This window comes from Leuresthes tenuis, unplaced genomic scaffold, assembly GCF_036924035.1.
Source record: "Leuresthes tenuis unplaced genomic scaffold, fLeuTen1.0.hap1 SCAF_32, whole genome shotgun sequence".
Lineage (NCBI taxonomy): Eukaryota > Metazoa > Chordata > Actinopteri > Atheriniformes > Atherinopsidae > Leuresthes > Leuresthes tenuis.
Genome location: NW_027325386.1, coordinates 147,884 through 219,972, shown reverse-complemented (window position 1 = coordinate 219,972; position 72,089 = coordinate 147,884).

Genomic DNA, 72,089 nt, shown 5'->3' with positions numbered 1-72,089 from the left:
AAAACCCTTCATGTGTGAGTGTGTGCTGTGTACAGGAGCCAGAAGGGAGAGGGGTATGGGGATATATAACGGGGGAGCTACTCTCCCCCAGAGAGGGCAGCCAGGGACTGGCTGCAATAGGCATCCCCACTACCTGGGAGCCAACAATGGGCAGGAGGGCCTGATGTCCACCAGGCTCGGGGCCTGCAGCGACCATATTCCGGGAGCTACTGTACCCCCAGAAGGTACCCATCCCGCCCCACCCCACTCAACCCAACCCCACCCAGGAGGACCTCTACAAAAAACAAACAAACAACATCAAAAAACAAACAAACAAACCACCCGGTCACACCAGTCGCAGCAGCCCGGGCCTGAGACCCACCATCACCCAGCAACCCACCACCACCACTATGTGATAAAACTAATCAGAGGGGACCAGAGAGAATGAAATTCAGCCAATTGATGTTTTGAGGAGGCAGACATTGTTTCCATGCTAATATAATCTAAAAGAAAATTTCTAAACTGGTTAATACACAGATTGTTCTTCGCTTTCCAGTTCATGAGAATAGTTTTCTTTGCGATACATAACACTGTGACAACCATGTGTGCTGAGTTAATTTCCATGTTGATGTTGTCTAAGTCACCCAGTATGCACAGTGTGGGGCATGCAGGGATGCTACACTTTAGCCATGTTGATAGGTCCTCACAGACTTCAAGCCAGAACTTCTGGACAGGCGCAGAAAAACCACAAAGCGTGTGCATAATCATCAGGTGTGTTATCTGTGCAATGTGAGCAGATGTTTGAGTGTGTTAGACCCATCCTGAACATCCTTTGTCCTGTATAGTATGTTTAATGAAGGATTTTGTATTGTATGAGCTGTAAATTAGGATTTCGAGTCTTTATGAAGGTGTTCAAACATATTTGTGGTTAGAAGCTATGACCAGAACTGATGGATAAATCTGCCTCCCATTTTGAGGATGGAAGAGACATTGTGTCATCTATCTTAGACAATAATTTATATATTTTTGATAGTAGTTTTGGGGTACAGATGCTTAGAAATTCTGCTACCCTAGTCGGGGGTTGTAAGTCTGGTTGGTGGAGGATATATCCATCCATCCATCCATCATCTGCCGCTTATCCGGGGGTCGGGTCGCGGGGGCAGGAGCTTGAGCAGAGAAACCCAGACGTCTCTGTCCCCGGCCACTTCCTCCAGCTCTTCCGGGGGGACCCCGAGGCGTTCCCAGGCCAGCCGAGAGACATAGTCTCTCCAACGTGTCCTGGGTCTCCCCCGGGGTCTCCTCCCAGTGGGACGTGCCCGGAACACCTCCCCAGGGAGGCGCCCAGGGGGCATCCTAACCAGATGCCCGAGCCACCTCATCTGACTCCTCTCAATGCGGAGGAGCAGCGGTTCTACTCCGAGCCCCTCCCGGATGACTGAGCTTCTCACCCTATCTCTAAGGGAGAGCCCAGACACCCTGCGGAGGAAACCCATTTCGGCCGCTTGTATTCGCGATCTTGTTCTTTCGGTCACTACCCACAACTCGTGACCATAGGTGAGGATGGGAACGTAGATTGACCAGTAAGTAGAGAGCTTCGCCTTCTGGCTCAGCTCCCTCTTCACAACGACGGGTCGGTGCAGAGCCTGCAACACTGCAGGCGCCGCACCGATCCGCCCGTCAATCTCCCGCTCCATTCGTCCGTCACTCGTGAACAAGACCCCGAGATACTTGAACTCCTCCTCTTGGGGAAGGATCTCATTCCCGACCCGGAGAGAGCATTCCACCCTTTTCCGGCTGAGAACCATAGTCTCGGATTTGGAGGTGCTGATTCTCATCCCAGCCGCTTCACACTCGGCTGCGAATCACTCCAGTGAGAGCTGAAGGTCACGGCCTGACGACGCTAACAGAACCACATCATCTGCAAAAAGCAGAGACCCGATTCTGAGGTCGCCAAATGGGACACCCTCAACGCCCTGGCTCCGCCTAGAAATTCTGTCCATAAAAGTTAGGAACAGAATCGTGACAAAGGGCAGCCCTGACGGAGTCCAACTCTCACCGGAAACGTATCCGACTTACTGCCGGCAATGCGGACCAAACTCTGGCACCGGTCATACAGAGACCGAACGGCCCCTATCAAGGGGTCCGGCACTCCATATTCCCGGAGCACCCCCCACAGGACTCCACGAGGGACACGGTCGAACGCTTTCTCCAAGTCCACAAAACACATGTAGACTGGTTGGGCGAACTCCCATGCACCCTCCAGGATCCTGCCGAGGGTATAGAGCTGGTCCACTGTTCCACGGCCAGGACGAAAGCCACACTGCATCTCCTGAATCCGAGGCTCGATTATCCGACGGATCCTCCTCTCCAATACCCCCGAATAGACCTTACCAGGGAGGCTGAGGAGTGTGATACCCCTATAGTTGGAACACACCCTCCGGTCCCCCTTTTTAAAGAAGGGGGCCACCACCCCAATCTGCCAGTCCAGAGGCGCTGTCCCCGATGTCAACGCGATACTGCAGAGGCAGAGGTTCTTACCCGCTTTTTACAAACCATAGTCGGACTTTCACATCTTTTAGTAGCCGAACAACTCCGCTCCCGCTATTGATTGTGTACAGTTGGGTATTTTAACCTTTTCTTACCCGCTTTTTACCAACTATGGTCGGACATTCACACCTTCTTACAGCTGAACACCTCCGCTCCCTCTTTTGATGGTGTATGTTCGGGCAGTCAAACCTTTTCTTACCTGCTTTTTACAAACTATGGTCAGACATTCAACCCTTCTTGGAGCCGAACACATCCACTCCTGCTTTTGATTATGTATAGTTGGGCATTCGCACCTTTTCTTACCCATTTTTCAGTAATTATGGGTGTACATTCACACCTTCTTGCAGCCAAACACCTCCGCTCCCTCTTTTGATCATACATTTTCGGGCATTCGCACCTTTTCTTACCCGCTTTTTACAAACCATGGTCGGACTTTCACACCTTTTAGTAGCCGAACAACTCCGCACCCGCTACTGATTGTGTACAGTCGGGTATTTTAACCTTTTCTTACCCGTTTTTTACCAACTATGGTCGGACATTCACACCTTCTTACAGCGGAACACCTCCGCTCCCTCCTTTGATGGTGTATGTTCGGGCATTCGAACCTTTTCTTACCCGCTTTTTACAAAATATGGTCAGACGTTCAAACCTTCTTGTAGCCGAACATATCCACTCCTGCTTTTGATGATGTATGGTTGGGCATTCAAACCTACTTGTTGCCCGCTTTTCATTAATTATGGGTGGACATTCACACCTTGTCTCAGCCAAACACCTCCGCTCCCTGTTTTGATCATGTATGGTTTGACATTCGCACCTTTGCTTACCCTCTTTTTATACTGATTGCTCAAGATTAAGTTGTTCTTTCTCAAACTACAAATTTTTTTTAATTGTTGAAACTTGATTTGAAGTGGATAAATAAGGAAGACAGTTTTAAGTCAGGCTGATAGCAATTAATTTTATAGCAAAATCTTTATTTCGTCATTTGTCGAGAGATGCTTATTGCTGAAGAAGTTCTTTCTCATTCTACAAAGTACAACGTTGTTTATCATTGAAACTTGATTAGACATGAATAAATATGAAGGACAAAGCAGTCTTAACTTGGTTTGAGTTAAGGAATTCGTTTTATAGGAGAATCCGAATTCGTGCATAACTCGTAAAATAGAGCTTATTTTCAGATTCCTGAAGAATGAGTCTGGTTCTTTCTCATAATACAAAGTTTGTTGTTTATTGTTGAAACTTCATCAGACCGTTAGATATAGTCGGACTCATCTCGACGCACGGCTTGGGATCTGGAACCAGTACTCTTGAGAGGGGTTGGACTCTCTTCCACTCTGGAGTTGCCCGTGGTGAGAGGCGCAGAGCAGGTGTGGGCATACTTATTGCCCCCCGGCTGTGTGCCAGTACATTGGGGTTTACCCCAGTGAACGAGAGGGTAGCCTCCCTCCGCCTTGGGTGGGGGGACGAGTCCTGACTGTTGTTTGTGCCTATGCGCCAAACAGCAGTTCAGAGTACCTACCCTTTTTGGAGTCTCTGGGGGAGGCACTGGAGAATGCTCCTACCGGAGACTCCCTCATTCTGCTGGGGGACTTCAATGCTCACGTGGGCAATGACAGTGAGACCTGGAGGGGTGTGATTGGGAGGAACGGCCCCCCCGATCTGAATCAGAGTGGTGTTATGTTGTTGGACTTCTGTGCCAGTCATAGACTGTCCATAACGAACACCATGTTCAGGCATAAGGGTGTCCATATGTGCACTTGGCACCAGGACACCCTTGGCCGCAGTTCGATGATCGACTTTGTGGTTGTATCATCGGACTTGCGGCCGTATGTCCTGGACACTCGGGTGAAGAGAGGGGCGGAGCTGTCAACTGATCACCACCTGGTGGTGAGTTGGCTCCGCTGGTGGGGGAGGATGCCGATCAGACCTGGCAGGCCCATACGTATTGTGAGGGTCTGCTGGGAGCGTTTGTCAGAATCCCCCGTCAGAAGGAGCTTTAACTCCCACCTCCGGCAGAGCTTCAACCATATTTGAGGTGGGGGACATTGAGTCCGAATGGGCCATGTTCCGTGACTCCATTGCCGAGGCAGCTGGTCGGAGTTGTGGCCGTAAGGTGGTCGGTGCCTGTCGTGGCGGCAACCCTCGAACCTGCTGGTGGACACCAGTGGTGAGGGAAGCCGTCAAGCTGAAGAAGGAGTCCTATCGGGCCTTTTTGGCCAGTGGGACCCTGGAAGAAGCTGATAGGTACCGACGGGCCAGACGGGCCACGGCTTCGGCGGTTGTGAGGCAAAAACTCGGGCCTGGGAGGAGTTCGGTGAGACCATGGAGAACGATTTCCGGACGGCCTCGAAAAGATTCTGGTCCACCATCCGGCGTCTCAGGGGGGGGGAAGCGGCTCACAGTCAACACTGTTTACAGTGGGGACGGGGCTTTGCTGACCTCAACTAGGGATGTTGTGAGTCGGTGGGGGGAGTACTTCGAGGAACTCCTCAATCCTACCAACACGTGCTCGGAAGAGGCAGAGTCGGAGAGCTCGGAGACGGGGCCTCCCATTTCTGGGGCTGAGGTTGCCGAGGTGGTTAAAAAGCTCCTCGGTGGCAAGGCCCCGGGGGTGGATGAGGTCCGTCCTGAGTTTCTCAAGGCTCTGGATGTTGTAGGGCTGTCTTGGCTGACACGCCTCTGCAGTATCGCGTTGACATCGGGGACAGTGCCTCTGGACTGGCAGATTGGGGTGGTGGCCCCCTTCTTTAAAAAGGGGGACCGGAGGGTGTGTTCCAACTATAGGGGTATCACACTCCTCAGCCTCCCTGGTAAGGTCTATTCGGGGGTATTGGAGAGGAGGATCCGTCGGATAATCGAGCCTCGGATTCAGGAGATGCAGTGTGGCTTTCGTCCTGGCCGTGGAACAGTGGACCAGCTCTATACCCTCGGCAGGATCCTGGAGGGTGCATGGGAGTTCGCCCAACCAGTCTACATGTGTTTTGTGGACTTGGAGAAAGCGTTCGACCGTGTCCCTCGTGGAGTCCTGTGGGGGGTGCTCCGGGAATATGGAGTGCCGGACCCCTTGATAGGGGCCGTTCGGTCTCTGTATGACCGGTGCCAGAGTTTGGTCCGCATTGCCGGCAGTAAGTCGGATACGTTTCCGGTGAGAGTTGGACTCCGTCAGGGCTGCCCTTTGTCACCGATTCTGTTCCTAACTTTTATGGACAGAATTTCTAGGCGGAGCCAGGGCGTTGAGGGTGTCCCATTTGGCGACCTCAGAATCGGGTCTCTGCTTTTTGCAGATGATGTGGTTCTGTTAGCGTCGTCAGGCCGTGACCTTCAGCTCTCACTGGAGTGATTCGCAGCCGAGTGTGAAGCGGCTGGGATGAGAATCAGCACCTCCAAATCCGAGACTATGGTTCTCAGCCGGAAAAGGGTGGAATGCTCTCTCCGGGTCGGGAATGAGATCCTTCCCCAAGAGGAGGAGTTCAAGTATCTCGGGGTCTTGTTCACGAGTGACGGACGAATGGAGCGGGAGATTGTCGGGCGGATCGGTGCGGCGCCTGCAGTGTTGCAGGCTCTGCACCGACCCGTCGTTGTGAAGAGGGAGCTGAGCCAGAAGGCGAAGCTCTCTACTTACTGGTCAATCTACGTTCCCATCCTCACCTATGGTCACGAGTTGTGGGTAGTGACCGAAAGAACAAGATCGCGAATACAAGCGGCCGAAATGGGTTTCCTCCGCAGGGTGTCTGGGCTCTCCCTTAGAGATAGGGTGAGAAGCTCAGTCATCCGGGAGGGGCTCGGAGTAGAACCGCTGCTCCTCCGCATTGAGAGGAGTCAGATGAGGTGGCTCGGGCATCTGGTTAGGATGCCCCCTGGGCGCCTCCCTGGGGAGGTGTTCCGGGCACGTCCCACTGGGAGGAGACCCCGGGGGAGACCCAGGACACGTTGGAGAGACTATGTCTCTCGGCTGGCCTGGGAACGCCTCGGGGTCCCCCCGGAAGAGCTGGAGGAAGTGGCCGGGGACAGAGACGTCTGGGTTTCTCTGCTCAAGCTCCTGCCCCCGCGACCCGACCCCCGGATAAGCGGCAGATGATGGATGGATGGATGGATATATCCTCCACCAACCAGACTTACAACCCCCGACTAGGGCAGCAGAATTTCTAAGCATCTGTACCCCAAAACTACTATCAAAAATATATAAATTATTGTCTAAGATAGATGACACAATGTCTCTTCCATCCTCAAAATGGGAGGCAGATTTATCCATCAGTTCTGGTCATAGCTTCTAACCACAAATATGTTTGAACACCTTCATAAAGACTCGAAATCCTAATTTACAGCTCATACAATACAAAATCCTTCATTAAACACACTATACAGGACAAAGGATGTTCAGGATGGGTCTAACACACTCAAACATCTGCTCACATTGCACAGATAACACACCTGATGATTATGCACACGCTTTGTGGTTTTTCTGCGCCTGTCCAGAAGTTCTGGCTTGAAGTCTGTGAGGACCTATCAACATGGCTAAAGTGTAGCATCCCTGCATGCCCCACACTGTGCATACTGGGTGACTTAGACAACATCAACATGGAAATTAACTCAGCACACATGGTTGTCACAGTGTTATGTATCGCAAAGAAAACTATTCTCATGAACTGGAAAGCGAAGAACAATCTGTGTATTAACCAGTTTAGAAATTTTCTTTTAGATTATATTAGCATGGAAACAATGTCTGCCTCCTCAAAACATCAATTGGCTGAATTTCATTCTCTCTGGTCCCCTCTGATTAGTTTTATCACATAGTGGTGGTGGTGGGTTGCTGGGTGATGGTGGGTCTCAGGCCCGGGCTGCTGCGACTGGTGTGACCGGGTGGTTTGTTTGTTTGTTTTTTGATGTTGTTTGTTTGTTTTTTGTAGAGGTCCTCCTGGGTGGGGTTGGGTTGAGTGGGGTGGGGCGGGATGGGTACCTTCTGGGGGTACAGTAGCTCCCGGAATATGGTCGCTGCAGGCCCCGAGCCTGGTGGACATCCGGCCCTCCTGCCCATTGTTGGCTCCCAGGTAGCGGGGATGCCTATTGCAGCCAGTCCCTGGCTGCCCTCTCTGGGGGAGAGTAGCTCCCCCGTTATATATCCCCATACCCCTCTCCCTTCTGGCTCCTGTACACAGCACACACTCACACATGAAGGGTTTTGGGGGCGTGTGTGTTCGGTGGGGTGCAGTGGATGGGGCCACGTAGGTGGTCCCCTTTGGTTGCACTCTGCAGTTCCCTGCCCCTGTTTTAATTACACCTTAGACATTAATACTTATCAAACACACTCACACACACACATTAGGTCTTGGGGGGTGGATTGTGGCCCTGTACGCTTATACACTCATAACTAAGCACGGTTATCATGTAGGTCCTGTGCCATGGGTGTTGCATGTTCTCACACACACACACACACATTCATTAGTCCAGTAGCATGGTCACTAAGCAGATGATGTATTATCATGTCGTCTCAGGTCATCTATATCCACAGCTGTGTTGTATGCGATTGCCGCTTCTTGTGCTTGTTTTTGTTTGTTTGTGTGTTTGTTTTTTCTCTGCTTGTCTGCTTTCAGGTGCTCCTGGTGGCGCTAAGGCTGGATTCCCCTCATAGGCCATGGATTGTTGTCTGTTTTGTTTTTTACAGGTGTAGCAGCTGGTTGTCTGGTTTTTGTTTCTATTTTTGTTCTGTTTCCTCTTCTTTCCTCTTCTTCTTTCCTTGTCCCCCGGTCCGGTTCAGTTCAGTTCATGTCATATATTGTAAACAGAAATAAATAAATGGGCATCAAGGGGAGCTTTACATTTATAAAACTTCCCTTGGCAAAACAAATCTGTTTGGCATCAAAGGTATTCAGACTACAATTCTTCTGACATAATGCTGAACAGGACAAGGGGAAAAAAAAGTAAAGAAGACAGTTCTGCCGAAAGCCAGGGATAGACCTGTTCTAAGTTCTATACTTTTTAAAAGGGGCGTGTTTATCAACTATGGAATTAGAAGATTTACAAAAATGGTCAAGTGCTAGATCTTCATCTGGGATTTTAACAGTGTCATATAACTATTCAACAGATCAGTTAAAAAAAAGCCTGCTCATGGAGATGTTTCAGGATCTGGATACCAAGCGTGGACCTAATGTTTTCATTTTTGCAATTCTGATACAGGCTATTGAGCAGTGATAACTAACACCAAGTTCAGATACTGCGGATTTTCTACCTTTGATTTGTTAAGATTGAGCCAATCAGGGACAACCTTGAAGGATCTCTTTGGTTTTGTAGGATCAGTAATTACCTGAGAAAGGTTGATATTGGTACACACCTTTTTTAAATTATCAGAGGCAGAGTTCAACTTGTTTAAATTAAAATTGCCACACAGAGATTGGGTTTAGGCCACATGCACACAGAATGACATAAACAAATATAAGAAATATTAAACATTTACACATAGATTTTTGAATACATGTAGAGGAATGATACTTTGAAATGTGCTCATTGCGGAGTTATGATCAGTTGAGTAATGAAGGTTGAACTATTCTAGGAAAGAGGTTCTATTCCCAGCATCATGATGGACACTCCTGATATAGAAGGTTTCGCTAACGCATTGGAATTGTTTTACTATTTTCATATGCATGTGCAATGAAGAATTGCTTGCTGCTGATAAATGCAAAGAAGAACAGCTTACACATAGACGCTCACATATAGGCTGCTGAATGCAATGAAGACCTGCTTATCAAGTAAAGTTCAATGTCAATGTGTAATATTCAATTAGGATTTGCAAAACAGTGAAGTTAAACAATGAATGGGTCCATAGTCGGTATGAGAAGACTACAGGAATATTTACCTGGGTGTACGTTCAAACAGAGATGAGAAAATTGCGATAAATAATTGTTTGTTTGTTTGTTAGTATGTATAGGAATGTTATGTGTATAAACTGTGTTGAGTTATAGTTACTCAGTAGTGTCTCAGTGAAACAACCGACGGGGGAAGCCTTGCGGTGACAACAAAAGCAGTGTTTTACTGATCAGTCAAGTTGCTCCAGTGTACTCCATACAAACTGGTTGGCTACTGAAGGGATAGAAAATGGGGAATACTTGTTTTAAAGCAAACAAGGAATTAGATGGGAAAAATACATGTTTTAACGGGACCCAGACAATATTAAATACTCAGACAGATGGGAGAAGAAGTGTAGTTTTGTAGGAAATCACAAAATTATTACATAGAATTAGTGAAATCAATTGAAGAATGCCTTTCTGAAGAGCTGTTTACCACAGATGAGCAGCTTTGCGACCAAGCACATTGTAGATCGCTTTACTGCCAAAATGATCTAATTTAATGGATTGGTTTAGACATGCATAACAGCATTTTAAGAACAAAGAGAGAAACAAAAAGGGACAACGCTTCATGGTGGAAGGTGATGTATAAATAACTGTGTATATGATGAAGGGGGTGGCAACACCCATTCCGAAATCCCGCCATTCCGACATCCCGCTATTCCGACATCCCACCATTCCGACATACCACCATTCGGACAAACCACCATTCCGACATGCAAACGTCCCACCATTCCGACATCCCACCATTGCGACATCCCGCTATTCTGACGTTCAAATGTCCCACCATTCCGACAAGGCTTTCCGTATAAGGAAATGTGTGTTACTCAACAGGTGAGTCCCTTCTTTCTGTTCATGCAATTTATATGTTTAACACATGTTTATAGACAAGCGTTATTAAAAACACAAAGTCTCGGCAACTGGAGGAGGAGAAGCAGTCCGCGGTGGTTTTCAATCACACACTCCAATGCCACTTGTTTCAACTTCCGAAAATTTAATCCAGGAAAAAAAGGCTTACAAACATGGACCAAAACGGCTCCATAACACGCACAAGAATCCAAAAGAAACGAAAGTTAACTAAAAGAAAGCAAATAAACAGTATGAAGTGGTCAAAATTGGTTTTACGCATGCCTATGTGCGTCTGGCACATGCGTCTTCGGGCTCTCCCACGTTGGTTTGTGGATGAAAGCTATATGTTCAGCTGTAATGTCATGTAAAAACAATCTCTACATGACATTTAGTCCCAGGTGTGACCAGTTAGGTCCTTAAGATATCAACAGGCTGTATAAAGCTACAACCGTTGCGGCTGTGTGTTTGTGCCAAATGCGCAAAACCCATCCGCGCTTCCCAAAATTGGAGTGAGTACTCATAAATCACGTGAATAACATGAATAAACGTTTTTACTGCATTTTGTTGTGTTTTATACGTTCTATGCTGTCATTTCTATCTTCTCCTATTGGCAAGGCAAGGCAGAGTGCTCGCAACTGTGTCCTGTGCAGTAGCCGTGATATCTGTAATTGCAATTATTACTTTTGCATATGATGACAGCGTGCAAAAGACGCATGGGCTCTGTGGAGAGCTCCGCTCCAGCTGGCTGCTGTGACAGCTCACTGACACTGTATTTCTGCTTAATCAGTTTCAGTCTCGCCAGAGTTACATTAATATCTGTATTTTTACATTTGAAATTCAGGGGATTTTGATAATAGATTATTAAAGTTTGTTTGCGAGGCTGTGGCCTCTGCATGTGCAAAGCTTGTGCGCCAAACTTTAGGGCGTATTTGCGCCGGCATATCATTAGTGCAAAATGTTTTGGGTAAAAAATAGGCTATTAAAAGGAACTGTCGGAATGGCGGTATGTTAAAAAAAAAAAAAAAACATACCGCCATTCCGACCATAGGAGGAAAAAAGTGTCGGAATGGTGGGACGTTTGATAAAAAATTAAGTGTCGCCATTCCGACAATTGGAGACCCATGTCGGAATGGCGAGATGTCGGAATGGCAGCATGTAACCATGATGAAGGAGAGACCATTTGAGCAGCACAGCCATTTCGCAGCATAGGGACAGCAGTCCAAGTTACAGGATCTCCCACGTGGTATCACCTGTCACATTGTGTCAAGGCATCAAAAGAAGAAAAAATCACCAAACTCAAGGACAAAAAGACAAAGACTCCGGTGAACGAAGACAGAGGACTGACAAACCAGAAATACAAAAGGATTCTCGATATCAAGATCCAGAAGAAGAGGCTAACAATGCCACGAACACTTACGATGCTGGGAATGATGCCAGCAATGAACAGAGAAGAAGATTCAGTGTCATCAATCTGCATTACTTGCCTCTAATGAGGGGGTGAATATAGAATCCTCAACGATTACAACGTCTCTGGGAACTGTGACAACAACAAGGTTTAAACCATTTTGATATATATTGTAACCTATTGTCTAAGGAATAGTGCCGAAAATGAGGTAAATCTAATCCACCACTGTCCTTGGTCTTCTGTAGGGTTTTTAAACTAATACGTGGTGGTTTGTTTTTCCACAGAAATTTGGAGATGCATGAATCTAGTGACTTAAACCAAGTAGCAGATGGTTTTATGGGGATCATTGAGAACAAATAGTTAACTTTTGGTAGTATCATCATTTTAATGGATGTAACTCTCCCCATAAGTGATATAGGTAAGGACTTCCAACGAGAGATCGTCCTCTACTGTCTTTAATAATCTCACATAATTTAGCTTTGTTAGCTCTGAGAGCCTGGAGGAAATGTTTATGCCTAAATATCTAATATTTCCTGACTGTAAAGTGATCGCAGGTATATTATGGACCCTACAGTTAATGGGCAGAACTGTGGTCTTAGACCAGTTGATAGAGTAGTCAGAAAGTGCTGAGAATTTATTTATGAGTGTGATCGTGTGACTGAGAGACGTCTGTGAGTTCTGAAGGAAAAGTAATACATCATCAGCATAAAGACTTATTTTATGCTCAATATTTTGGGATTAATTACTCACAAACGGGTAAGAAAAGGTAGTATTGCCAGACCATACATGATCAAAACAGGGAGCGGAGGTTTTTCAGCTGCAAGGTGTGAATGTCTGACTATAGTTTGTAAAAAGCGGGTAAGATAAGGTGCGAATGCCCGACAATGTATGATCAAAAGAGTGAGCGGAGGTTTTCGGCTGCAAGAAGGTCTGAATGTCCACCCAAAATTCCTGAAAAATGGGTAAAAAAAGGGTGCGAATGCCAAACCATACATCATCAAAAGCAGGAGTGGATGTGTTCGGCTACAAGAAGATTTGAATGTCCAGCAATAATTGCTTTAAAACATGAAAGAAAATTTTCGAATATCAAACCGCACATGATCATAAGCGGGAGAGGAGTTGTTCAGCTGCAAGAAGGTGTGAATGTCCACCCATAATTACTGAAAAATGGGTAAGAAAAGGTGAAAATGCCCAACCATAAATCATCAAAAGCAGGAGTGGATGTGTTCGGCTACAAGAAGGTTTGAATGTCCGACCATAGTTTGTAAAAAGTGGGTAAGAAAAGGTTCGAATGCCCGAACATAGACCATCAAAAGAGGGAGCGGAGGTGTTCCGCTGTAAGAAGGTGTAAATGTCCGACCATAGTTGGTAAAAAGCAGTTAAGAAAAGGTTCGAATATCCAACCAAACATAATCAAAAGCGGGAGCAGAGCTGTTCGACTGCAAGTAGGTGTGAATGTCAGATCATAATTTGCAAAAAGCTGATGAGAAAGGGTGAGAATGCCCGGCTATACACCATCAAATGCGGGAGCGGAAGTGTTCGGCTGTGAGTAGGTGTGAATGTCCAACCATTATTGCTGAAAAATGTGTTAGAAGAGACTAGAATGCCGGACAATACATCATCAAATGCGGGAGCGGAGTTGTTCGGCTGTGAGTAGGTGTGAATCTCCGAGCATAGTTTGTAAAAAGGGGGTAAGAATAGTTTCGAATGCCCGAACATACACTATCCAAACAGGGAGCTGAGGTGGCTCAGCTGCAAGGTGTGAATGTCTGACTATAGTTTGTAAATAAGGTGCGAATGCCCAACAATGTATAATCAAAAGAGGGAGCGGAGGTTTTCGGCTACAAGAAGGTTTGAATGTCCGACCATAGTTTGTAAAAAGCGGGTAAGAAAAAGTTAAAATGCCTGACTATACACCATCAAAAGCGGGAGCAGAGGTGTTCCGCTGTAAGACGGTGTGAATGTCCGACCATATTTGGTAAAAAGCGGGTAAGAAAAGGTTAAAATACCCGACTGTACACAATCAATAGCGGGAGAGGAGGTGTTCAGCTGCAAGAAGGTGTGAATGTCCACCCATAATTCCTGAAAAATGGGTAAGAAAAGGTGCGAATGCCCAACCATACATTACCAAAAGCAGGTGTGAATGTCAGATCATAATTTGAAAAAAGCTGATGAGAAAGGGTGAGAATGCCCGACTATACACCATCAAATGCGGGAGCGGAGTTGTTCGGCTGTGAGTAAGTGTGAATCTCCGACCATAATTGCTGAAAAATGTGTTAGTAAAGGTAAGAATGCCGGTCCATACATCATCAAAAGCGGGAGAGGTGGTGTTCGGCTGCAAGTAGGTGTGAAGGTCCAGCCAGAATTACTAACAAACGGGTAAGAAAAGGTAGTATTGCCAGACCATACATGATCAAAACAGGGAGCGGAGGTGGTTCAGCTGCAAGAAGGTGTGAATGTCCGACTAAAGTTCAAATATATTAACAAAAGTGGGTTGAGAGGTCTTGGGATGAGAGTGGTTGAGAATTTCCAACCATAATCTATAAAATGCGGTGAAAAAAAAGGTGTGATAGAACACTAAAAGGTGGAGCGGAAGTGTTCGGCTGCAAGAAGGTGTGAATGTCCGACTATATTTGGTGAAAAGCAGGTGAAGCAAGGTCTGAATGCCCAACCTTACATCATCAAAAGCGAGATCAGAGGTGTTTGGCTGCATGAAGGCCATAGTTTGCCAAAAGCGGGTAAGCTGCGAATGACCGACTAAATATCAACAAAAGGTCTTCGGATGCAAGTGGGTGTGAATATCCCACCATACAAGTATGGTGGAGAGGAAGCTGTGAACAGCCGACCATAGTTGGCAAAAAGCGGGTGAGAAAAGGTGCGAATGCCCAAACATACACCATCAAAAGAGGGAGCGGAGGTGTTCCGCTGTAAGAAGGTGTGAATGTCCGACCATAGTTGGTAAAAAACGGGTAAGAAAAGGTTAAAATACCCGACTGTACACAATCAATAGCGGGAGCGGATGTGTTTGGCTACAAGAATGTGTGACAGTCCGACCATAGTTGGTAAAAAGCGGGTAAGAAAAGGTTAAAATACCCGACTGTACACAAACAATAGGGGGAGCGGAGTTGTTTGGCTACAAGAAGGTGTGAAAGTTCAACCATGGTTTGTAAAAAGCTGCTAAGTAAAGGTTCGAATGTCCGAATATATACCATCAAAAGCGGAAGCGGAGGTGTTCGGCTGCAAGAAGGTGTGAACGTCCGACCAAAGTTTGCAAAAAGCAGTTAAGAAAAGGTCTGAATATCCAACCATAATTTCTAAAAACCGGGTAAGAAAAGGCTCGAAAGCCCGACTATACACAATCAAAAGCGGGAGCGGGAGGTTTTCAGCTGCAAATCCTTCACTCAAACCAAGTGAAAACTGCTTTGTCCTTCATATTTATCAATGTCTAGATCGACTTCAACAAAGAACAACATTGTACTTTTAGTAAAGAAAGAGCAAAATCAAAAGTTTTAGGAATCCGAGAATAAGCTTATTTTCATGAGTTCTGCACGATTATTGATTTTACTATAAATGAACGCCTTCACTCAAACTATGTTAAAACTGCTTTGTCCTTCATATTTATCAATGTCTAGATTGACTTCAACAAAGAAAAACACTGGATTTTGCAGTAGAAGAAAGAGCAACACTGAAGGATCAGTAATCCGAGAATAAGCTTGTTTTCATACGTTCTGCATTATTTGGGATTTTATGTATAAAATGAATTCCTTCACTCAAACCAAGTTAAAACTGCTTTGTCCTTCATATTTATCAATGTCTAGATCGACTTCAACAAAGAACAACATTGTATTTTGCAGTAGAAGAAAAAGCAACACTGAAGGATCAGGAATCCGAGAATAAGCTTCTTTTCATACGTTTTGCATGATTTGGGATTTTATGTATAAAATGAATTCCTTCACTCAAACCAAGTGAAAACTGCTTTGTCCTTCATATTTATCAATGTCTAGATTTACTTCAACAAAGAACAACATTGTATTTTGCAGTAGTAGAAAGAGCAACACTGAAGGATCAGGAATCCGAGAATAAGCTTATTTTCATACGTTCTGCATGATTTGGGATTTTATGTATAAAATTAATTCCTTTACTCAAACTATGTTAAAACTGCTTTGTCCTTCATATTTATCAATGTCTAGATTGACTTCAACAAAGAACAACATTGTATTTTGCAGTAGAAGAAATAGCAACACTGAAGGATCAGGAATCCGAAAACAAGCTTATTTTCATACGTTCTGCTTGATTTGGGATTTTGCTATAAAATTAATTCCTTCACTCAAACAAAGTGGAAACTGCTTTGTTCTTCATATTTATCAATGTCTATATAAATTTCAACAAAGAACAAGGCTGTATTTTTCATTATAGGAAAGAGCAACACTGGAGGATCAGGAATCCGAGAAAAAGCTTACTTTCATGAGTCCTGCACGATTTCGGATTTTCCTATAAAATGAATTGCTTTGCTCAAACCAAGTTAAAATTGCTTTGTCCTTCACAGTTATCCATGTCTAAAATGTATCAAGCATAAAGTTCCTCATATTACCCTGAATGAGAAAGAAACATCCCTTTGGTTGAGCAATACGTTCCTTATGCGGAGTTATGCATGATTTCGGATTTTGCTATAAAATTCATTCCTTCACACCTTTTTTTTTCACCACATTTTATAGATTATGGTTGGAAATTCTCAACCACTCTAATCCGAAGACCTCTCCTCCCGCTTTTGTTAATATATTTGAACTTTAGTTGGACATTCACCCCTTTTTGCAGCTAAACCACCTCCGCTCCCTGTTTTGATCATGTATGGTCTGGCAATACTACATTTTCTTACCCATTTGTGAGTAATTATGGCTGGATATTCACACCTACTTGCAGCTGAACACAATCTCTCTCGCTTTTAATTATGTTTGGATATTCGAACCTTTTCTTTACTGCTTTTTGCCAACTTTGGTCGGACGTTCACACCTTCTTGCAGCCGAACACCTCCGCTTCCGCTTTTGATGGTATATATTCGGGCATTCGAACCTTTTCTTACCAGCTTTTTACAAACCATGGTTGGACTTTCACACCTTCTTGTAGCCGAACAACTCCGCTCCCGCTATTGATTGTGTACAGTCGGGTATTTTAACCTTTTCTAACCCGCTTTTTACCAACTATGGTCAGACATTCACACCGTCTACAGCGGAACATCTCCGCTCCCTCTTTTGATGGTGTATAGTCAGGCATTTGAACCTTTTCTTACCCGCTTTTTACAAACTATGGTCGGACATTCAAATCTTCTTGTAGCCGAAAACCTCTGCTCCCTCTTTTGATTATACATTGTCGGGCATTCGCACCTTATCTTACCCGATTTGTACAAACTATAGTCAGACATTCACACCTTGGTGCTGAACCACCTCAGCTCCCTGTTTTGATCATGTATGGTCTGGCAATACTACCTTTTCTTACCCGTTTGTGAGTAATTATGGCTGGACATTCACACCTACTTGCAGTCGAACAGCTCTGCTCCCGCTTTTGATTATGTTTGGTTGGATATTCGAACCTTTTCTTAACTGCTTTTTACAAACTTTGGTCGGACGTTCACACCTTCTTGCAGCCGAACACCTCCGCTTCCGCTTTTGATGGTATATATTCGGGCATTCGAACCTTTTCTTACCAGCTTTTTACAAACCATGGTTGGACTTTCACACCTTCTTGTAGCCGAACAACTCCGCTCCCCCTATTGATTGTGTACAGTCGGGTATTTTAACCTTTTCTTACCCGCTTTTTACCAACTATGGTCGGACATTCACACTGTCTTACAGCGGAACACCTCCGCTCCCGCTTTTGATGGTGTATAGTCAGGCATTTGAACCTTTTCTTACCCGCTTTTTACAAACTATGGTCGGACATTCAAACCTTCTTGTAGCCAAAAACCTCCGCTCCCTCTTTTGATCATACATTGTCGGGCATTCGCACCTTTTCTTACCCGTTTTTTACAAACCATGGTCGGACTTTCACACATTCTTGTAGCCAAACACATCCGCTCCCGCTATTGATTGTGTACAGTCGGGTATTTTAACCTTTTCTTACCCACTTTTTAACAACTATGGTCGGACATTCATACCTTCTTACAGCGGAACACCTCCGCTCCCTCTTTTGATGGTGTATGTTTGGGCATTCGAACCTTTTCTTACCCGCTTTTTACAAACTATGCTCGGACATTCAAACCTTCTTCTAGCCGAACACATCCACTCCTTCTTTTGATGATGTATGCTTGGGCATTCAAACCTAATTTTTTGCCCGCTTTTCATTAATTTTGGGTGGACATTCACACCTTGTCACAGCCAAACACCTCCGCTCCCTGTTTTGATCATGTATGGTTGGACATTCGCACCTTTTCTCACCCGCTTTTTGCAAACTATGGTTGGCTGTTCACAGCTTCCTCTCCACCATACTTGTATGTTGGGATGTTCACACCCAGTTGCATCCGAAGACCTCCGCCCCCACTTTTGTTGATATTTAGTTGGTCATTCGCAGCTTACCCGCTTTTGTCAAACTATGGCCTTCTTGCAGCCAAACACCTCTGATCTCGCTTTTGATGATGTAAGGTTGGGCATTCAGACCTTGCTTCACCTGCTTTTCACCAAATATAGTCGGACATTCACACCTTTCTTGCAGCCGAACACTTCCGCTCCACCTTTTAGTGTTCTATAACACCTTTTTTTCACCGAATTTTATAGATTATGGTTGGAAATTCTCAACCACTCTCATCCGAAGACCTCTCCTCCCGCTTTTGTTAATATATTTGAACTTTAGTCGGACATTCACACCTTCTTGCAGCTGAACCACCTCCGCTCCCTGTTTTGATCATGTATGGTCTGGCAATACTACCTTTTCTTACCCGTTTGTGAGTAATTATGGCTGGACATTCACACTTACTTGCAGCCGAACACCACCTCTCTCGCTTTTGATGATGTATGGACCGGCATTCTTACCTTTTCTAACACATTTTTCAGCAATTATGGTCGGAGAGTCACACTTACTCACAGCCGAACAACTCCGCTCCCGCATTTGATGGTGTGCAGTCGGACATTCTCACCCTTTCTCATCAGCTTTTTGCAAATTATGATCTGACATTCACACCTACTTGCAGTCGAAAAGCTATGCTCCCGCTTTTGATTATGTTTGGTTGGATATTCAAACCTTTTCTTAACTGCTTTTTACAAACTTTGGTTGGACGTTCACACCTTCTTGTAGCCGAACACATCCACTCCTGCTTTTGATGATGTATGGTTGGGCATTCGCACCTTTTTTTTACCCATTTTTCAGGAATTATGGGTGGACATTCACACCTTCTTGCAGCTGAACACCTCTCCTTCTTATGATCATGTGCGGATGATATTCGAAAATTTTCTTTCATGTTTTAAAGCAATTATTGATGGACATTCAGACCTTCTTGCAGCTGAACCACTCTGCTCCCGCTTTTTGAATATGTTTGGTTGGATATTCGAAACTTTTCTTAACTGCTTTTTACAAACTTTGGTAGGGCGTTCAAACTTTCAAGCAGCCGAACACCTCCGCTTCTGCTTTTGATGTTGTATATTCGGGCATACAAACCTTTTCTTACCCACTTTTTACAAACCATGGTCAGACTTTCACTCTTTGTTGCTGAACAACTCCGCTCCCTCTTTTGATTGTGTACAGTCGGGTATTTTCACCTTTTCTTACCTGCTTTTTACCAACTATGGTCGGACATTCAAACCTTCTTGTAGCCGAACACATCAACTCCTGCTTTTGATGATGTATGGTTGGGCATTCGCACCTTTTCTTACCCATTTTTCAGTAATTATTGGTGGACATTCAGACCTTCTTGCAGCTGAACACCTCTGCTCCCTCTTTTGATCATACATTGTCGGGCATTCGCACCTTGTCTTACCCGCTTTTTACAAACTTTAGTCAGACATTCACACCTTGCAGCTGAACCACCTCCGCTCCCTGTTTTGATCATGTATGGTCTGGCAATACTACATTTTCTTACCCATTTGTGAGTAATTATGGCTGGATATTCACACCTACTTGCAGCTGAACACAATCTCTCTCGCTTTTAATTATGTTTGGATATTCGAACCTTTTCTTTACTGCTTTTTGCCAACTTTGGTCGGACGTTCACACCTTCTTGCAGCCGAACACCTCCGCTTCCGCTTTTGATGGTATATATTCGGGCATTCGAACCTTTTCTTACTAGCTTTTTACAAACGATGGTTGGACTTTCACACCTTCTTGTAGCCGAACAACTCCGCTCCCGCTATTGATTGTGTACAGTCGGGTATTTTAACCTTTTCTTACCCGCTTTTTACCAACTATGGTCAGACATTCACACCGTCTTACAGCGGAACATCTCCGCTCCCGCTTTTGATGGTGTATAGTCAGGCATTTGAACCTTTTCTTACCCGCTTTTTACAAACTATGGTCGGACATTCAAACCTTCGTGTAGCCGAAAACCTCTGCTCCCTCTTTTGATTATACATTGTCAGGCATTCGCACCTTATCTTACCCGCTTTTTACAAACTATAGTCAGATATTCACACCTTGCAGCTAAACCACCTCCGCTCCCTGTTTTGATCATGTATGGTCTGGCAATACTACATTTTCTTACCCGTTTGTGAGTAATTATGGCTGGATATTCACACCTACTTGCAGCTGAACACAATCTCTCTCGCTTTTAATTATGTTTGGATATTCGAACCTTTTCTTTACTGCTTTTTGCCAACTTTGGTCGGACGTTCACACCTGCTTGCAGCCGAACACCTCCGCTTCCGCTTTTGATGGTATATATTCGGGCATTCGAACCTTTTCTTACCAGCTTTTTACAAACCATGGTTGGACTTTCACACCTTCTTGTAGCCGAACAACTCCACTCCTGCTATTGATTGTGTACAGTCGGGTATTTTAACCTTTTCTTACCCGCTTTTTACCAACTATGGTCGGACATTCACACCGTCTTACAGCGGAACATCTCCGCTCCCTCTTTTGATGGTGTATAGTCAGGCATTTGAACCTTTTCTTACCCCCTTTTTACAAACTATGGTCGGACATTCAAACCTTCGTGTAGCCGAAAACCTCTGCTCCCTCTTTTGATTATACATTGTTGGGCATTCGCACCTTATCTTACCCGCTTTTTACAAACTATAGTCAGACATTCACACCTTGCAGCTGAACCACCTCAGCTCCCTGTTTTGATCATGTATGGTCTGGCAATACTACCTTTTCTTACCCCTTTGTGAGTAATTATGGCTGGACATTCACACCTACTTGCAGTCGAACAGCTCTGCTCCCGCTTTTGATTATGTTTGGTTGGATATTCGAACCTTTTCTTAACTGCTTTTTACAAACTTTGGTCGGACGTTCACACCTTCTTGCAGCCGAACACCTCCGCTTCCGCTTTTGATGGTATATATTCGGGCATTCGAACCTTTTCTTACCAGCTTTTTACAAACCATGGTTGGACTTTCACATCTTCTTGTAGCCGAACACATCCGCTCCCCCTATTGATTGTGTACAGTCGGGTATTTTAACCTTTTCTTACCCACTTTTTACCAACTATGGTCGGACATTCACACCTTCTTACAGCGGAACACCTCCGCTCCCTCTTTTGATGGTGTATGTTTGGGCATTCGAACCTTTTCTTACCCGCTTTTTACAAACTATGCTCGGACATTGAAACCTTCTTGTAGCCGAACACATCCACTCCTTCTTTTGATGATGTATGCTTGGGCATTCAAACCTACTTTTTGCCCGCTTTTCATTAATTTTGGGTGGACATTCACACCTTGTCACAGCCAAACACCTCCGCTCCCTGTTTTGATCATGTATGGTTGGACATTCGCACCTTGTCTCACCCGCTTTTTGCAAACTATGGTCGGCTGTTCACAGCTTCCTCTCCACCATACTTGTATGGTGGGATGTTCACACCCAGTTGCATCCGAAGACCTCCGCCCCCACTTTTGTTGATATTTAGTTGGTCATTCGCAGCTTACCCGCTTTTGGCAAACTATGGCCTTCTTGCAGCCAAACACCTCTGATCTCGCTTTTGATAATGTAAGGTTGGGCATTCAGACCTTGCTTCACCTGCTTTTCACCAAATATAGTCGGACATTCACACCTTCTTGCAGCCGAACACTTCCGCTCCACCTTTTAGTGTTCTATCACACCTTTTTTTCACCGAATTTTATAGATTATGGTTGGAAATTCTCAACCACTCTCATCCGAAGACCTCTCCTCCCGCTTTTGTTAATATATTTGAACTTTAGTGAGACATTCACACCTTCTTGCAGCTGAACCACCTCCGCTCCCTGTTTTGATCATGTATGGTCTGGCAATACTACCTTTTCTTACCCGTTTGTGAGTAATTATGGCTGGACATTCACACCTACTTGCAGCCGAACACCACCTCTCTCGCTTTTGATGATGTATGGACCGGCATTCTTACCTTTTCTAACACATTTTTCAGAAATTACGGTCGGTGATTCACACCTACTCACAGCCGAACAACTCCGCTCCCGCATTTGATGGTGTGCAGTCGGACATTCTCACCCTTTCTCATCAGCTTTTTGCAAATTATGATCTGACATTCACACCTACTTGCAGTCGAAGAGCTATGCTCCCGCTTTTGATTATGTTTGGTTGGATATTCAAACCTTTTCTTAACTGCTTTTTACAAACTTTGGTTGGACGTTCACACCTTCTTGTAGCCGAACACATCCACTCCTGCTTTTGATGATGTATGGTTGGGCATTCGCACCTTTTTTTTACCCATTTGTCAGGAATAATGGGTGGACATTCACAACTTCTTGCAGCTGAACACCTCCTCTCCCACTTATGATCATGTGCGGTTTGATTTTCGAAAATTTTCTTTCATGTTTTCTAGCAATTATTGATGGACATTTAGACCTTCTTACAGCTGAACACCTCCGCTCCTGCTTTTGATCATACCTTGTCAGGCATTCGCACCATGTCTTACCCGCTTTTTACAAACTTTAGTCGAACATTTACACCTTTTTGCAGCCGAACACCACCTCTCTCGCTTTTGATGATGTATGGTCCGGCATTCTTTCCTTTTCTAACACATTTTTCAGCAATTATAGTCGGACATTCACACCTACTCAGAGCCGAACACCTCCGCTCCCGCATTTGATGGTGTATAGTCGGGCATTCTCACCCTTTCTCATCAGCTTTTTGCAAGTTATGATCTGACATTCACACCTGCTTTTGATAATTTATGGTTGGGCATTCGCACCTTTTTTTACCCATTTTTCAGGAATTATGGGTGGACATTCACACCTTCTTGCAGCTGAACACCTCCTCTCCTTCTTATGATCATGTGCGGATGATATTCGAAAATTTTCTTTCATGTTTTAAAGCAATTATTGATGGACATTCAGACCTTCTTGCAGCTGAACCACTCTGCTCCCGCTTTTTGAATATGTTTGGTTGGATATTCGAAACTTTTCTTAACTGCTTTTTACAAACTTTGGTAGGGCGTTCAAACTTTCAAGCAGCCGAACACCTCCGCTTCTGCTTTTGATGTTGTATATTCGGGCATACAAACCTTTTCTTACCCACTTTTTACAAACCATGGTCAGACTTTCACTCTTTGTTGCTGAACAACTCCGCTCCCTCTTTTGATTGTGTACAGTCGGGTATTTTCACCTTTTCTTACCTGCTTTTTACCAACTATGGTCGGACATTCAAACCTTCTTGTAGCCGAACACATCAACTCCTGCTTTTGATGATGTATGGTTGGGCATTCGCACCTTTTCTTACCCATTTTTCAGTAATTATTGGTGGACATTCAGACCTTCTTGCAGCTGAACACCTCTGCTCCCTCTTTTGATCATACATTGTCGGGCATTCGCACCTTGTCTTACCCGCTTTTTACAAACTTTAGTCAGACATTCACACCTTGCAGCTGAACCACCTCCGCTCCCTGTTTTGATCATGTATGGTCTGGCAATACTACATTTTCTTACCCATTTGTGAGTAATTATGGCTGGATATTCACACCTACTTGCAGCTGAACACAATCTCTCTCGCTTTTAATTATGTTTGGATATTCGAACCTTTTCTTTACTGCTTTTTGCCAACTTTGGTCGGACGTTCACACCTTCTTGCAGCCGAACACCTCCGCTTCCGCTTTTGATGGTATATATTCGGGCATTCGAACCTTTTCTTACTAGCTTTTTACAAACGATGGTTGGACTTTCACACCTTCTTGTAGCCGAACAACTCCGCTCCCGCTATTGATTGTGTACAGTCGGGTATTTTAACCTTTTCTTACCCGCTTTTTACCAACTATGGTCAGACATTCACACCGTCTTACAGCGGAACATCTCCGCTCCCGCTTTTGATGGTGTATAGTCAGGCATTTGAACCTTTTCTTACCCGCTTTTTACAAACTATGGTCGGACATTCAAACCTTCGTGTAGCCGAAAACCTCTGCTCCCTCTTTTGATTATACATTGTCGGGCATTCGCACCTTATCTTACCCGCTTTTTACAAACTATAGTCAGACATTCACACCTTGCAGCTGAACCACCTCAGCTCCCTGTTTTGATCATGTATGGTCTGGCAATACTACCTTTTCTTACCCCTTTGTGAGTAATTATGGCTGGACATTCACACCTACTTGCAGTCGAACAGCTCTGCTCCCGCTTTTGATTATGTTTGGTTGGATATTCGAACCTTTTCTTAACTGCTTTTTACAAACTTTGGTCGGACGTTCACACCTTCTTGCAGCCGAACACCTCCGCTTCCGCTTTTGATGGTATATATTCGGGCATTCGAACCTTTTCTTACCAGCTTTTTACAAACCATGGTTGGACTTTCACATCTTCTTGTAGCCGAACACATCCGCTCCCCCTATTGATTGTGTACAGTCGGGTATTTTAACCTTTTCTTACCCACTTTTTACCAACTATGGTCGGACATTCACACCTTCTTACAGCGGAACACCTCCGCTCCCTCTTTTGATGGTGTATGTTTGGGCATTCGAACCTTTTCTTACCCGCTTTTTACAAACTATGCTCGGACATTGAAACCTTCTTGTAGCCGAACACATCCACTCCTTCTTTTGATGATGTATGCTTGGGCATTCAAACCTACTTTTTGCCCGCTTTTCATTAATTTTGGGTGGACATTCACACCTTGTCACAGCCAAACACCTCCGCTCCCTGTTTTGATCATGTATGGTTGGACATTCGCACCTTGTCTCACCCGCTTTTTGCAAACTATGGTCGGCTGTTCACAGCTTCCTCTCCACCATACTTGTATGGTGGGATGTTCACACCCAGTTGCATCCGAAGACCTCCGCCCCCACTTTTGTTGATATTTAGTTGGTCATTCGCAGCTTACCCGCTTTTGGCAAACTATGGCCTTCTTGCAGCCAAACACCTCTGATCTCGCTTTTGATAATGTAAGGTTGGGCATTCAGACCTTGCTTCACCTGCTTTTCACCAAATATAGTCGGACATTCACACCTTCTTGCAGCCGAACACTTCCGCTCCACCTTTTAGTGTTCTATCACACCTTTTTTTCACCGAATTTTATAGATTATGGTTGGAAATTCTCAACCACTCTCATCCGAAGACCTCTCCTCCCGCTTTTGTTAATATATTTGAACTTTAGTGAGACATTCACACCTTCTTGCAGCTGAACCACCTCCGCTCCCTGTTTTGATCATGTATGGTCTGGCAATACTACCTTTTCTTACCCGTTTGTGAGTAATTATGGCTGGACATTCACACCTACTTGCAGCCGAACACCACCTCTCTCGCTTTTGATGATGTATGGACCGGCATTCTTACCTTTTCTAACACATTTTTCAGAAATTACGGTCGGAGATTCACACCTACTCACAGCCGAACAACTCCGCTCCCGCATTTGATGGTGTGCAGTCGGACATTCTCACCCTTTCTCATCAGCTTTTTGCAAATTATGATCTGACATTCACACCTACTTGCAGTCGAAAAGCTATGCTCCCGCTTTTGATTATGTTTGGTTGGATATTCAAACCTTTTCTTAACTGCTTTTTACAAACTTTGGTTGGACGTTCACACCTTCTTGTAGCCGAACACATCCACTCCTGCTTTTGATGATGTATGGTTGGGCATTCGCACCTTTTTTTTACCCATTTGTCAGGAATAATGGGTGGACATTCACAACTTCTTGCAGCTGAACACCTCCTCTCCCACTTATGATCATGTGCGGTTTGATTTTCGAAAATTTTCTTTCATGTTTTCTAGCAATTATTGATGGACATTTAGACCTTCTTACAGCTGAACACCTCCGCTCCTGCTTTTGATCATACCTTGTCAGGCATTCGCACCATGTCTTACCCGCTTTTTACAAACTTTAGTCGAACATTTACACCTTTTTGCAGCCGAACACCACCTCTCTCGCTTTTGATGATGTATGGTCCGGCATTCTTTCCTTTTCTAACACATTTTTCAGCAATTATAGTCGGACATTCACACCTACTCAGAGCCGAACACCTCCGCTCCCGCATTTGATGGTGTATAGTCGGGCATTCTCACCCTTTCTCATCAGCTTTTTGCAAGTTATGATCTGACATTCACACCTGCTTTTGATAATTTATGGTGGGCATTCGCACCTTTTTTTACCCATTTTTCAGGAATTATGGGTGGACATTCACACCTTCTTGCAGCTGAACACCTCCTCTCCTTCTTATGATCATGTGCGGATGATATTCGAAAATTTTCTTTCATGTTTTAAAGCAATTATTGATGGACATTCAGACCTTCTTGCAGCTGAACCACTCTGCTCCCGCTTTTGATGGTGTATAGTCGGGCTTTCGAGCCTTTCCTTCCCGGTTTTTACAAATTATGGTTGGACATTCAGACCTTCTTGCAGCCGAACACCTCCGCTCCCTCTTTTGATCATACATTGTCGGGCATTAGCACCTTTTCTTACCCGGTTTTTACAAACCATAGTCGGACTTTCACATCTTTTAGTAGCCGAACAACTCCGCTCCCGCTATTGATTGTGTACAGTTGGGTATTTTAACCTTTTCTTACCCGCTTTTTACCAACTATGGTCGGACATTCACACCTTCTTACAGCGGAACACCTCCGCTCCCTCTTTTGATGGTGTATGTTCGGGCAGTCAAACCTTTTCTTACCTGCTTTTTACAAACTATGGTCAGACGTTCAAACCTTCTTGTAGCCGAACATATCCACTCCTGCTTTTGATGATGTATGGTTGGGCATTCAAACCTACTTGTTGCCCGCTTTTCATTAATTATGGGTGGACATTCACACCTTGTCTCAGCCAAACACCTCCGCTCCCTGTTTTGATCATGTACGGTTTGACATTCGCACCTTTGCTTACCCTCTTTTTATACTGATTGCTCAAGATTAAGTTGTTCTTTCTCAAACTACAAATTTTTTTTAATTGTTGAAACTTGATTTGAAGTGGATAAATAAGGAAGACAGTTTTAAGTCAGGCTGATAGCAATTAATTTTATAGCAAAATCTTTATTTCGTCATTTGTCGAGAGATGCTTATTGCTGAAGAAGTTCTTTCTCATTCTACAAAGTACAACGTTGTTTATCATTGAAACTTGATTAGACATGAATAAATATGAAGGACAAAGCAGTCTTAACTTGGTTTGAGTTAAGGAATTCGTTTTATAGGAGAATCCGAATTCGTGCATAACTCGTAAAATAGAGCTTATTTTCGGATTCCTGAAGAATGAGTCTGGTTCTTTCTCATAATAAAAAGTTTGTTGTTTATTGTTGAAACTTCATCAGACCGTTAGATATAGTCGGACTCATCTCGACGCACGGCTTGGGATCTGGAACCAGTACTCTTGAGAGGGGTTGGACTCTCTTCCACTCTGGAGTTGCCCGTGGTGAGAGGCGCAGAGCAGGTGTGGGCATACTTATTGCCCCCCGGCTGTGTGCCAGTACATTGGGGTTTACCCCAGTGAACGAGAGGGTAGCCTCCCTCCGCCTTGGGTGGGGGGACGAGTCCTGACTGTTGTTTGTGCCTATGCGCCAAACAGCAGTTCAGAGTACCTACCCTTTTTGGAGTCTCTGGGGGAGGCACTGGAGAATGCTCCTACCGGAGACTCCCTCATTCTGCTGGGGGACTTCAATGCTCACGTGGGCAATGACAGTGAGACCTGGAGGGGTGTGATTGGGAGGAACGGCCCCCCCGATCTGAATCAGAGTGGTGTTATGTTGTTGGACTTCTGTGCCAGTCATAGACTGTCCATAACGAACACCATGTTCAGGCATAAGGGTGTCCATATGTGCACTTGGCACCAGGACACCCTTGGCCGCAGTTCGATGATCGACTTTGTGGTTGTATCATCGGACTTGCGGCCGTATGTCCTGGACACTCGGGTGAAGAGAGGGGCGGAGCTGTCAACTGATCACCACCTGGTGGTGAGTTGGCTCCGCTGGTGGGGGAGGATGCCGATCAGACCTGGCAGGCCCATACGTATTGTGAGGGTCTGCTGGGAGCGTTTGTCAGAATCCCCCGTCAGAAGGAGCTTTAACTCCCACCTCCGGCAGAGCTTCAACCATATTTGAGGTGGGGGACATTGAGTCCGAATGGGCCATGTTCCGTGACTCCATTGCCGAGGCAGCTGGTCGGAGTTGTGGCCGTAAGGTGGTCGGTGCCTGTCGTGGCGGCAACCCTCGAACCTGCTGGTGGACACCAGTGGTGAGGGAAGCCGTCAAGCTGAAGAAGGAGTCCTATCGGGCCTTTTTGGCCAGTGGGACCCTGGAAGAAGCTGATAGGTACCGACGGGCCAGACGGGCCACGGCTTCGGCGGTTGTGAGGCAAAAACTCGGGCCTGGGAGGAGTTCGGTGAGACCATGGAGAACGATTTCCGGACGGCCTCGAAAAGATTCTGGTCCACCATCCGGCGTCTCAGGGGGGGGGAAGCGGCTCACAGTCAACACTGTTTACAGTGGGGACGGGGCTTTGCTGACCTCAACTAGGGATGTTGTGAGTCGGTGGGGGGAGTACTTCGAGGAACTCCTCAATCCTACCAACACGTGCTCGGAAGAGGCAGAGTCGGAGAGCTCGGAGACGGGGCCTCCCATTTCTGGGGCTGAGGTTGCCGAGGTGGTTAAAAAGCTCCTCGGTGGCAAGGCCCCGGGGGTGGATGAGGTCCGTCCTGAGTTTCTCAAGGCTCTGGATGTTGTAGGGCTGTCTTGGCTGACACGCCTCTGCAGTATCGCGTTGACATCGGGGACAGCGCCTCTGGACTGGCAGATTGGGGTGGTGGCCCCCTTCTTTAAAAAGGGGGACCGGAGGGTGTGTTCCAACTATAGGGGTATCACACTCCTCAGCCTCCCTGGTAAGGTCTATTCGGGGGTATTGGAGAGGAGGATCCGTCGGATAATCGAGCCTCGGATTCAGGAGATGCAGTGTGGCTTTCGTCCTGGCCGTGGAACAGTGGACCAGCTCTATACCCTCGGCAGGATCCTGGAGGGTGCATGGGAGTTCGCCCAACCAGTCTACATGTGTTTTGTGGACTTGGAGAAAGCGTTCGACCGTGTCCCTCGTGGAGTCCTGTGGGGGGTGCTCCGGGAATATGGAGTGCCGGACCCCTTCATAGGGGCCGTTCGGTCTCTGTATGACCGGTGCCAGAGTTTGGTCCGCATTGCCGGCAGTAAGTCGGATACGTTTCCGGTGAGAGTTGGACTCCGTCAGGGCTGCCCTTTGTCACCGATTCTGTTCCTAACTTTTATGGACAGAATTTCTAGGCGGAGCCAGGGCGTTGAGGGTGTCCCATTTGGCGACCTCAGAATCGGGTCTCTGCTTTTTGCAGATGATGTGGTTCTGTTAGCGTCGTCAGGCCGTGACCTTCAGCTCTCACTGGAGTGATTCGCAGCCGAGTGTGAAGCGGCTGGGATGAGAATCAGCACCTCCAAATCCGAGACTATGGTTCTCAGCCGGAAAAGGGTGGAATGCTCTCTCCGGGTCGGGAATGAGATCCTTCCCCAAGAGGAGGAGTTCAAGTATCTCGGGGTCTTGTTCACGAGTGACGGACGAATGGAGCGGGAGATTGACGGGCGGATCGGTGCGGCGCCTGCAGTGTTGCAGGCTCTGCACCGACCCGTCGTTGTGAAGAGGGAGCTGAGCCAGAAGGCGAAGCTCTCTACTTACTGGTCAATCTACGTTCCCATCCTCACCTATGGTCACGAGTTGTGGGTAGTGACCGAAAGAACAAGATCGCGAATACAAGCGGCCGAAATGGGTTTCCTCCGCAGGGTGTCTGGGCTCTCCCTTAGAGATAGGGTGAGAAGCTCAGTCATCCGGGAGGGGCTCGGAGTAGAACCGCTGCTCCTCCGCATTGAGAGGAGTCAGATGAGGTGGCTCGGGCATCTGGTTAGGATGCCCCCTGGGCGCCTCCCTGGGGAGGTGTTCCGGGCACGTCCCACTGGGAGGAGACCCCGGGGGAGACCCAGGACACGTTGGAGAGACTATGTCTCTCGGCTGGCCTGGGAACGCCTCGGGGTCCCCCCGGAAGAGCTGGAGGAAGTGGCCGGGGACAGAGACGTCTGGGTTTCTCTGCTCAAGCTCCTGCCCCCGCGACCCGACCCCCGGATAAGCGGCAGATGATGGATGGATGGATGGATATATCCTCCACCAACCAGACTTACAACCCCCGACTAGGGTAGCAGAATTTCTAAGCATCTGTACCCCAAAACTACTATCAAAAATATATAAATTATTGTCTAAGATAGATGACACAATGTCTCTTCCATCCTCAAAATGGGAGGCAGATTTATCCATCAGTTCTGGTCATAGCTTCTAACCACAAATATGTTTGAACACCTTCATAAAGACTCGAAATCCTAATTTACAGCTCATACAATACAAAATCCTTCATTAAACATACTATACAGGACAAAGGATGTTCAGGATGGGTCTAACACACTCAAACATCTGCTCACATTGCACAGATAACACACCTGATGATTATGCACACGCTTTGTGGTTTTTCTGCGCCTGTCCAGAAGTTCTGGCTTGAAGTCTGTGAGGACCTATCAACATGGCTAAAGTGTAGCATCCCTGCATGCCCCACACTGTGCATACTGGGTGACTTAGACAACATCAACATGGAAATTAACTCAGCACACATGGTTGTCACAGTGTTATGTATCGCAAAGAAAACTATTCTCATGAACTGGAAAGCGAAGAACAATCTGTGTATTAACCAGTTTAGAAATTTTCTTTTAGATTATATTAGCATGGAAACAATGTCTGCCTCCTCAAAACATCAATTGGCTGAATTTCATTCTCTCTGGTCCCCTCTGATTAGTTTTATCACATAGTGGTGGTGGTGGGTTGCTGGGTGATGGTGGGTCTCAGGCCCGGGCTGCTGCGACTGGTGTGACCGGGTGGTTTGTTTGTTTGTTTTTTGATGTTGTTTGTTTGTTTTTTGTAGAGGTCCTCCTGGGTGGGGTTGGGTTGAGTGGGGTGGGGCGGGATGGGTACCTTCTGGGGGTACAGTAGCTCCCGGAATATGGTCGCTGCAGGCCCCGAGCCTGGTGGACATCAGGCCCTCCTGCCCATTGTTGGCTCCCAGGTAGTGGGGATGCCTATTGCAGCCAGTCCCTGGCTGCCCTCTCTGGGGGAGAGTAGCTCCCCCGTTATATATCCCCATACCCCTCTCCCTTCTGGCTCCTGTACACAGCACACACTCACACATGAAGGGTTTTGGGGGCGTGTGTGTTCGGTGGGGTGCAGTGGATGGGGCCACGTAGGTGGTCCCCTTTGGTTGCACTCTGCAGTTCCCTGCCCCTGTTTTAATTACACCTTAGACATTAGTACTTATCAAACACACTCACACACACACATTAGGTCTTGGGGGGTGGATTGTGGCCCTGTACGCTTATACACTCATAACTAAGCACGGTTATCATGTAGGTCCTGTGCCATGGGTGTTGCATGTTCTCACACACACACACACACATTCATTAGTCCAGTAGCATGGTCACTAAGCAGATGATGTATTATCATGTCGTCTCAGGTCATCTATATCCACAGCTGTGTTGTATGCGATTGCCGCTTCTTGTGCTTGTTTTTGTTTGTTTGTGTGTTTGTTTTTTCTCTGCTTGTCTGCTTTCAGGTGCTCCTGGTGGCGCTAAGGCTGGATTCCCCTCATAGGCCATGGATTGTTGTCTGTTTTGTTTTTTACAGGTGTAGCAGCTGGTTGTCTGGTTTTTGTTTCTATTTTTGTTCTGTTTCCTCTTCTTTCCTCTTCTTCTTTCCTTGTCCCCCGGTCCGGTTCAGTTCAGTTCATGTCATATATTGTAAACAGAAATAAATAAATGGGCATCAAGGGGAGCTTTACATTTATAAAACTTCCCTTGGCAAAACAAATCTGTTTGGCATCAAAGGTATTCAGACTACAATTCTTCTGACATAATGCTGAACAGGACAAGGGGAAAAAAAAGTAAAGAAGACAGTTCTGCCGAAAGCCAGGGATAGACCTGTTCTAAGTTCTATACTTTTTAAAAGGGGCGTGTTTATCAACTATGGAATTAGAAGATTTACAAAAATGGTCAAGTGCTAGATCTTCATCTGGGATTTTAACAGTGTCATATAACTATTCAACAGATCAGTTAAAAAAAAGCCTGCTCATGGAGATGTTTCAGGATCTGGATACCAAGCGTGGACCTAATGTTTTTTCATTTTTGCAATTCTGATACAGGCTATTGAGCAGTGATAACTAACACCAAGTTCAGATACTGCGGATTTTCTACCTTTGATTTGTTAAGATTGAGCCAATCAGGGACAACCTTGAAGGATCTCTTTGGTTTTGTAGGATCAGTAATTACCTGAGAAAGGTTGATATTGGTACACACCTTTTTTAAATGATCAGAGGCAGAGTTCAACTTGTTTAAATTAAAATTGCCACACAGAGATTGGGTTTAGGCCACATGCACACAGAATGACATAAACAAATATAAGAAATATTAAACATTTACACATAGATTTTTGAATACATGTAGAGGAATGATACTTTGAAATGTGCTCATTGCGGAGTTATGATCAGTTGAGTAATGAAGGTTGAACTATTCTAGGAAAGAGGTTCTATTCCCAGCATCATGATGGACACTCCTGATATAGAAGGTTTCGCTAACGCATTGGAATTGTTTTACTATTTTCATATGCATGTGCAATGAAGAATTGCTTGCTGCTGATAAATGCAAAGAAGAACAGCTTACACATAGATGCTCACATATAGGCTGCTGAATGCAATGAAGACCTGCTTATCAAGTAAAGTTCAATGTCAATGTGTAATATTCAATTAGGATTTGCAAAACAGTGAAGTTAAACAATGAATGGGTCCATAGTCGGTATGAGAAGACTACAGGAATATTTACCTGGGTGTACGTTCAAACAGAGATGAGAAAATTGCGATAAATAATTGTTTGTTTGTTTGTTAGTATGTATAGGAATGTTATGTGTATAAACTGTGTTGAGTTATAGTTACTCAGTAGTGTCTCAGTGAAACAACCGACGGGGGAAGCCTTGCGGTGACAACAAAAGCAGTGTTTTACTGATCAGTCAAGTTGCTCCAGTGTACTCCATACAAACTGGTTGGCTACTGAAGGGATAGAAAATGGGGAATACTTGTTTTAAAGCAAACAAGGAATTAGATGGGAAAAATACATGTTTTAACGGGACCCAGACAATATTAAATACTCAGACAGATGGGAGAAGAAGTGTAGTTTTGTAGGAAATCACAAAATTATTACATAGAATTAGTGAAATCAATTGAAGAATGCCTTTCTGAAGAGCTGTTTACCACAGATGAGCAGCTTTGCGACCAAGCACATTGTAGATCACTTTACTGCCAAAATGATCTAATTTAATGGATTGGTTTAGACATGCATAACAGCATTTTAAGAACAAAGAGAGAAACAAAAAGGGACAACGCTTCATGGTGGAAGGTGATGTATAAATAACTGTGTATATGATGAAGGGGGTGGCAACACCCATTCCGAAATCCCGCCATTCCGACATCCCGCTATTCCGACATCCCACCATTCCGACATACCACCATTCGGACAAACCACCGTTCCGACATGCAAACGTCCCACCATTCCGACATCCCACCATTGCGACATCCCGCTATTCTGACGTTCAAATGTCCCACCATTCCGACAAGGCTTTCCGTATAAGGAAATGTGTGTTACTCAACAGGTGAGTCCCTTCTTTCTGTTCATGCAATTTATATGTTTAACACATGTTTATAGACAAGCGTTATTAAAAACACAAAGTCTCGGCAACTGGAGGAGGAGAAGCAGTCCGCGGTGGTTTTCAATCACACACTCCAATGCCACTTGTTTCAACTTCCGAAAATTTAATCCAGGAAAAAAAGGCTTACAAACATGGACCAAAACGGCTCCATAACACGCACAAGAATCCAAAAGAAACGAAAGTTAACTAAAAGAAAGCAAATAAACAGTATGAAGTGGTCAAAATTGGTTTTACGCATGCCTATGTGCGTCTGGCACATGCGTCTTCGGGCTCTCCCACGTTGGTTTGTGGATGAAAGCTATATGTTCAGCTGTAATGTCATGTAAAAACAATCTCTACATGACATTTAGTCCCAGGTGTGACCAGTTAGGTCCTTAAGATATCAACAGGCTGTATAAAGCTACAACCGTTGCGGCTGTGTGTTTGTGCCAAATGCGCAAAACCTATCCGCGCTTCCCAAAATTGGAGTGAGTACTCATAAATCACGTGAATAACATGAATAAACGTTTTTACTGCATTTTGTTGTGTTTTATACGTTCTATGCTGTCATTTCTATCTTCTCCTATTGGCAAGGCAAGGCAGAGTGCTCGCAACTGTGTCCTGTGCAGTAGCCGTGATATCTGTAATTGCAATTATTACTTTTGCATATGATGACAGCGTGCAAAAGACGCATGGGCTCTGTGGAGAGCTCCGCTCCAGCTGGCTGCTGTGACAGCTCACTGACACTGTATTTCTGCTTAATCAGTTTCAGTCTCGCCAGAGTTACATTAATATCTGTATTTTTACATTTGAAATTCAGGGGATTTTGATAATAGATTATTAAAGTTTGTTTGCGAGGCTGTGGCCTCTGCATGTGCAAAGCTTGTGCGCCAAACTTTAGGGCGTATTTGCGCCGGCATATCATTAGTGCAAAATGTTTTGGGTAAAAAATAGGCTATTAAAAGGAACTGTCGGAATGGCGGTATGTTAAAAAAAAAAAAAAACATACCGCCATTCCGACCATAGGAGGAAAAAAGTGTCGGAATGGTGGGACGTTTGATAAAAAATTAAGTGTCGCCATTCCGACAATTGGAGACCCATGTCGGAATGGCGAGATGTCGGAATGGCAGCATGTAACCATGATGAAGGAGAGACCATTTGAGCAGCACAGCCATTTCGCAGCATAGGGACAGCAGTCCAAGTTACAGGATCTCCCACGTGGTATCACCTGTCACATTGTGTCAAGGCATCAAAAGAAGAAAAAATCACCAAACTCAAGGACAAAAAGACAAAGACTCCGGTGAACGAAGACAGAGGACTGACAAACCAGAAATACAAAAGGATTCTCGATATCAAGATCCAGAAGAAGAGGCTAACAATGCCACGAACACTTACGATGCTGGGAATGATGCCAGCAATGAACAGAGAAGAAGATTCAGTGTCATCAATCTGCATTACTTGCCTCTAATGAGGGGGTGAATATAGAATCCTCAACGATTACAACGTCTCTGGGAACTGTGACAACAACAAGGTTTAAACCATTTTGATATATATTGTAACCTATTGTCTAAGGAATAGTGCCGAAAATGAGGTAAATCTAATCCACCACTGTCCTTGGTGTTCTGTAGGGTTTTTAAACTAATACGTGGTGGTTTGTTTTTCCACAGAAATTTGGAGATGCATGAATCTAGTGACTTAAACCAAGTAGCAGATGGTTTTATGGGGATCATTGAGAACAAATAGTTAACTTTTGGTAGTATCATCATTTTAATGGATGTAACTCTCCCCATAAGTGATATAGGTAAGGACTTCCAACGAGAGATCGTCCTCTACTGTCTTTAATAATTGCACATAATTTAGCTTTGTTAGCTCTGAGAGCCTGGAGGAAATGTTTATGCCTAAATATCTAATATTTCCTGACTGTAAAGTGATCGCAGGTATATTATGGACCCTACAGTTAATGGGCAGAACTGTGGTCTTAGACCAGTTGATAGAGTAGTCAGAAAGTGCTGAGAATTTATTTATGAGTGTGATCGTGTGACTGAGAGACGTCTGTGAGTTCTGAAGGAAAAGTAATACATCATCAGCATAAAGACTTATTTTATGCTCAATATTTTGGGATTAATTACTCACAAACGGGTAAGAAAAGGTAGTATTGCCAGACCATACATGATCAAAACAGGGAGCGGAGGTTTTTCAGCTGCAAGGTGTGAATGTCTGACTATAGTTTGTAAAAAGAGGGTAAGATAAGGTGCGAATGCCCGACAATGTATGATCAAAAGAGTGAGCGGAGGTTTTCGGCTGCAAGAAGGTCTGAATGTCCACCCAAAATTCCTGAAAAATGGGTAAAAAAAGGGTGCGAATGCCAAACCATACATCATCAAAAGCAGGAGTGGATGTGTTCGGCTACAAGAAGATTTGAATGTCCAGCAATAATTGCTTTAAAACATGAAAGAAAATTTTCGAATATCAAACCGCACATGATCATAAGCGGGAGAGGAGTTGTTCAGCTGCAAGAAGGTGTGAATGTCCACCCATAATTACTGAAAAATGGGTAAGAAAAGGTGAAAATGCCCAACCATACATCATCAAAAGCAGGAGTGGATGTGTTCGGCTACAAGAAGGTTTGAATGTCCGACCATAGTTTGTAAAAAGCGGGTAAGAAAAGGTTCGAATGCCCGAACATAGACCATCAAAAGAGGGAGCGGAGGTGTTCCGCTGTAAGAAGGTGTAAATGTCCGACCATAGTTGGTAAAAAGCAGTTAAGAAAAGGTTCGAATATCCAACCAAACATAATCAAAAGCGGGAGCAGAGCTGTTCGACTGCAAGTAGGTGTGAATGTAAGATCATAATTTGCAAAAAGCTGATGAGAAAGGGTGAGAATGCCCGGCTATACACCATCAAATGCGGGAGCGGAAGTGTTCGGCTGTGAGAAGTTGTGAATGTCCAACCATAATTGCTGAAAAATGTGTTAGAAGAGACTAGAATGCCGGACAATACATCATCAAATGCGGGAGCGGAGTTGTTCGGCTGTGAGTAGGTGTGAATCTCCGAGCATAGTTTGTAAAAAGGGGGTAAGAATAGTTTCGAATGCCCGAACATACACTATCCAAACAGGGAGCTGAGGTGGCTCAGCTGCAAGGTGTGAATGTCTGACTATAGTTTGTAAATAAGGTGCGAATGCCCAACAATGTATAATCAAAAGAGGGAGCGGAGGTTTTCGGCTACAAGAAGGTTTGAATGTCCGACCATAGTTTGTAAAAAGCGGGTAAGAAAAAGTTAAAATGCCTGACTATACACCATCAAAAGCGGGAGCAGAGGTGTTCCGCTGTAAGACGGTGTGAATGTCCGACCATATTTGGTAAAAAGCGGGTAAGAAAAGGTTAAAATACCCGACTGTACACAATCAATAGCGGGAGAGGAGGTGTTCAGCTGCAAGAAGGTGTGAATGTCCACCCATAATTCCTGAAAAATGGGTAAGAAAAGGTGCGAATGCCCAACCATACATTACCAAAAGCAGGTGTGAATGTCAGATCATAATTTGAAAAAAGCTGATGAGAAAGGGTGAGAATGCCCGACTATACACCATCAAATGCGGGAGCGGAGTTGTTCGGCTGTGAGTAAGTGTGAATCTCCGACCATAATTGCTGAAAAATGTGTTAGAAAAGGTAAGAATGCCGGTCCATACATCATCAAAAGCGGGAGAGGTGGTGTTCGGCTGCAAGTAGGTGTGAATGTCCAGCCATAATTACTAACAAACGGGTAAGAAAAGGTAGTATTGCCAGACCATACATGATCAAAACAGGGAGCGGAGGTGGTTCAGCTGCAAGAAGGTGTGAATGTCCGACTAAAGTTCAAATATATTAACAAAAGCGGGTTGAGAGGTCTTCGGATGAGAGTGGTTGAGAATTTCCAACCATAATCTATAAAATGCGGTGAAAAAAAAGGTGTGATAGAACACTAAAAGGTGGAGCGGAAGTGTTCGGCTGCAAGAAGGTGTGAATGTCCGACTATATTTGGTGAAAAGCAGGTGAAGCAAGGTCTGAATGCCCAACCTTACATCATCAAAAGCGAGATCAGAGGTGTTTGGCTGCATGAAGGCCATAGTTTGCCAAAAGCGGGTAAGCTGCGAATGACCGACTAAATATCAACAAAAGGTCTTCGGATGCAAGTGGGTGTGAATATCCCACCATACAAGTATGGTGGAGAGGAAGCTGTGAACAGCCGACCATAGTTGGCAAAAAGCGGGTGAGAAAAGGTGCGAATGCCCAAACATACACCATCAAAAGAGGGAGCGGAGGTGTTCCGCTGTAAGAAGGTTTGAATGTCCGACCATAGTTGGTAAAAAACGGGTAAGAAAAGGTTAAAATACCCGACTGTACACAATCAATAGCGGGAGCGGATGTGTTTGGCTACAAGAATGTGTGACAGTCCGACCATAGTTGGTAAAAAGCGGGTAAGAAAAGGTTAAAATACCCGACTGTACACAATCAATAGGGGGAGCGGAGTTGTTTGGCTACAAGAAGGTGTGAAAGTTCAACCATGGTTTGTAAAAAGCTGCTAAGTAAAGGTTCGAATGTCCGAATATATACCATCAAAAGCGGAAGCGGAGGTGTTCGGCTGCAAGAAGGTGTGAACGTCCGACCAAAGTTTGCAAAAAGCAGTTAAGAAAAGGTTCGAATGCCCGAATATATACCATCAAAAGCGGGAGCAGAGCTGTTCGACTGCAAGTAGGTGTGAATGTCCAGCCATAATTACTCACAAACGGGTAAGAAAAGGTTGTATTGCCAGACCATACATGATCAAAACAGGGAGCTGAGGTGGTTCAGCTGCAAGGTGTGAATGTCTGACTATAGTTTGTAAAAAGCGGGTAAGACAAGGTGCGAATGCCCGACAATGTATGATCAAAAGAGGGAGTGGAGGTCTTCGGCTGCAAGGTCTGAATGTCCAACCATAATTTCTAAAAACCGGGTAAGAAAAGGCTCGAAAGCCCGACTATACACAATCAAAAGCGGGAGCTGGAGGTTTTCAGCTGCAAATCCTTCACTCAAACCAAGTGAAAACTGCTTTGTCCTTCATATTTATCAATGTCTAGATCGACTTCAACAAAGAACAACATTGTACTTTGTAGTAAAGAAAGAGCAAAATCAAAAGTTTTAGGAATCCGAGAATAAGCTTATTTTCATGAGTTCTGCACGATTATTGATTTTACTATAAATGAACGCCTTCACTCAAACTATGTTAAAACTGCTTTGTCCTTCATATTTATCAATGTCTAGATTGACTTCAACAAAGAAAAACACTGGATTTTGCAGTAGAAGAAAGAGCAACACTGAAGGATCAGTAATCCGAGAATAAGCTTGTTTTCATACGTTCTGCATTATTTGGGATTTTATGTATAAAATGAATTCCTTCACTCAAACCAAGTGAAAACTGCTTTGTCCTTCATATTTATCAATGTCTAGATTTACTTCAACAAAGAACAACATTGTATTTTGCAGTAGTAGAAAGAGCAACACTGAAGGATCAGGAATCCGAGAATAAGCTTATTTTCATACGTTCTGCATGATTTGGGATTTTATGTATAAAATGAATTCCTTTACTCAAACTATGTTAAAACTGCTTTGTCCTTCATATTTATCAATGTCTAGATTGACTTCAACAAAGAACAACATTGTATTTTGCAGTAGAAGAAATAGCAACACTGAAGGATCAGGAATCCGAAAACAAGCTTATTTTCATACGTTCTGCTTGATTTGGGATTTTGCTATAAAATTAATTCCTTCACTCAAACAAAGTGGAAACTGCTTTGTTCTTCATATTTATCAATGTCTATATAAATTTCAACAAAGAACAAGGCTGTATTTTTCATTATAGGAAAGAGCAACACTGGAGGATCAGGAATCCGAGAAAAAGCTTACTTTCATGAGTCCTGCACGATTTCGGATTTTCCTATAAAATGAATTGCTTTGCTCAAACCAAGTTAAAATTGCTTTGTCCTTCACAGTTATCCATGTCTAAAATGTATCAAGCATAAAGTTCCTCATATTACCCTGAATGAGAAAGAAGCATCCCTTTGGTTGAGCAATACGTTCCTTATGCGGAGTTATGCATGATTTCGGATTTTGCTATAAAATTCATTCCTTCACACCTTTTTTTTTCACCACATTTTATAGATTATGGTTGGAAATTCTCAACCACTCTAATCCGAAGACCTCTCCTCCCGCTTTTGTTAATATATTTGAACTTTAGTTGGACATTCACCCCTTTTTGCAGCTAAACCACCTCCGCTCCCTGTTTTGATCAGGTATGGTCTGGCAATACTACATTTTCTTACCCGTTTGTGAGTAATTATGGCTGGATATTCACACCTACTTGCAGCTGAACACAATCTCTCTCGCTTTTAATTATGTTTGGATATTCGAACCTTTTCTTTACTGCTTTTTGCCAACTTTGGTCGGACGTTCACACCTTCTTGCAGCCGAACACCTCCGCTTCCGCTTTTGATGGTATATATTCGGGCATTCGAACCTTTTCTTACCAGCTTTTTACAAACCATGGTTGGACTTTCACACCTTCTTGTAGCCGAACAACTCCGCTCCCGCTATTGATTGTGTACAGTCGGGTATTTTAACCTTTTCTAACCCGCTTTTTACCAACTATGGTCGGACATTCACACCGTCTACAGCGGAACATCTCCGCTCCCTCTTTTGATGGTGTATAGTCAGGCATTTGAACCTTTTCTTACCCGCTTTTTACAAACTATGGTCGGACATTCAAACCTTCTTGTAGCCGAAAACCTCTGCTCCCTCTTTTGATTATACATTGTCGGGCATTCGCACCTTATCTTACCCGATTTGTACAAACTATAGTCAGACATTCACACCTTGGTGCTGAACCACCTCAGCTCCCTGTTTTGATCATGTATGGTCTGGCAATACTACCTTTTCTTACCCGTTTGTGAGTAATTATGGCTGGACATTCACACCTACTTGCAGTCGAACAGCTCTGCTGCCGCTTTTGATTATGTTTGGTTGGATATTCGAACCTTTTCTTCACTGCTTTTTACAAACTTTGGTCGGACGTTCACACCTTCTTGCAGCCGAACACCTCCGCTTCCGCTTTTGATGGTATATATTCGGGCATTCGAACCTTTTCTTACCAGCTTTTTACAAACCATGGTTGGACTTTCACACCTTCTTGTAGCCGAACAACTCCGCTCCCCCTATTGATTGTGTACAGTCGGGTATTTTAACCTTTTCTTACCCGCTTTTTACCAACTATGGTCGGACATTCACACTGTCTTACAGCGGAACACCTCCGCTCCCGCTTTTGATGGTGTATAGTCAGGCATTTGAACCTTTTCTTACCCGCTTTTTACAAACTATGGTCGGACATTCAAACCTTCTTGTAGCCAAAAACCTCCGCTCCCTCTTTTGATCATACATTGTCGGGCATTCGCACCTTTTCTTACCCGTTTTTTACAAACCATGGTCGGACTTTCACACATTCTTGTAGCCAAACACATCCGCTCCCGCTATTGATTGTGTACAGTCGGGTATTTTAACCTTTTCTTACCCACTTTTTACCAACTATGGTCGGACATTCATACCTTCTTACAGCGGAACACCTCCGCTCCCTCTTTTGATGGTGTATGTTTGGGCATTCGAACCTTTTCTTACCCGCTTTTTACAAACTATGCTCGGACATTCAAACCTTCTTCTAGCCGAACACATCCACTCCTTCTTTTTATGATGTATGCTTGGGCATTCAAACCTAATTTTTTGCCCGCTTTTCATTAATTTTGGGTGCACATTCACACCTTGTCACAGCCAAACACCTCCGCTCCCTGTTTTGATCATGTATGGTTGGACATTCGCACCTTTTCTCACCCGCTTTTTGCAAACTATGGTTGGCTGTTCACAGCTTCCTCTCCACCATACTTGTATGTTGGGATGTTCACACCCAGTTGCATCCGAAGACCTCCGCCCCCACTTTTGTTGATATTTAGTTGGTCATTCGCAGCTTACCCGCTTTTGGCAAACTATGGCCTTCTTGCAGCCAAACACCTCTGATCTCGCTTTTGATGATGTAAGGTTGGGCATTCAGACCTTGCTTCACCTGCTTTTCACCAAATATAGTCGGACATTCACACCTTTCTTGCAGCCGAACACTTCCGCTCCACCTTTTAGTGTTCTATAACACCTTTTTTTCACCGAATTTTATAGATTATGGTTGGAAATTCTCAACCACTCTCATCCGAAGACCTCTCCTCCCGCTTTTGTTAATATATTTGAACTTTAGTCGGACATTCACACCTTCTTGCAGCTGAACCACCTCCGCTCCCTGTTTTGATCATGTATGGTCTGGCAATACTACCTTTTCTTACCCGTTTGTGAGTAATTATGGCTGGACATTCACACTTACTTGCAGCCGAACACCACCTCTCTCGCTTTTGATGATGTATGGACCGGCATTCTTACCTTTTCTAACACATTTTTCAGCAATTATGGTCGGAGAGTCCCACTTACTCACAGCCGAACAACTCCGCTCCCGCATTTGATGGTGTGCAGTCGGACATTCTCACCCTTTCTCATCAGCTTTTTGCAAATTATGATCTGACATTCACACCTACTTGCAGTCGAAAAGCTATGCTCCCGCTTTTGATTATGTTTGGTTGGATATTCAAACCTTTTCTTAACTGCTTTTTACAAACTTTGGTTGGACGTTCACACCTTCTTGTAGCCGAACACATCCACTCCTGCTTTTGATGATGTATGGTTGGGCATTCGCACCTTTTTTTTACCCATTTTTCAGGAATTATGGGTGGACATTCACACCTTCTTGCAGCTGAACACCTCTCCTTCTTATGATCATGTGCGGATGATATTCGAAAATTTTCTTTCATGTTTTAAAGAAATTATTGATGGACATTCAGACCTTCTTGCAGCTGAACCACTCTGCTCCCGCTTTTTGAATATGTTTGGTTGGATATTCGAAACTTTTCTTAACTGCTTTTTACAAACTTTGGTAGGGCGTTCAAACTTTCAAGCAGCCGAACACCTCCGCTTCTGCTTTTGATGTTGTATATTCGGGCATACAAACCTTTTCTTACCCACTTTTTACAAACCATGGTCAGACTTTCACTCTTTGTTGCTGAACAACTCCGCTCCCTCTTTTGATTGTGTACAGTCGGGTATTTTCACCTTTTCTTACCTGCTTTTTACCAACTATGGTCGGACATTCAAACCTTCTTGTAGCCGAACACATCAACTCCTGCTTTTGATGATGTATGGTTGGGCATTCGCACCTTTTCTTACCCATTTTTCAGTAATTATTGGTGGACATTCAGACCTTCTTGCAGCTGAACACCTCTGCTCCCTCTTTTGATCATACATTGTCGGGCATTCGCACCTTGTCTTACCCGCTTTTTACAAACTATAGTCAGACATTCACACCTTGCAGCTGAACCACCTCCGCTCCCTGTTTTGATCATGTATGGTCTGGCAATACTACCTTTTCTTACCCATTTGTGAGTAATTATGGCTGGACATTCACACCTACTTGCAGCCGAACACCACCTCTCCCGCTTTTGATGATGTATTGTCCGGCATTCTAGTCTCTTCTAACACATTTTTCAGCAATTATGGTCGGACATTCACACCTACTCACAGCCGAACACTTCCGCTCCCACATTCGATGGTGTATAGCCGGGCATTCTCACCCTTTCTCATCAGCTTTTTGCAAATTATGATCTCACATTCACACCTACTTGCAGTCGAACAGCTCTGCTCCCGCTTTTGATTATGTTTGGTTGGATATTCGAACCTTTTCTTAACTGCTTTTTACAAACTTTGGTCGGACGTTCACACCTTCTTGCAGCCGAACACCTCCACTTCCATTTTTGATGGTATATATTCGGGCATTCGAACCTTTTCTTACCCGCTTTTTACAAACCGTGGTCGGACTTTCACACCTTCTTGTAGCCGAACAACTCCGCTCCCGCTATTGATTGTGTACAGTCGGGTATTTTAACCTTTTCTTACCCGCTTTTTACCAACTATGGTCGGACATTTACACCTTCTTACAGCGGAACACCTCCGCTCCCTCTTTTGATGGTGTATGTTTGGGCATTCGAACCTTTTCTTACCCGCTTTTTACAAACTATGGTCGGACATTCAAACCTTCTTCTAGCCGAACACATCCACTCCTACTTTTGATGATGTATGGTTTGGCATTCGCACCCTTTTTTTACCCATTTTTCAGGAATTATGGGTGGACATTCAGACCTTCTTGCAGCCGAAAACCTCCGCTCCCTCTTTTGATCATGCATTGTCGGGCATTCGCACCTTGTCTTACCCGCTTTTTATAAACTTTAGTTGGACATTCACACCTTCTTGCAGCTGAACGACCTCCGCTCCCTGTTTTGATCATGTATGGTCTGGCAATACTACCTTTTCTTACCCGTTTGTGAGTAATTAATCCCAAAATATTGAGCATAAAATAAGTCTTTATGCTGATGATGTATTACTTTTCCTTCAGAACTCACAGACGTCTCTCACTCACACGATCACACTCATAAATAAATTCTCAGCACTTTCTGACTACTCTATCAACTGGTCTAAGACCACAGTTCTGCCCATTAACTGTAGTGTCCATAATATACCTGCGATCACTTTACAGTCAGGAAATATTAGATATTTAGGCATAAACATTTCCTCCAGGCTCTCAGAGCTAACAAAGCTAAATTATGTGCAATTATTAAAGACAGTAGAGGACGATCTCTCTCGTTGGAAGTCCTTACCTATATCACTTATGGGGAGAATTACATCCATTAAAATGATGATACTACCAAAAGTTAACTATTTGTTCTCAATGATCCCCATAAAACCATCTGCTACTTGGTTTAAGTAACTAGATTCATGCATCTCCAAATTTCTGTGGAAAAACAAACCACCACGTATTAGTTTAAAAACCCTACAGAAGACCAAGGACAATGGTGGATTAGATTTACCTCATTTTCAGCACTATTCCTTAGCCAATAGGTTACAATATATATCAAAATGGTTTAAACCTTGTTTTTGTCACAGTTCCCAGAGACGTTGTAATCGTTGAGGATTCTATATTCACCCCCTCATTAGAGGCACGTGTTGCAGATTGATGACACTGAATCTTCTTCTCTGTTCATTGCTGGCATCATTCCCAGCATCGTAAGTGTTCGTGGCATTGTTAGCCTCTTCTTCTGGATTTTGATATCGAGAATCCTTTTGTATTTCTGGTTTGTCAGTACTCTCTCTTCGTTCACCGGCGTCTTCGTCTTTTTGTCCTTGAGTTTGGTGATTTTTTCTTCTTTTGATGCCTTGACACAATGTGACAGGTGATACCACGTGGGAGATCCTGTAACTTGGACTGCTGTCCCTGTGCTGCGAAATGGCTGTGCTGCTCAAATGGTCTCTCCTTCATCATGGTTACATGCTGCCATTCCGACATCTCGCCATTCCGACATGGGTCTCCAATTGTCGGAATGGCGACACTTAATTTTTTATCAAACGTCCCACCATTCCGACACTTTTTTCCTCCTATGGTCGGAATGGCGGTATGTTTTTTTTTTTTTAACATACCGCCATTCCGACAGTTCCTTTTAATAGCCTATTTTTTACCCAAAACATTTTGCACTAATGATATGCCGGCGCAAATACGCCCTAAAGTTTGGCGCACAAGCTCTGCACATGCAGAGGCCACAGCCTCGCAAACAAACTTTAATAATCTATTATCAAAATCCCCTGAATTTCTAATATAAAAATACAGATATTAATGTAACTCTGGCGAGACTGAAACTGATTAAGCAGAAATACATTGTCAGTGAGCTGTCACAGCAGCCAGCTGGAGCGGAGCTCTCCACAGAGCCCATGCGTCTTTTGCACGCTGTCATCATATGCAAAAGTAATAATTGCAATTACAGATATCACGGCTACGGCACAGGACACAGTTGCGAGCACTCTGCCTTGCCTTGCCAATAGGAGAAGAGAGAAATGACAGCATAGAACGTATAAAACACAACAAAATGCAGTAAAACCGTTTATTCATGTTATTCACGTGATTTATGAGTACTCGCTCCAATTTTGGGAAGCGCGGATGGGCTTTGCGCATTTGGCACAAACACACAGCCGTTGCGCAAGGCTTTATACAGCCTGTTGATATCTTAAGGACGTAACTGGTCACACCTGGGAGTAAATGTCATGTAGAGATTGTTTTTACATGACATTACAGCTGAACATATAGCTTTCATCCACAAACCAATGTGGGAGAGCCCGAAGACGCATTTGCCAGACGCACATAGGCATGCGTAAAACCAATTTTGACCACTTCATACTGTTTATTTGCTTTCTTTTAGTTAATTTTCGTTTCTTTTGGATTCTTGTGCGTGTTATGGAGCCGTTTTGGTCCATGTTTGTAAGCCTTTTTTTCCTGGATTAAATTTTCGGAAGTTGAAACAAGTGGCATTGGAGTGTGTGATTGAAAACCACCGCGGACTGCTTCTCCTCCTCCAGTTGCCGAGACTTTGTGTTTTTAATAACGCTTGTCTATAAACATGTGTTAAACATATAAATTGCATGAACAGAAAGAAGGGACTCACCTGTTGAGTAACACACATTTCCTTATACGGAAAGCCTTGTCGGAATGGTGGGACATTTGAACGTCAGAATAGCGGGATGTCGCAATGGTGGGATGTCGGAATGGTGGGACGTTTGCATGTCGGAATGGTGGTATGTCGGAATGGTGGTATGTCGGAATGGTGGGATGTCGGAATAGCGGGATGTCGGAATGGCGGGATTTCGGAATGGGTGTTGCCACCCCCTTCATCATATACACTTTTATTTATACATCACCTTCCACCATGAAGCGTTGTCCCTTTTTGTTTCTCTCTTTGTTCTTAAAATGCTGTTATGCATGTCTAAACCAATCCATTAAATTAGATCATTTTGTCAGTAAAGCGATCTACATTGTGCTTGGTCGCAAAGCTGCTCATCTGTGGTAAACAGCTCTTCAGAAAGGCATTCTTCAATTGATTTCACTAATTTCATGTAATAATTTTGTGATTTCCTACAAAACTACACTTCTTATCCCATCTGTCTGAGTATTTAATATTGTCTGGGTCCCGTTAAAACATGTATTTTTCCCATCTAATTCCTTGTTTGCTTTAAAACAAGAATTCCCCATTTTCTATCCCTTCAGTAGCCAACCAGTTTGTATGGAGTACACTGGAGCAACTTGACTGATCAGTAAAACACTGCTTTTGTTGTCACCGCAAGGCATCCCCCATCGGTTGTTTCACTGAGACACTACTGAGTAACTATAACTCAACACAGTTTATACACATAACATTCATATACATACTAACAAACAAACAAACAATTATTTATCGCGATTTTCTCCTCTCTGTTTGAACGTACACCCAGGTAAATATTCCTGTAGTCTTCTCATACCGACTATGGACCCATTCATTGTTTAACTTCACTGTTTTGCAAATCCTAATTGAATATTACACATTGACATTGAACTTTACTGGATAAGCAGGTCTTCATTGCATTCAGCAACCTATATGTGAGCATCTATGTGTAAGCTGTTCTTCTTATCATTTATCAGCAGCAAGCAATTCTTCATTGCACATGCATATGAAAATAGTAAAACAATTCCAATGCGTTAGCGAAACCTTCTATATCAGGAGTGTCCATCATGATGCTGGGAATAGAACCTCTTTCCCATATAGTTCAACCTTCATTACTCAACTGATCATAACTCCGCAATGAGCACATTTCAAAGTATCATTCCTCTACATGTATTCAAAAATCTATGTGTAAATGTTTAATATTTCTTATATTTGTTGAGGTCATTCTGTGTGCATGTGGCCTAAACCCAATCTCTGTGTGGCAATTTTAATTAAAACAAGTTGAACTCTGCCTCTGATCATTTAAAAAAGGTGTGTACCAATATCAACCTTTCTCAGGTAATTACTGATCCTACAAAACCAAAGAGATCCTTCAAGGTTGTCCCTGATTGGCTCAATCTTAACAAATCAAAGGTAGAATATCCGCAGTATCTGAACTTGGTGTTAGTTATCACTGCTCAATAACCTGTATCAAAATTGCAAAAATGAAAACATTAGGTCCACGCTTGGTATCCAGATCCTGAAACATCTCCATGAGCAGGCTTTTTTTTAACTGATCTGTTGAATAGTTATATGACACTGTTAAAATCTCAGATGAAGATCTAGCACTTGACCATTTTTGTAAATCTTCTAATTCCATAGTTGATAAACATGCCCCTTTTAAAAAGTATAGAACTTAGAACACGTCTAGTCCCTGACTTTCGGCAGAACTGTCTTCTTTACTTTTTTTTTTTTTTTCCCCTTGTCCTGTTCAGCATTATGTCAGAAGAATTGTAGTCTGAATACCTTTGATGCCAAACAGATTTGCTTTGCCAAGGGAAGTTTTATAAATGTAAAGCTCCCCTTGATGCCCATTTATTTATTTCTGTTTACAATATATGACATGAACTGAACTGAACCGGACCGGGGGACAAGGAAAGAAGAAGAGGAAAGAAGAGGAAACAGAACAAAAATAGAATCCAGGGGAATCCAGCCTTAGCGCCACCAGGAGCACCTGAAAGCAGACAAGCAGAGAAAAAACAAACACACAAACAAACAAAAACAAGCACAAGAAGCGGCAATCGCATACAACACAGCTGTGGATATAGATGACCTGAGACGACATGATAATACATCAACTGCTTAGCGACCATGCTACTGGACTAATGAATGTGTGTGTGTGTGTGTGTGTGTGTGTGTGAGAACATGCAACACCCATGGCACAGGACCTACATGATAACCGTGCTTAGTTATGAGTGTATAAGCGTACAGGGCCACAATCCACAGCCCCCCCCAAGCAATCAGAAGCAGGCAGAGAGGGCCACAAGACCCAGGCCACCAGCAGCCCCCACAGAGCACAGAACCCAGGCAGCCCACCGCAGGGGCAACCACGCATCCACCCAGAAGACTGCAGAGGAAGCCCCCGGAAAGAGCCCCCATAAGCATAGGGCAGAGGCCTTCCGGGAGCCAGGGGCAACAGCCCACCGACCCCGCCAGGCCCCATCCCCCCAGACATCGGCCGTGCATTGGACCCGGGCCCCAGGGGCCCGAGCGCCCCCAAACCCCCCGGCAGAGGCCCCACCCAATACCCAGGAGGGCAAAGCGCCCCAGACAGCCACAAAGTGGGTCAGCGCCTGCCCCAGCGCCCCTTGCCAAGTGCCCTGGGAGTCAAGACGTGCCCACAGGTGGGTGAAGTCGCGAGCAGTGGGGAGAGGCAACGCTGACGCCCCATCGGGAGAAGCACAGGCAGGCCAGGCGACAGCAAGTCCCAGATCCAGGCCCAATCATTACCACACACACTTTCACGTCCCATACATCCACACATCCACACGTCCTACCTCCCTCGACTCTGCTGGGGTATAGTGCAGCGGGCACACCAGGAGGCCAGCAACCCCCCAGCCACCACAGACCCCGAACCAGCAGAACAATTAATTAATCCTCCTGGCCCCTCCTGCCCCGAGCAGACACCAGGAAGCAGGGGTGTGCGAAGAAGACCCATCCCCTCACCCTTCTGGCTCTTCAATATTTTCTAATAGTGAGCAATTAAAATTGAGGGGCAGCCAAACTTGTAGAACTGGGAGCGCGGCACTCTGGGCAGCCTACATACCCAAAGAGCCCTGCCCACCAGATGCCACTCAGTGTAACCACCCCCCAAGACCTAATGTGTGTGTGTGAGTGTGTTTGATAAGTAGTAATGTCTAAGGTGTAATTAAAACAGGGGCAGGGAACTGCAGAGTGCAACCAAAGGGGACCACCTACGTGGCCCCATCCACTACACCCCACCGAACACACACGCTCCCAAAACCCTTCATGTGTGAGTGTGTGCTGTGTACAGGAGCCAGAAGGGAGAGGGGTATGGGGATATATACCGGGGGAGCTACTCTCCCCCAGAGAGGGCAGCCAGGGACTGGCTGCAATAGGCATCCCCGCTACCTGGGAGCCAACAATGGGCAGGAGGGCCTGATGTCCACCAGGCTCGGGGCCTGCAGCGACCATATTCCGGGAGCTACTGTACCCCCAGAAGGTACCCATCCCGCCCCACCCCACTCAACCCAACCCCACCCAGGAGGACGTCTACAAAAAACAAACAAACAACATCAAAAAACAAACAAACAAACCACCCGGTCACACCAGTCGCAGCAGCCCGGCCTGAGACCCACCATCACCCAGCAACCCACCACCACCACTATGTGATAAAACTAATCAGAGGGGACCAGAGAGAATGAAATTCAGCCAATTGATGTTTTTAGGAGGCAGACATTGTTTCCATGCTAATATAATCTAAAAGAAAATTTCTAAACTGGTTATTACACAGATTGTTCTTCGCTTTCCAGTTCATGAGAATAGTTTTCTTTGCGATACATAACACTGTGACAACCATGTGTGCTGAGTTAATTTCCATGTTGATGTTGTCTAAGTCACCCAGTATGCACAGTGTGGGGCATGCAGGGATGCTACACTTTAGTCATGTTGATAGGTCCTCACAGACTTCAAGCCAGAACTTCTGGACAGGCGCAGAAAACCACAAAGCGTGTGCATAATCATCAGGTGTGTTATCTGTGCAATGTGAGCAGATGTTTGAGTGTGTTAGACCCATCCTGAACATCCTTTGTCCTGTATAGTGTGTTCTATGAAGGATTTTGTATTGTATGAGCTGTAAATTAGGATTTCGAGTCTTTATGAAGGTGTTCAAACATATTTGTGGTTAGAAGCTATGACCAGAACTGATGGATAAATCTGCCTCCCATTTTGAGGATGGAAGAGACATTGTGTCATCTATCTTAGACAATAATTTATACACACAAGCTAATGTGTGTATATTAGCTTGAACATGATGACGATGATTGACGATTGGGGTGGTGGTCCCCCTTTTTAAAGAGGGGGACCACCACCCCAATCTGCCAGTCCAGAGGCACTGTCCCCGATGTCCACGCGATACTGCAGAGGCGTGTCAGCCAAGACAGCCCTACAACATCCAGAGCCTTGAGAAACTCAGGACGGACCTCATCCACCCCCGGGGCCTTGCCACCGAGGAGCTTTTTAACCACCTCGGCAACCTCAGCCCCAGAAATGGGAGGCCCCGTCTCCGAGCTCTCCGACTCTGCCTCTTCCGAGCACGTGTTGGTAGGATTGAGGAGTTCCTCGAAGTACTCCCCCCACCGACTCACAACATCCCTAGTTGAGGTCAGCAAAGCCCCGTCCCCACTGTAAACAGTGTTGACTGTGAGCCGCTTCCCCCCCCTGAGACGCCGGATGGTGGACCAGAATCTTTTCGAGGCCGTCCGGAAATCGTTCTCCATGGTCTCACCGAACTCCTCCCAGGCCCGAGTTTTTGCCTCAGCAACCGCCGAAGCCGTGGCCCGTCTGGCCCGTCGGTACCTATCAGCTTCTTCCAGGGTCCCACTGGCCAAAAAGGCCCGATTGGACTCCTTCTTCAGCTTGACGGCTTCCCTCACCACTGGTGTCCACCAGCAGGTTCGAGGGTTGCCGCCACGACAGGCACCGACCACCTTACGGCCACAACTCCGACCAGCTGCCTCGGCAATGGAGTCACGGAACATGGCCCATTCAATGTCCCCCACCTCAAATATGGTTGAAGCTCTGCCGGAGGTGGGAGTTAAAGCTCCTTCTGACGGGGGATTCTGACAAACGCTCCCAGCAGACCCTCACAATACGTTTGGGCCTGCCAGGTCTGATCGGCATCCTCCCCCACCAGCGGAGCCAACTCACCACCAGGTGGTGATCAGTTGACAGCTCCGCCCCTCTCTTCACCCGAGTGTCCAGGACATACGGCCGCAAGTCCGATGATACAACCACAAAGTCGATCATCGAACTGCGGCCAAGGGTGTCCTGGTGCCAAGTGCACATATGGACACCCTTATACCTGAACATGGTGTTCGTTATGGACAGTCTATGACTGGCACAGAAGTCCAACAACATAACACCACTCTGATTCAGATCGAGGGGGCCGTTCCTCCCAATCACACCCCTCCAGGTCTCACTGTCATTGCCCACGTGAGCATTGAAGTCCCCCAGCAGAATGAGGGAGTCTCCGGTAGGAGCATTCTCCAGTGCCTCCCCCAGAGACTCCAAAAAGGGTAGGTACTCTGAACTGCTGTTTGGCGCATAGGCACAAACAACAGTCAGGACTCGTCCCCCCACCCAAGGCGGAGGGAGGCTACCCTCTCGTTCACTGGGGTAAACCCCAATGTACTGGCACACAGCCGGGGGGCAATAAGTGTGCCCACACCTGCTCTGCGCCTCTCACCACGGGCAACTCCAGAGTGGAAGAGAGTCCAACCCCTCTCAAGAGTACTGGTTCCAGATCCCAAGCCGTGCGTCGAGGTGAGTCCGACTATATCTAACGGTCTGATGAAGTTTCAACAATAAACAACAAAATTTGTATTATGAGAAAGAACCAGACTCATTCTTCAGGAATCCGAAAATAAGCTCTATTTTACGAGTTATGCACGAATTCGGATTCTCCTATAAAACGAATTCCTTAACTCATCCCAAGTTAAGACTGCTTTGTCCTTCATATTTATTCATGTCTAATCAAGTTTCAATGATAAACAACGTTGTACTTTGTAGAATGAGAAAGAACTTCTTCAGCAATAAGCATCTCTCGACAAATGACGAAATACAGATTTTGCTATAAAATTAATTGCTATCAGCCTGACTTAAAACTGTTTGTCTTCCTTATTTATCCACTTCAAATCAAGTTTCAACAATTAAAAAAATTTTGTAGTTTGAGAAAGAACAACTTAATCTTGAGCAATCAGTATAAAAAGAGGGTAAACAAAGGTGCGAATGTCAAACCATACATGATCAAAACAGGGAGCGGAGGTGTTTAGCTGAGACAAGGTGTGAATGTCCACCCATAATTAATGAAAAGCGGGCAACAAGTAGGTTCGAATGCCCAACCATACATCATCAAAAGCAGGAGTGGATATGTTCGGCTACAAGAAGGTTTGAACGTCTGACCATAGTTTGTAAAAAGCGGGTAAGAAAAGGTTCGAATGCCCGAACATACACCATCAAAAGCGGGAGCGGAGGTGTTCCGCTGTAAGACGGTGTGAAAGTTCAACCATGGTTTGTAAAAAGCTGCTAAGAAAAGGTTCGAATGCCCAAATATTTACCATCAAAAGCGGAAGCGGAGGTGTTCGGCTGCAAGAAGGTGTGAACGTCCGACCAAAGTTTGCAAAAAGCAGTTAAGAAAAGGTTCGAATGCCCGAATATATACCATCAAAAGCGGGAGCAGAGCTGTTCGACTGCAAGTAGGTGTGAATGTCCAGCCATAATTACTCACAAACGGGTAAGGAAAGGTAGTATTGCCAGACCATACATGATCAAAACAGGGAGCTGAGGTGGTTCAGCTGCAAGGTGTGAATGTCTGACTATAGTTTGTAAAAAGCGGGTAAGACAAGGTGCGAATGCCCGACAATGTATGATCAAAAGAGGGAGTGGAGGTCTTCGGCTGCAAGGTCTGAATGTACAACCATAATTTCTAAAAACTGGGTAAGAAAAGGCTCGAAAGCCCGACTATACACAATCAAAAGCGGGAGCGGGAGGTTTTCAGCTGCAAATCCTTCACTCAAACCAAGTGAAAACTGCTTTGTCCTTCATATTTATCAATGTCTAGATCGACTTCAACAAAGAACAACATTGTACTTTGCAGTAAAGAAAGAGCAAATCAAAAGTTTTAGGAATCCGAGAATAAGCTTATTTTCATGAGTTCTGCACGATTATTGATTTTACTATAAATGAATGCCTTCACTCAAACTATGTTAAAACTGCTTTGTCCTTCATATTTATCAATGTCTAGATTGACTTCAACAAAGAACAACACTGGATTTTGCAGTAGAAGAAAGAGCAACACTGAAGGATCAGTAATCCGAGAATAAGCTTATTTTCATACGTTCTGCATGATTTGGGATTTTATGTATAAAATGAATTCCTTCACTCAAACCAAGTTAAAACTGCTTTGTCCTTCATATTTATCAACAAAGAACAACATTGTATTTTGCAGTAGAAGAAAAAGCAACACTGAAGGATCAGGAATCCGAGAATAAGCTTATTTTCATACGTTCTGCATGATTTGGGATTTTATGTATAAAATGAATTCCTTCACTCAAACCAAGTGAAAACTGCTTTGTCCTTCATATTTATCAATGTCTAGATTTACTTCAACAAAGAACAACATTGTATTTTGCAGTAGAAGAAATAGCAACACTGAAGGATCAGGAATCCGAAAACAAGCTTATTTTCATACGTTCTGCACGATTTGGGATTTTGCTATAAAATTAATTCCTTCACTCAAACAAAGTGGAAACTGCTTTGTCCTTCATATTTATCAATGTCTAAAATGTATCAAGCATAAAGTTCCTCATATTACCCTGAATGAGAAAGAAGCATCCCTTTGGTTGAGCAATACGTTCCTTTTGCGGAGTTATGCATGATTTCGGATTTTGCTATAAAATTCATTCCTTCACACCTTTTTTTTTCACCGCATTTTATAGATTATGGTTGGAAATTTCAACCACTCTAATCCGAAGACCTCTCCTCCCGCTTTTGTTAATATATTTGAACTTTAGTTGGACATTCACCCCTTTTTGCAGCTAAACCACCTCCGCTCCCTGTTTTGATCATGTATGGTCTGGCAATACTACATTTTCTTACCCGTTTGTGAGTAATTATGGCTGGATATTCACACCTACTTGCAGCTGAACACAATCTCTCTCGCTTTTAATTATGTTTGGATATTCGAACCTTTTCTTTACTGCTTTTTGCGAACTTTGGTCGGACGTTCACACAATCTTGCAGCCGAACACCTCCGCTTCCGCTTTTGATGGTATATATTCGGGCATTCGAACCTTTTCTTACCCGTTTTTTACAAACCATGGTCGGACTTTCACACATTCTTGTAGCCAAACACATCCGCTCCCGCTATTGATTGTGTACAGTCGGGTATTTTAACCTTTTCTTACCCACTTTTTACCAACTATGGTCGGACATTCACACCGTCTTACAGCGGAACATCTCCGCTCCCGCTTTTGATGGTGTATAGTCAGGCATTTGAACCTTTTCTTACCCGCTTTTTACAAACTATGGTCGGACATTCAAACCTTCTTGTAGCCGAAAACCTCTGCTCCCTCTTTTGATTATACATTGTAAGGCATTCGCACCTTATCTTACCTGCTTTTTACAAACTATAGTCAGACATTCACACCTTGGTGCTGAACCACCTCAGCTCCCTGTTTTGATCATGTATGGTCTGGCAATACTACCTTTTCTTACCCGTTTGTGAGTAATTATGGCTGGACATTCACACCTACTTGCAGTCGAACAGCTCTGCTACCGCTTTTGATTATGTTTGGTTGGATATTCGAACCTTTTCTTAACTGCTTTTTACAAACTATGGTCGGACATTCGAAACTACTTGTTGCCCGCTTTTCATTCATTATGGGTGGACATTCACACCTTGTCTCAGCCAAACACCTCCGCTCCCTGTTTTGATCATGTATGGTTTGACATTCGCACCTTTGCTTACCCTCTTTTTATACTGATTGCTCAAGATTAAGTTGTTCTTTCTCAAACTACAATTTTTTTTTAATTGTTGAAACTTGATTTGAAGTGGATAAATAAGGAAGACAAACAGTTTTAAGTCAGGCTGATAGCAATTAATTTTATAGCAAAATCTTTATTTCGTCATTTGTCGAGAGATGCTTATTGCTGAAGAAGTTCTTTTTCATTCTACAAAGTACAACGTTGTTTATCATTGAAACTTGATTAGACATGAATAAATATGAAGGACAAAGCAGTCTTAACTTGGTTTGAGTTAAGGAATTCGTTTTATAGGAGAATCCGAATTCGTGCATAACTCGTAAAATAGAGCTTATTTTCGGATTCCTGAAGAATGAGTCTGGTTCTTTCTCATAATACAAAGTTTATTGTTTATTGTTGAAACTTCATCAGACCATTAGATATAGTCGGACTCACCTCGACACACGGCTTGGGATCTGGAACCAGTACTCTTGAGAGGGGTTGGACTCTCTTCCACTCTGGAGTTGCCCGTGGTGAGAGGCGCAGAGCAGGTGTGGGCATACTTATTGCCCCCCGGCTGTGTGCCAGTACATTGGGGTTTACCCCAGTGAACGAGAGGGTAGCCTCCCTCCGCCTTGGGTGGGGGGACGAGTCCTGACTGTTGTTTGTGCCTATGCGCCAAACAGCAGTTCAGAGTACCTACCCTTTTTGGAGTCTCTGGGGGAGGCACTGGAGAATGCTCCTACCGGAGACTCCCTCATTCTGCTGGGGGACTTCAATGCTCACGTGGGCAATGACAGTGAGACCTGGAGGGGTGTGATTGGGAGGAACGGCCCCCCCGATCTGAATCAGAGTGGTGTTATGTTGTTGGACTTCTGTGCCAGTCATAGACTGTCCATAACGAACACCATGTTCAGGCATAAGGGTGTCCATATGTGCACTTGGCACCAGGACACCCTTGGCCGCAGTTCGATGATCGACTTTGTGGTTGTATCATCGGACTTGCGGCCGTATGTCCTGGACACTCGGGTGAAGAGAGGGGCGGAGCTGTCAACTGATCACCACCTGGTGGTGAGTTGGCTCCGCTGGTGGGGGAGGATGCCGATCAGACCTGGCAGGCCCAAACGTATTGTGAGGGTCTGCTGGGAGCGTTTGTCAGAATCCCCCGTCAGAAGGAGCTTTAACTCCCACCTCCGGCAGAGCTTCAACCATATTTGAGGTGGGGGACATTGAATGGGCCATGTTCCGTGACTCCATTGCCGAGGCAGCTGGTCGGAGTTGTGGCCGTAAGGTGGTCGGTGCCTGTCGTGGCGGCAACCCTCGAACCTGCTGGTGGACACCAGTGGTGAGGGAAGCCGTCAAGCTGAAGAAGGAGTCCTATCGGGCCTTTTTGGCCAGTGGGACCCTGGAAGAAGCTGATAGGTACCGACGGGCCAGACGGGCCACGGCTTCGGCGGTTGCTGAGGCAAAAACTCGGGCCTGGGAGGAGTTCGGTGAGACCATGGAGAACGATTTCCGGACGGCCTCGAAAAGATTCTGGTCCACCATCCGGCGTCTCAGGGGGGGGAAGCGGCTCACAGTCAACACTGTTTACAGTGGGGACGGGCTTTGCTGACCTCAACTAGGGATGTTGTGAGTCGTGGGGGGAGTACTTCGAGGAACTCCTCAATCCTACCAACACGTGCTCGGAAGAGGCAGAGTCGGAGAGCTCGGAGACGGGGCCTCCCATTTCTGGGGCTGAGGTTGCCGAGGTGGTTAAAAAGCTCCTCGGTGGCAAGGCCCCGGGGGTGGATGAGGTCCGTCCTGAGTTTCTCAAGGCTCTGGATGTTGTAGGGCTGTCTTGGCTGACACGCCTCTGCAGTATCGCGTGGACATCGGGGACAGTGCCTCTGGACTGGCAGATTGGGGTGGTGGTCCCCCTCTTTAAAAAGAGGGACCGGAGGGTGTGTTCCAACTATAGGGGTATCACACTCCTCAGCCTCCCTGGTAAGGTCTATTCGGGGGTATTGGAGAGGAGGATCCGTCGGATAATCGAGCCTCGGATTCAGGAGATGCAGTGTGGCTTTCGTCCTGGCCGTGGAACAGTGGACCAGCTCTATACCCTCGGCAGGATCCTGGAGGGTGCATGGGAGTTCGCCCAACCAGTCTACATGTGTTTTGTGGACTTGGAGAAAGCGTTCGACCGTGTCCCTCGTGGAGTCCTGTGGGGGGTGCTCCGGGAATATGGAGTGCCGGACCCCTTGATAGGGGCCGTTCGGTCTCTGTATGACCGGTGCCAGAGTTTGGTCCGCATTGCCGGCAGTAAGTCGGATACGTTTCCGGTGAGAGTTGGACTCCGTCAGGGCTGCCCTTTGTCACCGATTCTGTTCCTAACTTTTATGGACAGAATTTCTAGGCGGAGCCAGGGCGTTGAGGGTGTCCCATTTGGCGACCTCAGAATCGGGTCTCTGCTTTTTGCAGATGATGTGGTTCTGTTAGCGTCGTCAGGCCGTGACCTTCAGCTCTCACTGGAGTGATTCGCAGCCGAGTGTGAAGCGGCTGGGATGAGAATCAGCACCTCCAAATCCGAGACTATGGTTCTCAGCCGGAAAAGGGTGGAATGCTCTCTCCGGGTCGGGAATGAGATCCTTCCCCAAGAGGAGGAGTTCAAGTATCTCGGGGTATTGTTCACGAATGACGGACGAATGGAGCGGGAGATTGACGGGCGGATCGGTGCGGCGCCTGCAGTGTTGCAGGCTCTGCACCGACCCGTCGTTGTGAAGAGGGAGCTGAGCCAGAAGGCGAAGCTCTCTACTTACTGGTCAATCTACGTTGGCCGGGGACAGAGACGTCTGGGTTTCTCTGCTCAAGCTGCTGCCCCCGCGACCCGACCCCCGGATAAGCGGCAGATGAATGATGGATGGATGGATATATCCTCCACCAACCAGACTTACAACCCCCGACTAGGGTAGCAGAATTTCTAAGCATCTGTACCCCAAAACTACTATCAAAAATATTTAAATTATTGTCTAAGATAGATGACACAATGTCTCTTCCATCCTCAAAATGGGAGGCAGATTTATCCATCAGTTCTGGTCATAGCTTCTAACCACAAATATGTTTGAACACCTTCATAAAGACTCGAAATCCTAATTTACAGCTCATACAATACAAAATCCTTCATAGAACACACTATACAGGACAAAGGGTGTTCAGGATGGGTCTAACACACTCAAACATCTGCTCACATTGCACAGATAACACACCTGATGATTATGCACACGCTTTGTGGTTTTCTGCGCCTGTCCAGAAGTTCTGGCTTGAAGTCTGTGAGGACCTATCAACATGGCTAAAGTGTAGCATCCCTGCATGCCCAACACTGTGCATACTGGGGAACTTAGACAACATCAACATGGAAATTAACTCAGCACACATGGTTGTCACAGTGTTATGTATCGCAAAGAAAACTATTCTCATGAACTGGAAAGCGAAGAACAATCTGTGTATTAACCAGTTTAGAAATTTTCTTTTAGATTATATGAGCATGGAAACAATGTGTGCCTCCTCAAAACATCAATTGGCTGAATTTCATTCTCTCTGGTCCCCTCTGATTAGTTTTATCACATAGTGGTGGTGGTGGGTTGCTGGGTGATGGTGGGTCTCAGGCCCGGGCTGCTGCGACTGGTGTCACCGGGTGGTTTGTTTGTTTGTTTTTTGTAGAGGTCCTCCTGGGTGGGGTTGGGTTGAGTGGGGTGGGGCGGGATGGGTACCTTCTGGGGGTACAGTAGCTCCCGGAATATGGTCGCTGCAGGCCCCGAGCCTGGTGGACATCAGGCCCTCCTGCCCATTGTTGGCTCCCAGGTAGCGGGGATGCCTATTGCAGCCAGTCCCTGGCTGCCCTCTCTGGGGGAGAGTAGCTCCCCCGGTATATATCCCCATAACCCTCTCCCTTCTGGCTCCTGTACACAGCACACACTCACACATGAAGGGTTTTGGGGGCGTGTGTGTTCGGTGGGGTGCAGTGGATGGGGCCACCTAGGTGGTCCCCTTTGGTTGCACTCTGCAGTTCCCTGCCCCTGTTTTAATTACACCTTAGACATTAGTACTTATCAAACACACTCACACACACACATTAGGTCTTGGGGGGTGGTTACACTGAGTGGCATCTGGTGGGTGGGGCTCTTTGGGTATGTAGGCTGCCCAGAGTGCCGCGCTCCCAGTTCTACAAGTTTGGCTGCCCATCAATTTTAATTGCTCACTATTAGAAAATATTGAAGAGCCAGAAGGGTGAGAGGAGGGGTCTTCTTCGCACACCCCTGCTTCCTGGTGTCTGCTCGGGGCAGGAGGGGCCAGGAGGATTAATTAATTGTTCTGCTGGTTCGGGGTCTGTGGTGGCTGGGGGGTTGCTGGCCTCCTGGTGTGCCCGCTGCACTACACCCCAGCAGAGTCGAGGGAGGTAGGATGTGTGGATGTATGGGACGTGAAAGTGTGTGTGGTAATGATTGGGCCTGGATCTGGGACTTGCTGTCGCCTGGCCTGCCTGTGTTTCTCCCGATGGGGCATCAGCGTTGCCTCTCCCCACTGCTCGCGACTTCACCCACCTGTGGGCACGTCTTGACTCCCAGGGCACTTGGCCAGGGGCGCTGGGGCAGGCGCTGACCCACTTTGTGGCTGTCTGGGGCGCTTGGCCCTCCTGGGTATTGGGTGGGGCCTCTGCCGGGGGGTTTGGGGGCGCTCGGGCTCCTGGGGCCCAGGTCCAGTGCATGGCCCATGTCTGGGCGGCTGGGGCCTGGCGGGGTAGGTGGGCTGTTGCCCCTGGTTCCCGGAGTGCCTCTGCCCTATGCTTATGGGGGCTCTTTCCGGGGGCTTCCTCTGCAGTCTTTTGGGTGGATGCGTGGTTGCCCCTGCGGTGGGCTGCCTGGGTTCTGTGCTCTGTGGGGGCTGCTGGTGGCCTGGGTCTTGTGGCCCTCTCTGCCTGCTTCTGATTGCTTGGGGGGGGGGGTTGTGGATTGTGGCCCTGTACGCTTATACACTCATAACTAAGCACGGTTATCATGTAGGTCCTGTGCCATGGGTGTTGCATGTTCTCACACACACACACACACATTCATTAGTCCAGTAGCATGGTCACTAAGCAGTTGATGTATTATCATGTCGTCTCAGGTCATCTATATCCACAGCTGTGTTGTATGCGATTGCCGCTTCTTGTGCTTGTTTTTTTTTGTTTGTGTGTTTGTTTTTTCTCTGCTTGTCTGCTTTCAGGTGCTCCTGGTGGCGCTAAGGCTGGATTCCCCTCATAGGCCATGGATTGTTGTCTGTTTTGTTTTTTACAGGTGTAGCAGCTGGTTGTCTGGTTTTTGTTTCTATTTTTGTTCTGTTTCCTCTTCTTTCCTCTTCTTCTTTCCTTGTCCCCCGGTCCGGTTCAGTTCAGTTCATGTCATATATTGTAAACAGAAATAAATAAATGGGCATCAAGGGGAGCTTTACATTTATAAAACTTCCCTTGGCAAAACAAATCTGTTTGGCATCAAAGGTATTCAGACTACAATTCTTCTGACATAATGCTGAACAGGACAAGGGGAAAAAAAAGTAAAGAAGACAGTTCTGCCGAAAGCCAGGGATAGACCTGTTCTAAGTTCTATACTTTTTAAAAGGGGCGTGTTTATCAACTATGGAATTAGAAGATTTACAAAAATGGTCAAGTGCTAGATCTTCATCTGGGATTTTAACAGTGTCATATAACTATTCAACAGATCAGTTAAAAAAAAGCCTGCTCATGGAGATGTTTCAGGATCTGGATACCAAGCGTGGACCTAATGTTTTCATTTTTGCAATTCTGATACAGGCTATTGAGCAGTGATAACTAACACCAAGTTCAGATACTGCGGATTTTCTACCTTTGATTTGTTAAGATTGAGCCAATCAGGGACAACCTCTAAGGATCTCTTTGGTTTTGTAGGATCAGTAATTACCTGAGAAAGGTTGATATTGGTACACACCTTTTTTAAATGATCAGAGGCAGAGTTCAACTTGTTTAAATTAAAATTGCCACACAGAGATTGGGTTTAGGCCACATGCACACAGAATGACATCAACAAATATAAGAAATATTAAACATTTACACATAGATTTTTGAATATATGTAGAGGAATGATACTTTGAAATGTGCTCATTGCGGAGTTATGATCAGTTGAGTAATGAAGGTTGAACTATTCTGGGAAAGAGGTTCTATTCCCAGCATCATGATGGACACTCCTGATATAGAAGGTTTCGCTAACGCATTGGAATTGTTTTGCTATTTTCATATGCATGTGCAATGAAGAATTGCTTGCTGCTGATAAATGCAAAGAAGAACAGCTTACACATAGATGCTCACATATAGGCTGCTGAATGCAATCAAGACCTGCTTATCAAGTAAAGTTCAATGTCAATGTGTAATATTCAATTAGGATTTGCAAAACAGTGAAGTTAAACAATGAATGGGTCCATAGTCGGTATGAGAAGACTACAGGAATATTTACCTGGGTGTACGTTCAAACAGAGATGAGAAAATTGCGATAAATAATTGTTTGTTTGTTTGTTAGTATGTATATGAATGTTATGTGTATAAACTGTGTTGAGTTATAGTTACTCAGTAGTGTCTCAGTGAAACAACCGACGGGGGAAGCCTTGCGGTGACAACAAAAGCAGTGTTTTACTGATCAGTCAAGTTGCTCCAGTGTACTCAATACAAACTGGTTGGCTACTGAAGGGATAGAAAATGGGGAATACTTGTTTTAAAGCAAACAAGGAATTAGATGGGAAAAATACATGTTTTAACGGGACCCAGACAATATTAAATACTCAGACAGATGGGAGAAGAAGTGTAGTTTTGTAGGAAATCACAAAATTATTACATAGAATTAGTGAAATCAATTGAAGAATGCCTTTCTGAAGAGCTGTTTACCACAGATGAGCAGCTTTGCGACCAAACACATTGTAGATCGCTTTACTGCCAAAATGATCTAATTTAATGGATTGGTTTAGACATGCATAACAGCATTTTAAGAACAAAGAGAGAAACAGAAAGGGACAACGCTTCATGGTGGAAGGTGATGTATAAATAACTGTGTATATGATGAAGGGGGTGGCAACACCCATTCCGAAATCCCGCCATTCCGACATACCACCATTCCGACATGCAAACGTCCCACCATTCCGACATCCCACCATTGCGACATCCCGCTATTCTGACGTTCAAATGTCCCACCATTCCGACAAGGCTTTCCGTATAAGGAAATGTGTGTTACTCAACAGGTGAGTCCCTTCTTTCTGTTCATGCAATTTATATGTTTAACACATGTTTATAGACAAGCGTTATTAAAAACACAAAGTCTCGGCAACTGGAGGAGGAGAAGCAGTCCGCGGTGGTTTTCAATCACACACTCCAATGCCACTTGTTTCAACTTCCGAAAATTTAATCCAGGAAAAAAAGGCTTACAAACATGGACCAAAACGGCTCCATAACACGCACAAGAATCCAAAAGAAACGAAAGTTAACTAAAAGAAAGCAAATAAACAGTATGAAGTGGTCAAAATTGGTTTTACGCATGCCTATGTGCGTCTGGCACATGCGTCTTCGGGCTCTCCCACGTTGGTTTGTGGATGAAAGCTATATGTTCAGCTGTAATGTCATGTAAAAACAATCTCTACATGACATTTACTCCCAGGTGTGACCAGTTAGGTCCTTAAGATATCAACAGGCTGTATAAAGCTATAACCGTTGCGGCTGTGTGTTTGTGCCAAATGCGCAAAACCCATCCGCGCTTCCCAAAATTGGAGTGAGTACTCATAAATCACGTGAATAACATGAATAAACGTTTTTACTGCATTTTGTTGTGTTTTATACGTTCTATGCTGTCATTTCTCTCTTCTCCTATTGGCAAGGCAAGGCAGAGTGCTCGCAACTGTGTCCTGTGCAGTAGCCGTGATATCTGTAATTGCAATTATTACTTTTGCATATGATGACAGCGTGCAAAAGACGCATGGGCTCTGTGGAGAGCTCCGCTCCAGCTGGCTGCTGTGACACCTCACTGACACTGTATTTCTGCTTAATCAGTTTCAGTCTCGCCAGAGTTACATTAATATCTGTATTTTTATATTTGAAATTCAGGGGATTTTGATAATAGATTATTAAAGTTTGTTTGCGAGGCTGTGGCCTCTGCATGTGCAAAGCTTGTGCGCCAAACTTTAGGGCGTATTTGCGCCGGCATATCATTAGTGCAAAATGTTTTGGGTAAAAAATAGGCTATTAAAAGGAACTGTCGGAATGGCGGTATGTTAAAAAAAACAAAAAACATACCGCCATTCCGACCATAGGAGGGAAAAAGTGTCGGAATGGTGGGACGTTTGATAAAAAATTAAGTGTCGCCATTCCGACAATTGGAGACCCATGTCGGAATGGCGAGATGTCGGAATGGCAGCATGTAACCATGATGAAGGAGAGACCATTTGAGCAGCACAGCCATTTCGCAGCACAGGGACAGCAATCCAAGTTACAGGATCTCCCACGTGGTATCACCTGTCACATTGTGTCAAGGCATCAAAAGAAGAAAAAATCACCAAACTCAAGGACAAAAAGACAAAGACTCCGGTGAACGAAGACAGAGGACTGACAAACCAGAAATACAAAAGGATTCTCGATATCAAGATCCAGAAGAAGAGGCTAACAATGCCACGAACACTTACGATGCTGGGAATGATGCCAGCAATGAACAGAGAAGAAGATTCAGTGTCATCAATCTGCATTACGTGCCTCTAATGAGGGGGTGAATATAGAATCCTCAACGATTACAACGTCTCTGGGAACTGTGACAACAACAAGGTTTAAACCATTTTGATATATATTGTAACCTATTGTCTAAGGAATAGTGCTGAAAATGAGGTAAATCTAATCCACCACTGTCCTTGGTCTTCTGTAGGGTTTTTAAACTAATACGTGGTGGTTTGTTTTTCCACAGAAATTTGGAGATGCATGAATCTAGTGACTTAAACCAAGTAGCAGATGGTTTTATGGGGATCATTGAGAACAAATAGTTAACTTTTGGTAGTATCATCATTTTAATGGATGTAACTCTCCCCATAAGTGATATAGGTAAGGACTTCCAACGAGAGATCGTCCTCTACTGTCTTTAATAATTGCACATAATTTAGCTTTGTTAGCTCTGAGAGCCTGGAGGAAATGTTTATGCCTAAATATCTAATATTTCCTGACTGTAAAGTGATCGCAGGTATATTATGGATCCTACAGTTAATGGGCAGAACTGTGGTCTTAGACCAGTTGATAGAGTAGTCAGAAAGTGCTGAAAATTTATTTATGAGTGTGATCGTGTGACTGAGAGACGTCTGTGAGTTCTGAAGGAAAAGTAATACATCATCAGCATAAAGACTTATTTTATGCTCAATATTTTGGGATTAATTACTCACAAACGGGTAAGAAAAGGTAGTATTGCCAGACCATACATGATCAAAACAGGGAGCGGAGGTGGTTCAGCTGCAAGGTGTGAATGTCTGACTATAGTTTGTAAAAAGCGGGTAAGATAAGGTGCGAATGCCCGACAATGTAAGATCAAAAGAGGGAGCGGAGGTTTTCGGCTGCAAGAAGGTCTGAATGTCCACCCAAAATTCCTGAAAAATGGGTAAAAAAAGGGTCCGAATGCCATACCATACATCATCAAAAGCAGGAGTGGATGTGTTCGGCTACAAGAAGATTTGAATGTCCATCAATAATTGCTTTAAAACATGAAAGAAAATTTTCGAATATCAAACCGCACATGATCATAAGCGGGAGAGGAGTTGTTCAGCTGCAAGAAGGTGTGAATGTCCACCCATAATTCCTGAAAAATGGGTAAGAAAAGGTGAAAATGCCCAACCATACATCATCAAAAGCAGGAGTGGATGTGTTCGGCTAAAAGAAGGTTTGAATGTCCGACCATAGTTTGTAAAAAGCGGGTAAGAAAAGGTTCGAATGCCCGAACATAGACCATCAAAAGAGGGAGCGGAGGTGTTCCGCTGTAAGAAGGTGTAAATGTCCGACCATAGTTGGTAAAAAGCGGGTAAGAAAAGGTTAAAATACCCGACTGTACACAATCAATAGCGGGAGCGGAGTTGTTTGGCTACAAGAAGGTGTGAAAGTCCGACCACGGTTTGTAAAAAGCGGGTAAGAAAAGGTTAGAATGCCCGAATATATACCATCAAAAGTGGAAGTGGATGTGTTCGGCTGCAAGAAGGTGTGAACGTCCGACCAAAGTTTGTAAAAAGCAGTTAAGAAAAGGTTCGAATATCCAACCAAACATAATCAAAAGCGGGAGCAGAGCTGTTCGACTGCAAGTAGGTGTGAATGTCGGATCATAATTTTCAAAAAGCTGATGAGAAAGGGTGAGAATGCCCGGCTATACACCATCAAATTCGGATGAGAGTGGTTGAGAATTTCCAACCATAATCTATAAAATGCGGTGAAAAAAAAGGTGTGATAGAACACTAAAAGGTGGAGCGGAAGTGTTCGGCTGTGAGTAGGTGTGAATGTCCGACCATAATTGCTGAAAAATGTGTTAGAAGAGACTAGAATGCCGGACAAGACATCATCAAATGCGGGAGCGGAGTTGTTCGGCTGTGAGTAGGTGTGAATCTCCGAGCACAGTTTGTAAAAAGGGGGTAAGAATAGGTTTGAATGCCCGAACATACACTATCAAAACAGGGAGCTGAGGTGGCTCAGCTGCAAGGTGTGAATGTCTGACTATAGTTTGTAAATAAGGTGCGAATGCCCAACAATGTATAATCAATAGAGGGAGCGGAGGTTTTCGGCTACAAGAAGGTTTGAATGTCCGACCATAGTTTGTAAAAAGCGGGTAAGAAAAGGTTCAAATGCCTGACTATACACCATCAAAAGCGGGAGCAGAGGTGTTCCGCTGTAAGACGGTGTGAATGTCCGACCATATTTGGTAAAAAGCGGGTAAGAAAAGGTTAAAATACCCGACTGTACACAATCAATAGCGGGAGAGGAGGTGTTCAGCTGCAAGAAGGTGTGAATGTCCACCCATAATTACTGAAAAATGGGTAAGAAAAGGTGCGAATGCCCAACCATACATTATCAAAAGCAGGTGTGAATGTCAGATCATAATTTGCAAAAAGCTGATGAGAAAGGGTGAGAATGCCCGACTATACACCATCAAATGCGGGAGCGGAGTTGTTCGGCTGTGAGTAAGTGTGAATCTCCGACCATAATTGCTGAAAAATGTGTTAGAAAAGGTAAGAATGCCGGTCCATACATCATCAAAAGCGGGAGAGGTGGTGTTCGGCTGCAAGTAGGTGTGAATGTCCAGCCATAATTACTAACAAACGGGTAAGAAAAGGTAGTATTGCCAGACCATACATGATCAAAACAGGGAGCGGAGGTGGTTCAGCTGCAAGAAGGTGTGAATGTCCGACTAAAGTTCAAATATATTAACAAAAGCGGGAGGAGAGGTCTTCGGATGAGAGTGGTTGAGAATTTCCAACCATAATCTATAAAATGCGGTGAAAAAAAAGGTGTGATAGAACACTAAAAGGTGGAGCGGAAGTGTTCGGGTGCAAGAAGGTGTGAATGTCCGACTATATTTGGTGAAAAGCAGGTGAAGCAAGGTCTGAATGCCCAACCTTACATCATCAAAAGCGAGATCAGAGGTGTTTGGCTGCATGAAGGCCATAGTTTGCCAAAAGCGGGTAAGCTGCGAATGACCGACTAAATATCAACAAAAGGTCTTCGGATGCAAGTGGGTGTGAATATCCCACCATACAAGTATGGTGTAGAGGAAATTCATTCCTTCACACCTTTTTTTTTCACCGCATTTTATAGATTATGGTTGGAAATTTCAACCACTCTAATCCGAAGACCTCTCCTCCCGCTTTTGTTAATATATTTGAACTTTAGTTGGACATTCACCCCTTTTTGCAGCTAAACCACCTCCGCTCCCTGTTTTGATCATGTATGGTCTGGCAATACTACATTTTCTTACCCGTTTGTGAGTAATTATGGCTGGATATTCACACCTACTTGCAGCTGAACACAATCTCTCTCGTTTTTAATTATGTTTGGATATTCAAACCTTTTCTTTACTGCTTTTTGCCAACTTTGGTCGGACGTTCACACCTTCTTGCAGCCGAACACCTCCGCATCCGCTTTTGATGGTATATATTCAGGCATTCGAACCTTTTCTTACCAGCTTTTTACAAACGATGGTTGGACTTTCACACCTTCTTGTAGCCGAACAACTCCGCTCCCGCTATTGATTGTGTACAGTCGGGTATTTTAACCTTTTCTTACCCGCTTTTTACCAACTATGGTCGGACATTCACACCGTCTTACAGCGGAACATCTCCGCTCCCGCTTTTGATGGTGTATAGTCAGGCATTTGAACCTTTTCTTACCCCCTTTTTACAAACTATGGTCGGACATTCAAACCTTCTTGTAGCCGAAAACCTCTGCTCCCTCTTTTGATTATACATTGTCAGGCATTCGCACCTTATCTTACCCGCTTTTTACAAACTATAGTCAGACAGTCAAACCTTGGTGCTGAACCACCTCAGCTCCCTGTTTTGATCATGTATGGTCTGGCAATACTACCTTTTCTTACCCGTTTGTGAGTAATTATGGCTCGACATTCACACCTACTTGCAGTCGAACAGCTCTGCTCCCGCTTTTGATTATGTTTGGTTGGATATTCGAACCTTTTCTTAACTGCTTTTTACAAACTTTGGTCGGATGTTCACACCTTCTTGCAGCCGAACACCTCCGCTTCCGCTTTTGATGGTATATATTCGGGCATTCGAACCTTTTCTTACCAGCTTTTTACAAACCATGGTTGGACTTTCACACCTTCTTGTAGCCGAACAACTCCGCTCCCCCTATTGATTGTGTACAGTCGGGTATTTTAACCTTTTCTTACCCACTTTTAACAACTATGGTTGGACATTCACACCTTTTAGTAGCCGAACAACTCCGCACCCGCTACTGATTGTGTACAGTCGGGTATTTTAACCTTTTCTTACCCGTTTTTTACCAACTATGGTCGGACATTCACACCTTCTTACAGCGGAACACCTCCGCTCCCTCCTTTGATGGTGTATGTTCGGGCATTCGAACCTTTTCTTACCCGCTTTTTACAAACTATGGTCAGACGTTCAAACCTTCTTGGAGCCGAACATATCCACTCCTGCTTTTGATGATGTATGGTTGGGCATTCGAACCTACTTGTTGCCCGCTTTTCATTAATTATGGGTGGACATTCACACCTTGTCTCAGCCAAACACCTCCGCTCCCTGTTTTGATCATGTATGGTTTGACATTCGCACCTTTGCTTACCCTTTTTTTATACTGATTGCTCAAGATTAAGTTGTTCTTTCTCAAACTACAAAATTTTTTTAATTGTTGAAACTTGATTTGAAGTGGATAAATAAGGAAGACAAACAGTTTTAAGTCAGGCTGATAGCAATTAATTTTATAGCAAAATCTGTATTTCGTCATTTGTCGAGAGATGCTTATTGCTGAAGAAGTTCTTTCTCATTCTACAAAGTACAACGTTGTTTATCATTGAAACTTGATTAGACATGAATAAATATGAAGGACAAAGCAGTCTTAACTTGGTTTGAGTTAAGGAATTCGTTTTATAGGAGAATCCGAATTCGTGCATAACTCGTAAAATAGAGCTTATTTTCGGATTCCTGAAGAATGAGTCTGGTTCTTTCTCATAATACAAAGTTTGTTGTTTATTGTTGAAACTTCATCAGACCGTTAGATATAGTCGGACTCACCTCGACGCACGGCTTGGGATCTGGAACCAGTACTCTTGAGAGGGGTTGGACTCTCTTCCACTCTGGAGTTGCCCGTGGTGAGAGGCGCAGAGCAGGTGTGGGCATACTTATTGCCCCCCGGCTGTGTGCCAGTACATTGGGGTTTACCCCAGTGAACGAGAGGGTAGCCTCCCTCCGCCTTTGGGTGGGGGGACGAGTCCTGACTGTTGTTTGTGCCTATGCGCCAAACAGCAGTTCAGAGTACCTACCCTTTTTGGAGTCTCTGGGGGAGGCACTGGAGAATGCTCCTACCGGAGACTCCCTCATTCTGCTGGGGGACTTCAATGCTCACGTGGGCAATGACAGTGAGACCTGGAGGGGTGTGATTGGGAGGAACGCCCCCCCCGATCTGAATCAGAGTGGTGTTATGTTGTTGGACTTCTGTGCCAGTCATAGACTGTCCATAACGAACACCATGTTCAGGCATAAGGGTGTCCATATGTGCACTTGGCACCAGGACACCCTTGGCCGCAGTTCGATGATCGACTTTGTGGTTGTATCATCGGACTTGCGGCCGTATGTCCTGGACACTCGGGTGAAGAGAGGGGTGGAGCTGTCAACTGATCACCACCTGGTGGTGAGTTGGCTCCGCTGGTGGGGGAGGATGCCGATCAGACCTGGCAGGCCCAAACGTATTGTGAGGGTCTGCTGGGAGCGTTTGTCAGAATCCCCCGTCAGAAGGAGCTTTAACTCCCACCTCCGGCAGAGCTTCAACCATATTTGAGGTGGGGGACATTGAGTCCGAATGGGCCATGTTCCGTGACTCCATTGCCGAGGCAGCTGGTCGGAGTTGTGGCCGTAAGGTGGTCGGTGTCTGTCGTGGCGGCAACCCTCGAACCTGCTGGTGGACACCAGTGGTGAGGGAAGCCGTCAAGCTGAAGAAGGAGTCCTATCGGGCCTTTTTGGCCAGTGGGACCCTGGAAGAAGCTGATAGGTACCGACGGGCCAGACGGGCCACGGCTTCGGCGGTTGCTGAGGCAAAAACTCGGGCCTGGGAGGAGTTCGGTGAGACCATGGAGAACGATTTCCGGACGGCCTCGAAAAGATTCTGGTCCACCATCCGGCGTCTCAGGGGGGGGGAAGCGGCTCACAGTCAACACTGTTTACAGTGGGGACGGGCTTTGCTGACCTCAACTAGGGATGTTGTGAGTCGTGGGGGGAGTACTTCGAGGAACTCCTCAATCCTACCAACACGTGCTCGGAAGAGGCAGAGTCGGAGAGCTCGGAGACGGGGCCTCCCATTTCTGGGGCTGAGGTTGCCGAGGTGGTTAAAAAGCTCCTCGGTGGCAAGGCCCCGGGGGTGGATGAGGTCCGTCCTGAGTTTCTCAAGGCTCTGGATGTTGTAGGGCTGTCTTGGCTGACACGCCTCTGCAGTATCGCGTGGACATCGGGGACAGTGCCTCTGGACTGGCAGATTGGGGTGGTGGTCCCCCTCTTTAAAAAGGGGGACCGGAGGGTGTGTTCCAACTATAGGGGTATCACACTCCTCAGCCTCCCTGGTAAGGTCTATTCGGGGGTATTGGAGAGGAGGATCCGTCGGATAATCGAGCCTCGGATTCAGGAGATGCAGTGTGGCTTTCGTCCTGGCCGTGGAACAGTGGACCAGCTCTATACCCTCGGCAGGATCCTGGAGGGTGCATGGGAGTTCGCCCAACCAGTCTACATGTGTTTTGTGGACTTGGAGAAAGCGTTCGACCGTGTCCCTCGTGGAGTCCTGTGGGGGGTGCTCCGGGAATATGGAGTGCCGGACCCCTTCATAGGGGCCGTTCGGTCTCTGTATGACCGGTGCCAGAGTTTGGTCCGCATTGCCGGCAGTAAGTCGGATACGTTTCCGGTGAGAGTTGGACTCCGTCAGGGCTGCCCTTTGTCACCGATTCTGTTCCTAACTTTTATGGACAGAATTTCTAGGCGGAGCCAGGGCGTTGAGGGTGTCCCATTTGGCGACCTCAGAATCGGGTCTCTGCTTTTTGCAGATGATGTGGTTCTGTTAGCGTCGTCAGGCCGTGACCTTCAGCTCTCACTGGAGTGATTCGCAGCCGAGTGTGAAGCGGCTGGGATGAGAATCAGCACCTCCAAATCCGAGACTATGGTTCTCAGCCGGAAAAGGGTGGAATGCTCTCTCCGGGTCGGGAATGAGATCCTTCCCCAAGAGGAGGAGTTCAAGTATCTCGGGGTCTTGTTCACGAGTGACGGACGAATGGAGCGGGAGATTGACGGGCGGATTGGTGCGGCACCTGCAGTGTTGCAGGCTCTGCACCGACCCGTCGTTGTGAAGAGGGAGCTGAGCCACAAGGCGAAGCTCTCTACTTACTGGTCAATCTACGTTCCCATCCTCACCTATGGTCACGAGTTGTGGGTAGTGACCGAAAGAACAAGATCGCGAATACAAGCGGCCGAAATGGGTTTCCTCCGCAGGGTGTCTGGGCTCTCCCTTAGAGATAGGGTGAGAAGCTCAGTCATCCGGGAGGGGCTCGGAGTAGAACCGCTGCTCCTCCGCATTGAGAGGAGTCAGATGAGGTGGCTCGGGCATCTGGTTAGGATGCCCCCTGGGCGCCTCCCTGGGGAGGTGTTCCGGGCACGTCCCACTGGGAGGAGACCCCGGGGGAGACCCAGAACACGTT